The 58,652-nt window shown below is 43.9% G+C and overlaps 11 protein-coding genes across 12 annotated transcripts; 1 reads left to right on the top strand and 10 right to left on the bottom strand.

Annotated features, from left to right (window-relative positions):
* The first annotated feature begins 20,596 nt into the window (after positions 1–20,596).
* On the top strand, positions 20,597–22,228 carry LOC118783108 (protein ANTAGONIST OF LIKE HETEROCHROMATIN PROTEIN 1-like). Its single transcript, XM_036536812.1, has 3 exons — positions 20,597–21,351; positions 21,469–21,583; positions 21,787–22,228. The coding sequence occupies exons 1-3, from the start codon at positions 20,603–20,605 to the stop codon at positions 22,204–22,206; spliced, it is 1,284 nt and encodes a 427-aa protein (XP_036392705.1). The 5' UTR covers positions 20,597–20,602; the 3' UTR covers positions 22,207–22,228.
* A 688-nt stretch (positions 22,229–22,916) lies between these two features.
* LOC118783120 (histone H2B) lies at positions 22,917–23,361 on the bottom strand. Its single transcript, XM_036536826.1, has one exon. It carries the CDS (start codon positions 23,359–23,361, stop codon positions 22,987–22,989), a length of 375 nt encoding a protein of 124 aa, XP_036392719.1. The 3' UTR covers positions 22,917–22,986.
* A 1,009-nt stretch (positions 23,362–24,370) lies between these two features.
* On the bottom strand, positions 24,371–30,535 carry LOC118783110 (histone H3). Of its 2 annotated transcripts, XM_036536815.1 has the most exons (2): positions 30,205–30,535; positions 24,371–24,693 (listed from the first exon to the last, which is right to left on the bottom strand). In XM_036536815.1, exons 1-2 carry the CDS (start codon positions 30,533–30,535, stop codon positions 24,371–24,373), a joined length of 654 nt encoding a protein of 217 aa, XP_036392708.1. The 2 variants fall into 2 exon arrangements, with proteins under 2 accessions (XP_036392708.1, XP_036392709.1); XM_036536816.1 differs by lacking the exon at positions 24,371–24,693 and having other exon boundaries at positions 30,125–30,535.
* Positions 30,536–31,381: 846 nt separating this feature from the next.
* Positions 31,382–31,768, bottom strand: LOC118783118 (histone H2A-like). Its single transcript, XM_036536824.1, has one exon. The coding sequence runs from the start codon at positions 31,766–31,768 to the stop codon at positions 31,382–31,384; it is 387 nt and encodes a 128-aa protein (XP_036392717.1).
* A 937-nt stretch (positions 31,769–32,705) lies between these two features.
* LOC118783112 (histone H1-like) lies at positions 32,706–33,326 on the bottom strand. The gene has a single exon (XM_036536818.1). The coding sequence runs from the start codon at positions 33,324–33,326 to the stop codon at positions 32,706–32,708; it is 621 nt and encodes a 206-aa protein (XP_036392711.1).
* A 3,582-nt stretch (positions 33,327–36,908) lies between these two features.
* LOC118783122 (histone H2B) lies at positions 36,909–37,360 on the bottom strand. Its single transcript, XM_036536828.1, has one exon. It carries the CDS (start codon positions 37,352–37,354, stop codon positions 36,980–36,982), a length of 375 nt encoding a protein of 124 aa, XP_036392721.1. The 5' UTR covers positions 37,355–37,360; the 3' UTR covers positions 36,909–36,979.
* A 9,521-nt stretch (positions 37,361–46,881) lies between these two features.
* LOC118783113 (histone H3) lies at positions 46,882–47,292 on the bottom strand. The gene has a single exon (XM_036536819.1). The coding sequence runs from the start codon at positions 47,290–47,292 to the stop codon at positions 46,882–46,884; it is 411 nt and encodes a 136-aa protein (XP_036392712.1).
* An 851-nt stretch (positions 47,293–48,143) lies between these two features.
* LOC118783116 (histone H2A-like) lies at positions 48,144–48,530 on the bottom strand. The gene has a single exon (XM_036536821.1). It carries the CDS (start codon positions 48,528–48,530, stop codon positions 48,144–48,146), a length of 387 nt encoding a protein of 128 aa, XP_036392714.1.
* Positions 48,531–49,442: 912 nt separating this feature from the next.
* Positions 49,443–50,066, bottom strand: LOC118783111 (histone H1-like). Its single transcript, XM_036536817.1, has one exon. The coding sequence runs from the start codon at positions 50,064–50,066 to the stop codon at positions 49,443–49,445; it is 624 nt and encodes a 207-aa protein (XP_036392710.1).
* Positions 50,067–53,586: 3,520 nt separating this feature from the next.
* Positions 53,587–53,961, bottom strand: LOC118783119 (histone H2B). Its single transcript, XM_036536825.1, has one exon. The coding sequence runs from the start codon at positions 53,959–53,961 to the stop codon at positions 53,587–53,589; it is 375 nt and encodes a 124-aa protein (XP_036392718.1).
* A 1,059-nt stretch (positions 53,962–55,020) lies between these two features.
* On the bottom strand, positions 55,021–55,332 carry LOC118783121 (histone H4). The gene has a single exon (XM_036536827.1). It carries the CDS (start codon positions 55,330–55,332, stop codon positions 55,021–55,023), a length of 312 nt encoding a protein of 103 aa, XP_036392720.1.
* Positions 55,333–58,652: the final 3,320 nt, after the last annotated feature.

The following is a 58,652-nucleotide window of genomic DNA, read 5'->3' as shown; positions in this document are numbered from 1 at the left end:
TTACCTTCCACCTTTACAGCGGTGCATATGTCAAGAGCATCTGGAACAGCCCTCTCTTCCTGAGGGCAAGAAAAACCTTCTCGAGGGATTAATCATGTTGTCAGACATTACTACATCATTACACACCTAGGCGGCTCTGCTGGTTGTCAGAGGAGGGCTCACACCTGTGGACATCGACCTTCACATAAGGACTTCATGGGGTTAGGCCTCTAGTGCGGTTAAGAATGCTGCGCAAATCAAAATAATAACTTCAGTCATCCTTTCCACCTGTCCAGAGCTTTGAGGATGATATGGTACCCGTAATTTCCATTGTATACCTAGGACTTCACAAATTTTCTTATGTTACCTTTTGAGGTAAATGGAGTCCCTCTATTGCTATCTATCACCTGTGGAATAGGGCTGCTCGATTATGGAAAAAATCGTAATTACAATTATTTTGGTCAATATTGAGATCACGATTATTTAACATGGTTACTCATTGACTTTGGAAACATTGTGCATTTATTGAACTTTTTTTTAAAAAAAACTTTTTTCAACCCTTTCGCGCATATGGTCACACTGGTGTGATTAGTCGTTTAGCACGTATGCTAAAAACGGTGCTATTAGAACAGTAGATTGGAAACAATGTAGCTAATTTTAGCTTTGAGGAAACAGCGATTTAACATTAAAAAATATATCAAATGCTAACTGAAAACTATGAGAAGCTTAATAACACTAATGAAAACATAACAAACCATGTAATGTAACATGCGCGCTACATAGCATAAAAATAAGTTACGTGAGAAAGGGTTAACAGTGGATTTTCTTGAACTTTAAATATAATAAACGTGAGCAAGTCAAACACTACATGAGGACAGGGGATCACCCATCAGTGAAGCAGGACTCATAGTATGCTTCTCCTGAGAAGAGGTCTGTTAGTTGATAGGGTTATATAAGAGAGTTGTAGCCCCTGGGCATCTCCAGTGGTAATAATAAAGAGAAATGGGTGATTCTGTGTTGATTATCGACAATTGAACAGCATCACAGTAAAAGATTCCCATGAGTGGATGATCATCTGGATGCCCTAGCAAGCTCCACATAGTTTTCAGTACATTAGATTTTTCACATGGCCATCTACATTTACATTTACATTACATTTACATTTATTTATTTAGCAGACGCTTTTACCCAAAGCGACATACAAAAGTGCATACAGTAAGTATAGCGACAGTATGGGGACAGGATGTGTACAGTTCCACAATGAGACAGTTCTCAGCTGAGAGCAAGGTCTGTTTGAGGACTCAGTACTATCAGATTTGTACAACTACAGCGTATAGGGCAACTAATACGATACACCTTCAAACAGCAAACATCAACAACTTCAAACAGCGCAATGAGTCTCAGGGTAAAGGCGGCAACAAGAAACAATTTAAAAAGCACAGCAATTTACAACAGCACTGATTGGGGCAGCAATTGTGTGCTGGGTCAGTCCAGGTAGAGTCTGAAGAGGTGTGTCTTCAGGCCCCGTCTGAAGGAATGGGGTGAACGAGCTGTCCGTAGCGGGACAGGGAGTTCGTTCCACCACTGGGGAGCGATGTAGGTGAAACGCCGATGTCTGGCAGAACGAGCACCTCCTGCCTTGACCATGCAAGGAGTGAGGCATCCAGTTGCTGCTAAGCGCAGGGGTCGGGCTGATGTGTAGGGCTGGATGAGTTCTTGGACGTAGGTAGGAGCTGTCCTGTTGATTGCAGAGATGGCGAGGGTCAGGGTCTTGAATCTGATGCTGGCATCGACAGGAAGCCAGTGGAGGGATTTAAGCAGGGGAGTAACATGGGAGAATTTGGGGGGGTTGAAGATTAGTCGGGCAGCTACGTTCTGGATGAGCTGGAGAGGCTGGGTGGTACAGGCTGGGAGGCCTGCGAGGAGAGCGTTGCAGTAGTCCAGTCGAGGGAGAACTGTGGCCTGGATAAGGAGCTGTGTCGCGTATGTTGTCAGGAACGGACGAATCCTCCTGATGTTGTGGAGGAGGAATTGGCAGGCCCGTGACGTGCGAGTAATGTACTCCTTGAAGTCTAGGTTGCTGTCGAGGATGACGCCCAAGCTCTTTGCTGACTGAGATGATGGTATTGTGGTGCCATCGACGGTGATGGAGAGGTCATGCAGGGGGGAAGGGCCGGCTGGGATGAAGAGCAATTCTGTTTTTCTGAGGTTCAGCTTCAGATGGTGGGATGACATCCATTTGGAGATGTCAGCCAGGCATGCAGAGATTCTTTTGTTGACCTGGGGGGTAGGGGGAGGGAAAGAGAAAAAGAGTTGGATGTCGTCAGCATAACAGTGAGAGGAGAAGCCATGTGATTTGATAACTGAGCCAAAGTATTTCAAAGTATGATGGAGCTGGTGCCCAGGGGATTGTTGTGGCACATTTGTTTTTATCTTAAAACTGAGTGAGTTGTGGGTTACACTAGCCAAGCACTAACACCCACAGAGAAGCACCCCTCTACATTTGATCAGGAGCTGTGGGCAGTGCATCTGTTCAAGCACTATCTGGGACTGACCTCCTTTGGTATCATCACAGACCATAAACTTTTGTTAGGCCTCAGGCGCATCCCCGTTGACAATGATCCCACAGTTAGAAGGGGGAGATGGGTGCTTGAACTGGACCCATATAACTGGGTCATAGAGTACAAGAATGGCTGGCACCACACCAAGCTGATGCACTTTCCCAAGGGCTAGACAAACCTGGCTCGTTACCCTGGCACTCTGACTCAAGTGGGGAGAATACTGAGGAGCCAGCACACCTTCTGAATGCCATGGACTCTGGGGATCAGCTGACTCCTCTCACCATTAACACAAACTGAGTCATCAGACACTCATGGATAGTTTATGTCATGCCTGGAAAAGAAGCTGGGCATTGCTTTCAGCAGTGCTATATTTAATGGTGCTGTAGCACATGAGCGTCAAAGGCAGTACTGTGACGAGAGGGCTTGCCACCAGCCTTATCAGGTGGGTGACTTGGTGTGACCCCACAGAAAGTTGAATGAAACTCGCACCACACAGGAAAGGGCCATAGAGGGTCTTAAAGGTTATCTTGTGATGGTCAAGGACTCACCCTATCGCCTGTGCTCAATGGATGATTGCCTCTTTTCGACTGGAGGGCCCTTGCAGCCTGATACAACTGCATCAGCCCCTACTGGCACTTGAACCTCCCAGTCACCTAAAAGACTTTGTTCATGGTTGAATAATTTGATTTGTTAATGTATGTTCCATAGGCCATGTTACTGTTGACTTTACTGAGTTATAATCACAAAAAAGTAGTGTAGGAACTAGTTTCTTGAATTGGAAGTTAGGTCTGAATTGTAATTAGTCTTAAGTGGAATTAGGCCCTTTAAATTGACTCCTATAAGATGGCTGCCCATACCATCACAGATCAACAACGTTTCTAACAGTTGTGAACAGCAAAGTGGGTTGAAGGTTTCCTTTGGGTTTCTCCAAACATAAAGCTGTCCAGATGTAGGAAAAAAAGTAAAAGACCACTGATCAGTCCATATTATGTCCTTCCACAGCCCAGGTGTCCAGGTTTTGTGCTCCTTATATCAAGTTGTGCGTTGTTGCACATTAGCCTTGGTTTCTGAATTGCAGTTGTAAAATAAGTATTAGGAACCAATTACTTGACCTTTTTCAAAATCTGTTAGAGGTCTCATGTTGCTTTAGATACTCACATATTAAAGTGTTGATTTTAAAATATCTTTTATAGCAGAAACATATTTTAAAATAGCAATGACATTAATATAAAATCCCTGTGTACACTCCTTTTTTACATTATTTTGTTTACCCTCATATAAATCTCTGTAGTGTACAGATATTGCATAGGAGAATAGTGTTTCATTGGTGCTTCTTGCTCAAAGAAACTGAAAGAACGTACATGGGCAAATATTTTAAATGATCTATGTTTGAACAAATCACTCCTCTGAAACAATCATTGCGTTATAATGAATGTAAGAGCACAGATTGCTGGTGCAGGACCACTACTAGAGAAAGCCAGATGACAATAATTCCATACGATTGTCTGTTCTTCCTTTACAAAAGAGAATCATATATGTTACGTGGTGTCTATCTCTAATGGTATTTAAAACATTTACAAGACTTTCCATTAGTAGAATTGGGTATGTGTTGGCCCCAACAGAAACCATCCCATAGCCATAACACAGTAAACACAGAACCAGGCAGACTGACAAAGAAACTCAATACAAACAAAATCCAACATAGAGTGCTGCTTTATTTTGAGAATGTCCTTACAGTGGTGGAGGCATGGCTAAGCAGCAAAATAAAAAAAAGAAAAAAGGGAGGAATCCAGACCTCCCCACAACAGGACGGTGGACCTAAAGTTCCTCCTCACCTGCCTATCCAAAAACTACAAAGTAAAATAAACACTCAAAAGAAGGAAAAACCTGCTAGCCAGCTCAAAGGGTACTAGAATGTTACAATATGTACAGTATATCTAAAGAATATATACACTGGAGTGGAATGGAGCTGCCCATGCTTAAGCACCCCCAATGACACCCGTCCCTCCTTAAAACCAAATTACAGGGCACATAACAGTGAGGTATGACAATAAGGGCGTGGTCAAGAGATGACGTTGATCATAAAGCTGTATAAAACAGGTGTATCAGGATACAATCGATCCTTTCCAATTTGGCACCAATTGCTTTCCAGGTGAGTGCAAAATTATATCTAATATTAATTGGATGAATGATAATTAAGTATAAGGTAGAAGTGTAGAATCATTTAGTGTACCTGTTTACTGAGATATTATGAAGGGTGGACAATTCATGCAGTAGGAAATGTTTTAAATATCTGATCTGTTTCTACCTTGCTTAAAGCTCACTTAGCTTGAATACTTTTTCTGTGGGCTTCAATTAGTTACGAGAAGCCTTGATACAAAATACCAGTGTACATGACACCTCTGAATAGGCTTTCTGAACTGTGAGTAAAGATTCTCTACTGTATTTGAATCATTCAATCAGCTGTGAATTGAAATCGGAGAATATAGTCATTTGGTCTAGTTTACTGATGATATTTCACTGCTTCCAGTCCTTTGTCATGGTTAATGTTCATGTGCAAAGACTCAATACCCACTGCAGCAAGAAAAGATGATAAACGATTTTTTTTCTTAAACTGACCAACAGTGGTTGTTTAAATGTAGAAATGCTTAATTTCTGTAAATTATAGGGCATTACCAGTCTGCAGCAGCATATAAAATACAGAAACAATGAGGTTGTCAAATATATTCTGTCTGGGTTTTTTTCCAGTTTTCATTATGCCACTGTTAGCAATTCATAACCTTCTTCATTCAGTCTTTATTTCTTTGTAATTTTTCATAATAATTCACTCTTTCCAGTAGTCTTTCATTGAATGTCCCTGTAATTCTGTATCTTTCTGTTGATCTTGCTCACCTTAGTATAACTGACAGGGCACATTCAACTGAACTAAAATGCATAGTGTAATCAAGGAATAAAAAAAAATTTCAAGTTTAGTTTATAGTTAGCACATAAACTCATCTTTTTATATTATATCAGTATAATCACTGCATTACTGTTCTCTGTTTTGCAGGGTTTAGTAGTGATTTTCATTTCTGCTCTTTTTGTCTCCTGTTTAGACATTTTTTTGGCCCCCAGAGATCTCATTTATGAAGACTGAACATGTCCAAGCTCCATCTGTGCCCCACAACACTGACACCTGCTGCCAGCACATTAGTTGTAAGATCCAAGAGAGCAATAAGACAGACTTGCACATGAGTGAGGTCTCTGGGGGCCCTGCGGCTAAGGGGGGGATGGATGAAAGTGATGAAAGATCAGAGGTAATCTTCCTGTCTCTCATGTTCCTTCCATTAATGTTTGTACTCCAGTAGCAAGGTGTAACCTGTTTTCTTCCTCTGCAATGGATCATACAGATTACTGACATTGTTTCTGCATTCTCTCTTATAGGATATTTATATGATTTATTTCATAATAAGAGCATGGAGCAACTCCATCTTATTGTCCATCATTACGTTGTAGAATGTAATCCCAACACCCTGTACATGACAGCGGTTTTAAAATTTGACCTGGATTTTATTGGAGAAAAAATTGCTTTTAACGAGCATCAGCTTTCTTATAAAAGGTTAAAGTTATCAAAGACTTGTGCATGTCATTTTGCAGATGCACTCTGGAGTTTTTTAACTGGCAATGTGACTGGGCTTGGAAAATATATAGAGAACCCTGATGATGCCATCGCTGTAACTGCAGTTTTAATATCAGAGGTAATTAGGAATCCTGAAATGTTTTTTATAAATATCCTCATGATCTGTACATTCAGAACATGGAATAAGTTTTTGGAGTATCACCCTATGCTTACTGGAGGGACCTTTAAGCATAAAACCTGCAAGCCAGCTAAAAAGAGTACTGAAAGAACGGAAAAGCTCTTAGATTATATAATTAATAAAATACAAATGGGGGTGGCAGTGTAGCATAGTGGTTAAGGAGTAGGACTTGTGACTGAAAGGTTGCTGGTTCAATTCCCCACTGGGACACTGCTGTTGTACCTTTGGGCAAGGTACTTAACCCACAATTGCCTCAGTAAATATCTAGCTGTATGCATGGATAATATAAAAGAATATGGAAGTTGCTCTTGGTAAGAGCATCTGCCAAAGAATGTAATGTAATAAATGATGTTACAGTCTTTCACTGTGTGGCTCATTGTGTCAAAACTCTACACACAAGCCAAATACGACACAACACTTTGAGATAAACATCTCACTTCTATGTCAAAATGAAGCTGCAATCAAAACCTAACAATCCTTTTTCAAAATGACATTTTTGCAAAAAAATGACACACATGCACCATTTGAATTACTCTTTCAAAGCAGCAACAACACACTGATGTACTTTATGCAAAACACTGCTGTCTTTAGTACTTTGTATACCTTTTTAATTTTCTCATACAGGCTTCTGTGAAAGATTGTTCCAGTACAGTACATCTATTCACATTTCAATGAACACAAAAAAAGAAAGGCTTCAGAAAAACATATATACAGCTTATTTTTGCCATTGCAGATCTGCAATTATTGCATTACTCTCTGAATATAAATACAAACACAGTATATAGTTTGATTTGATTGCGACCCGGCAGCAAAAACGTGCTAACATATATAAGACGATCACTAGGATGTAGCTAAGTGGTTGCTAGGGTGTTGTTTAGTGGTTGCTAGTGTAAACAATATGGTTGCAGGAGCATTACTAGGGCATTGCTGGGTGGTTGCCAGGGAGTTGGTAAGTCGTTGCTAGGGTACACAATATGGTTGCTGGGCCTTGCGAGGGCGTTGCTGGGTGGTTGCCAAAGTGTTGCTAAATGGTTGCTAGGCGGTTGCTAGGGTAAACAATATGGTTGCTGGGGACACACCTACCTTTGGAGAGTGTAGAGTTACATGATCCAAAGCAGCATGTTAGGTCCCATGGCTATTGCTAAAATGGTGACTGAGTGGTAAGACTTTGAAAAATCAACTGAAATGAATGAGAGGACAGAGCGATGAATAAATGAGTAAAAGATGAGTGCGGGTCAGTATGGCTTTCAATGACTGTTGGATAGCATGACCTGAGCAAGCATTGGAGGCACTGTGACCATAGGCCGAAAGGTGACCGAGCAGTGACTTAGAAAAGTGAATTGAAGTCAATGGGAGGATGGAGGGATGAGTGAACGACAATAAGACGAGTACGGGTCAGTGCGGCTTTCAATGAGTGTTGGCTGATTTGTCCCAGGGCAACATGTGAGGCATGGTGGTTATGAGGTGAAAAGTGACCGAGTGGGAAGGCCATGAAGTATGGGGGGTTGGGGTGATTTTGAAAATGTATGGGAGTCTATGGGAAAAAAGGAATGAAAAAACTATAAAAGCCGGAGAACGAGTGCAGGTACATCTTAACTGTATACAAGCACACTGATCGGGGTCAGACCGGACGGGTTACTGTTGGTTTTGGGTCGATATCTCGACAACTGTGGGAGGAGAAGCGGTACAAAATTTGGTGGAATAAGAAGAAGAAAAAGAAGAATAAAACTATTGGATAACAATAGCTTGATTGCTTTGCAAACACACTATTGCTTTCACAAAACATGAAAACACATGAAACGCATGAAACACATGATTTTAATTTTTTAAATTTATTAACAGTAAAGCCATACCCTGATCCTCAAGTTCCCTTATCTCATCTCTTTCTATACATTTTGTAATGTGTGATATCCGAAAAGAACGACTTTTACCTGAAACATTTTCATGTCTTAGACCCACAAGAAACGGACATACTGCAAACAGATGATCACTGCTGAATGTGTAAAGTGTCCCTAGCACTTCAAGTTTCAAGTCCTCTAAAGTGTCCATGTTTGTAGCAGAACCTTAACGTTGCTGACGGGGTCCTGTAGCTCTCCTGGTATCTGTGAACAACCTCAGATCGCCTGTGCTCCTCTCTGCGCCGTCGCTGGACTGCTACACGCTGCTGGCCACACTAGCTGAAATGGTCAGGGTGAATGTATAGGATGGGGTGCCGTCTCTAGGGGAGTAGGACCTCAGGCTGTTCATCCCAGCGTTGCCTCCAAGATGTTAAACCCCTGAACAGGAAACGGGAAAAATACTGAAATAGTGAAAATCTACGCCCAGAAACGAAGATTATTATTATTATTATTATTATTATTATTAAATTGCGTAAAATCGCGACACCTGCAAAAATATTTAAAAAGAGTTAAAAAAAGAGATTAAGACATGAAAAGAAATAAAAAGGGATTAAGAAAAAAAAAGAGCACGCCACAGACAACGAAAAAGATTCCCTTTTCCTAGTAATTTTACTGTCGAAGTTTGCTTTCTTTGTAATCATTTTCCTTCTTTTATTTTTCTGAGGTAATTTTTACGTTTTACGTTTAAATAATAACGTGATGCGGTGAGTAGCAACTTCACATCCACTTTATGTTTGTATTTTATGCATATAAAATGCTCATATCAATGTATAAAATAAACGTAACAGAAAATAATATCTTACTTGCACTTGTGTTCTTAATGTAATCCAGTGAGATTCTGTCGGTTCCTCACCAAACTAGTTGCGTTAAGAAGATATTATAAAGCCAAAGAATAATCCACGGTTTGTACCGACGGCATAAAGGCACAGTCCGCTGTAGCGGTGGTTCGTCTCTGTGAATGAGAAGAACTAAAGGCGAAGCATTAAAAAAAGGAACTCCTAGTCCCGCCCTCGGAGTTCCGACGACGTACATGTCTATACATGGGGTAGTCTTGTCTGTGTCTAAGGCGATGACGTTAAGGGGTTCCCTCTCCCACAGAAATGGTGCAGAACTTGCTGGCGGTAAAAATAGAATTTTTTACTTTCAAGGACTCGAGAGATTTTTCGCTGTATTACACTTTTGAAAGGAAAATGAAAGAAATGCGATGTGTGTGCAATTGTATCAGCGCACGAAAATGTTTTTGGTCTGTCAAGAAAAGGACACGCACCGCTTGTTCCGAAAGGAAAGGACGGATCCACATCTGCACAACAGGCAATAGTATCTCGCTTATTTGCTTTCTGTTTATGTCTTGTATAGCCTTTACATGAATAAATATCCATTGATTTATTGAAACACTTAAAAAACGTATTTCTTCAGTAGTTTCAGGTTGGTTAAAAAAGAGCACAGTAAAGTTACAGTTAAGTATTTATTTAATTTAATATCCTTCCATAAAATGTTTACGAACACACACAATATTTATTCTGATCACAGATGTATTACATGGAAATATCAATTAAAGCGAAACAAAATATAAATAAGTATACGCCAGGGGCATGTCTAAAGGGGTGGCACGGGGTGGCCCCCTAAAATATGATTGGCCTCCCGACCACAGACCACTTCTCTGTTCATGGTATTTACACACTCCATTATATATTTTGAAATATGTGCACTGGGGTGTTGTCGTTGTCTGCTGCAATAATATGGTGAACTCCAGATCACAGCAACAGTAGTGAGTGATGTAGCCTACCGATGGCGGAATTACTTTATCGGTTCTTCCTGTTGTTTTAAAGATTAAAGGCACAATCACTTTTGCCAAATAGGCTACAATAAAGTGGTTAACACTGAAATGTGGGCTTTGAGAATGTTCACTTAGCGATCTGATCCAGTGAAGTTGGGGATGTTAAGCTGTAGAATGGTGAATATCGTTACGTTTGTATTGGAACAAAACAACGTTATTTTGGGGTGTGGTGGGAGAAATTAAGCCCCTGAGTCATGCAAAGTATTCGCTCTATTTGCATATCCAAAAACGGCTTCACAATTGAATGATTCTGCCTTAAATCAGACCAGACCATAGCTATCAAATGTAGCGTTGTAGTGTTACATGTTAACGAGTAAAAAAAAGATCTAAGCTGTGTTTGCTTGCTTGCTTTTTGTCGTTTTGCTGAACGTAACAAAGGAGAAGGTTAAACAGGAAACTAAAAAGCTGTTCGAAACTCCATTTCAGTACTCCATATGATGTATTCAACAGGCCGCCCTGTCCAGGTACTGTTCTGAGATCCACAGCTGTCTACGCTTATTGAATCCAGTGTCCTAAGCACTGATCCAGTCTGTTCCTTCCTATCCTCACCATCTCATGTATGACAGTTGAGTTTCCTTTCAAGTTTTACGCCTAATTTATAGCGTTGTGAGTTACCATCACAGAAACGACATTGAAACACCCACAAGTCTGCTTATACATTGTTCCAAAGTCTGTACCTGAAGTACGTGCTTAAAACTTTTGTGGAAATCGGTGGAATGACACAGGATTAATGTTGTAGTGTTGGTTGAGACAGTATTCCATACAGGATTAAAATGTATGCAAGAAATAAAGGTGCAAATAGATGAAAAAAGCCAGTTTCAGGGACTCTGACGCATGTTTTTTTTGCTGAATTTCTGGATTAAAGGTTCATTTTCATTTGTCACCAGTGCCTGATAGTGCAGCAGCGCTGAGAGGACTGACTCCTTGGCCAGTGGGTTGTTGGTTTGATTCCCAAGAAGGAAACCGGGATCATGCACCATGGTAACCTGGAGAAACTGACTTTGTTGCAACAGTTCTTGCAAAAACTGTGTCTTACGTATTTTAGCCAAATGAGATGTGTTCCCTTCTGGTTTTGGTAGCGTGTGTTTTCTCTGTGTGTGCTGCGCAGTTTGTGTGGGTGAGCGTGTAGCGGACATAGTTCGTTGACAGATTAAAGGCTGGGTGTCCTGCCCTGTACTGTAATGTAAACTAGCAATGTAATGTATATTTGGGTTTGGTCAGCACACTTATTTATGCGTATGTGTCTGAGTGAGTGTGGAGGAGAGAGGGATGCATGGTTTCTTAATACTCAATATGTATAACACTTGTATATATCTGTCTGAATGCACATGCTTGCTATGCATATGTGCATAGGGCAGCAGTGTAGTGGCAAAGAGCAGGGTTTGTAATGGATAGGTTGTTGGTTTGGTTCCCACTGCTATTGTACCCTTGTGCAATGTACTTTACCTGAATAGGCTCAGTAAACATCCAACTGTGTAAATGGATAATGTAAAAATTGTAAGTTGGTAAGTCAGTAGGGATAGGTGTCTGCTAAGGCAATGTAAGGTATTTAAATTTTATTGTGTATTATTGTACAGAAGTGAACTATGTCACAATGTACAGTGAGCAGTGTTTTGCAAGGCAGGACCCCAGCTTTTCGCTCCCAGTATTGAAATCCACAACATTATCCAGAGCGCATTTAATCAGGGGACTGCTTAGCCGTGTTTTCACTTGTATGTCATCAGCTAACATCTTTAAACTTGTCAGACTAAAATATGATTGTGGAGATAGGCGTGAAAATCTTTTTTTTTTTTTAAAAAAAAAAAAACGAAATTGTGGAACTTATCTTGTGACATCATAAAAGCAATTTATTACAATTCCATTTTTATATTTAATCATAGCTTTGTGACGTCGTACGTGATATTGGTCAGAATTTTCTATAAGAACAGTTAATCCTCAGCGTGGTTCAGCCGAACGGTTCAGTTCTTCGACTTGAAACACTGAAGCTAAGCTATACGGAATTCATTTCATTTCATCAAATCATTCTGCAACCATGGGTCGGACCGGGGGAGACTCTGAGGTCACCCCGGATCTGCCCCGAGGAAAAGAACCCAAAAAGGGGGATAAGAAAAAGAAGGGCAAGAAGCTCTTCTCGTGGTTGAGCTGTCTGAGGGGTGCTGAAGAAGACGCATCCGATCAGACGCACCTGGATACACCAGCATCAACTGGTAAGATCAGCATGCTATGGTCCTGACATTATGCACGTGGTGATGCGCAGTGTCTGCTGCAGCAAAAAAGGGTTTTCTAAGGACAAGTTTCTGTCGTCAAGTTAACGGTCATAACGTACGTAACAGATTGACTGCTGCCTACCTTCGATTTAAAACACGAATCTTGTAATCTCAGAAACATATTTACATTCAACAGTTCGTTTTATGAGAAGGATTTAACTTAACGGGCAAGATATGGTGAAACACTAGACACGGAGCTGCTCTTCCCGAGGCTTAATGGTGTAATACGTGACTCGCACCAGCAGTACGACCTCGCGAGACTCTACCAATATCTTATCTAAGTGAAATTATACAGATAGAACAGCACATTATTTCAAAATCAATCTTTCATAATATCATTTATATACGTATCACACCAGCAAACATACGAGCTGGCTAATGACCCGGTTTCAGCCATTTAGAATATAATGAGCTAGTTAGCAAGGTAACTAGCAAACTTTCCTCCTTGCTAAATAAAACACTTGAGACTGAACTCTGAAGTTTGTAGCAAAGTAATACAAAGTAGACCTTATCCTGGTTTAAAAAGGGAAAGGCTGAGTTACATTAAAAATTTGGGAAACACTGGGTAGATCTAGTTTGGAATAGTTCTTCTTCAATCTGTGTAAGGTAGTGGCCCACATTGATTGACGCTTCATTTGGTAATTTGAAGATGCAAGTTACTTGTTTTTTTGCGCTGAAATAGTATTTTATGAAAATGCTGATTGGTGACATAAAGCAGGATTTATTGCCATTATTTATTACCATACAAGTAAGAAGTGACTGGTTGAGAAAACATTTATTTTTCAATTTCAAACAGCCTGGTTAAAGGCTGGATACAGCTGTTTTATTAGGTTTGAGACTTGATGCATTTACAGTTACATTTTGCCATGTAACAGATACTCTTATGTGGAATAATTTCTAAAACATTAGCTCATATAACTAATTCATTACATATATCTGATGAGACACTGAAGGGTCCTCAAGGATGTTTTTACTGGATCCAAAATCCCAGTAAATCTCCTGGTTACAGGGATAAAGATGTATGGGTTAGAAAGGCAGGTTTGTCTTTCAATACAGGTGGCGCTCTCAACCCCTGCATTGGTGCTGGCTGTACTGACAAGAAGCAGCAGATGGATTTGGCAAGGAAACAAACTGAGAAACCTGTCCAAACCAGCGATGCTGCCAGCCAGGTGGACAGGACCGCTGCCACACTTCACCATGCCATCTTTACTGTGTTTCTGAATTAGAATTGGTTTTCCATGTTGTGTGTGTATAGCACTGTGTGTACAACCAATGATTAGGGTTACATTTCAAAGAAAATAACACAAAATGGAAACTTGTCATTTCAAGTAATGATTAGAAGGAGATCCAAGATTAAGATAACATTTGAAGAAAAAAAAGAAGTTTTGTACATTTTACATTAATTTTATGTGTAGACTAAAGTGATGTGGTATTGTTAATTCTGTACTTCTGTTTCAATCATTCCTTTTCATTATTCCCTTGCATTTTGTCCATGCAGATCAGCAGTCTGCAGATGGAGGTTGTTTCCCACATTAGGCAGCGGGATGAACTGCAGGTAGAGCTGGAACTGTTGAAGGGTATCATCCAGTCCCTGGAGGAGGAGAACAAAAGCCTGGAAATGCAGAACCAGGTTAGCTGGTCACTGGTTGGGTCCAGCAAATCACATGGAGCAGACTCTATGAAACCTGTTTTTGAAGACCACAGAAAAAATAAATCATCCTGTTTACCCTGTCAATCTCTCCTGTTCTCTGCAGACTCTGAAAACTGAAAAGCAGAAGGTGCAGATGGACCATGTTCAGACCGTGGCAGATCTGACATGGAAGCACACCAAAGAGCTGAAGGAGGTGGGCACTGAGGCATGTGGGGGTGTACACACAGGGCAGATACAGGCACACCAGGAAATGAGAGGGTTATAGGGCAGCCATGCTGGCCTGCTGATTATAAATGAATAGAACAATTAGTCAGAAGAACCTGGAGGGAACATACATAAAGTTCTATTAATTTGATTTAGTCTATGGTAAATGGATCCTTCTATTCTTACAGCTTCAGTGAAATCTAAAATACATCTACTTGCATAAAGCATTTAAAAAAATATTGCTATCTGCAAAAGCCTTTAGAAAAGGCACAGCTTTCACTCGTGAGGGTGAAAGTACTGACAAATTCAGTGTGACACAACCTTCCACTCACTATGCCCCCCCCCCCCCCCAACCCCCCCGTCCGTCTGTCTGATGTCCTCCATGTCAGAGTACAGATATGTCCAAGCATCTGGAGTGGGAGTTAGAGGGGATGAGAGGCCTTCTTCATGATCTGGACAAAGACACTGAAGAAATCCGCATGCAGTATGAGAGGATTCTGGATGAAGAGAGGCGTGCAAAACAGCGGTTCCAAAATGAGACCGTCGTCTTGAAAAAGGAGGTAAATATCTCATCTGCACACATGACAGAGCATCACCACATTTCCTCAGAAAGTCCCTCTGGACTTCAGATCAGTAGCATTTACGATAGACATGACTGTACCCAAACTAACAGCTGATCGTTGAACAATATTTTGTACTCCCATAAGCAATACAATTCGTATTCATGTTAATCCTTTAAAGGAACATAAAGGAAATAAAAAATTATATTGCATACAATGTAAATCATCTCTTGCTGGCCATATAACCTTGCTATTGCCTTTCCTGTGCAGGTTCTTAAAACTGAGAATGAGAAGCAGGAGATGGAGCATCAGGAATCCATGGCCAACCTGATTCAGAAGCACTCCAAAGAGCTGCAGGACTTAGGTACATACTCTAGTCACCAGTCATGATATTCAAAAGAATTGTTAACAACCATCTGCTGTGGTATTGCATCTGAACCTTGCTAGATGAAAAAAAGAAGTATGGAGATCTCTGATGTTCTCCTGCCCACCCATCCTCCTCCCATCTCCCTCAGAGATCACCAGTAATCACAAGCTGGTGCTGGAGCTTGAGAAGTGCAAGGTGGTTCAGCTGCAGTCCAGACACCTGCTGGAGGAGTATGAACAGCAGCTGATATCTGCAGGGGAGATGCAGGAGCAGGCAGAACAGCTCACCCTGCACTGTGAGGCAAAGCTGCAGGAGAAGCTGGCTGTGCTGACACAGGTGGGCATTGGGGTGCTGGGTGTGGTAAAGCAGACACAGGCATGCCAGGAGACGGAGAGACATGGGGCAGCCATGCTGGCCTGCTGATTAGCAGTTAATTGAGAAGTTTGTCAGAAGGATAATTTTTTGCAGAGCCTTTTTTATAATATTTCAAAGTCGACATGGGTTGTTTGCAAAGAAAGCACCAAATGTGCTCTTATGTGCTTATTTTTGAATCATTATTTCTCCTTTCTCCTTTGCGTCACGGCACCATGTCGCTACAGCTCAACAGCCTGCAGATGCAGCTCGACACCCAGGATGAGGAGGCAGAGAAACTGCTGCAGAAGAAGGAGGCTGCTGTCAAGTTCCAGGAGAAGGAAAACCTGGAGCTGTCAGATGAGACCAAGAAGAAGGTACGTCAGAGCTGAATGCAAGGGGAAACAGTACTTCTACCACATATACAGTACTCATTATACCATTTGTCAGAACTGAGGTACCATAGAGTTCAGTAGGTGAGTTAAGCAGCATGGAAATAAGTTACAGTAGGAGAGTAGGAACTCCATTAGTTTACATTCAGAGAGTGTAGCAGTATGAAATCAGGAATCTCTTAGGAGTCTTTTCAACTGATATTCTTCCTTCCCCATAACCAGTAAGACCAGTAGCTACATTGTCAGATTGATTGTGTTTTCAAGCAGTGCATTGTGAGCGATCTCCGTGGCCCAAGCGTCAGAGACAGAGACATATATGAGGAGCAGCTGCGGGCCCTCCTGGAGTCTGGAGACTTCCGAAAGCGTCTCCAAGGAATCGACCAGCTGGTCGTGGACTCAGATGAGAGACCAAACATGGTGCTCGCCTGCAAATTCCAGGTGAGTCAGCTCAGTAGTGCAGCATAGTGACTGGAGCTCTGGACTCAGTGACCGCAACAAAGTGGCTTTGGTTCGGCTGCCATTCTGATCTTGTTGTTTGAAATGCTAATCAATGGCCAAGTTCAAATGGAGCCAGTCTGTGAATTTCTTGATAATAAGAAGAGTTTGAGTAATTTGTTACATTAGTCTGGTTGAACGTAGCTACATGTGTTGTTATCAGGGGTAGGTCTCTTCACATTTTATCCTCTCTTTGTCAAGGTTTCTGATGCCTTGGCAGCAAGACTTTTTGAGACGAACAAGAAAGTCAACCTTCGCGCTCTGGAGGCCATCGCAAAGATCGCTCCCCTGCTGAAGCACGGCATGGAAGAGGTGGTGAACATCCTGCTCAGCAGCATTGTGGACACCCACCTCAAGTCAAAGGACGAGGCCATCTATAACGCTGCCATCAGCGCGGTCGATGCTTTCATCGACAATATAGGTGAAGTTAATTGCATTCCTACAGTCTCCTCACGTGTCCTTTGATGCCCTGGGGAGCCTTTCAACACTGATGACAATGTGTGATGTGAATTTTTTTTGTTTTCTCTTATGTTGCAGACGGTGCCCTGCTTGTGGATGTGTTCTGCAGCAGGGCCCAACACCTGATTGGAAGGGCCAAAGGAGCCCTGATTGGGAGGGTAGCAGGTATGGCCCTCACAGCTCATTGCAAGAACAGATCTGTGTGTGTGTGTGTGTGTGTGTGTGTATACATATACGTATGCTAAGTCTGTGTCTGATCTGTTTTTCAGTGCTGGTGCCGGAGCTGTGCCCCAGGAAGCCCTGCACTGTGGAGAGAAAAATTCTGCCCTTGCTGTGGTCTCTTTTGGACTCGGCCAGCCATAAGGAGGCCACTAAAAGGCTGTGCTGGGCTCTGTACAGCCAGATGGAGCACAGGCTGAGGGACTGTGCCGCCTCCCAGTCCAGCCACATTAATGAGAGGCTGAATGTGCTGCTCAGGACCTTCCCACTCCTTTAAAATAGAATAGAATCCAAATAAAGAGCAATTATAACCAGAAAATGAAAATGAATTAATTTAATTTTAAACAATGTTGAGGATATTTGTAACACCCCTTCTCCTCACTCCCTCTACCTTTCCTCATTCAAATTCACATACTTTTTTGGCTTGACCTCAACATCCCTTTCAAAAGCACTTAAAAAGGAAATTTATGATATATAAGATAACCTGTAGCATTGAATAAAAAATATCAGTAAAATATGAAAACAATTTATAGACTAAAGAGTTAATGCAATAAAGGAAAAAGGAGAAAATTTTCCAGAAAACAAAATTTGATCTGAGGGCCTGTGTAAGCTGCATCTGTTCCTTTTTTTGTGTCAGAAATTCGAAAATGAGAAAATCGAAACATGGAAAAAAGAAACAAATTCACAGAAGAATATCAAGCATTAGAAAAGATTCAAAGTTCTATCTCATTTGCATTTGCCAATTTGCATTTTCCCTTACTTGTGTTCATTTATACCTTGGAAGCAGACCACTACAGTAGTCGTAATCGTGGAGTCACATACCACCCCCCCCAAATAAATAAATTTCAAAAATATATTCAGGATGTATTTTAGAAATAGGTTTTTGAGCTCACTAAATATTTTGAAAATGTGTAATTTATTTCTGTTTTTATATCTTGCAGTATATTTTTTATTTATATTTTTTATTTATTTTTTTGCAATTAATATATTTTAGGTTGTTTTTGAATATATTCTTTGACTTAACATATTTCTACAATAAATTTCATTTTTATATGTGACATTAGTTATGTAGCTTCAAAGATGTATAACTTGGCTCTTTCCTGAAATAGCAAAGGTGACCACTGGAGAAGACAATATGAGTGATGAAGAAAAATCTGTCTGACTGTCCTACCACAATAATTAATCAATACCAATTTAAACAGTGGCTGATTGAGATCAGGTATTTTTTTGTGACTCCTCTGTCTCCTCTTCTTCCTCAGGTCCTCTCTGCTCTGCACCTGTTTCCGGGGCGTACCAGCACAGTCAGTTTTGACGTATGGAACCATGGCTCCGCCCGTCACTTCACACTGACTACCAATGAGGATCATGGCTTCCTCACGCATAGAGGGCCCCACGAGTAGGACAAAAAACAGGGCAAGGATTTTAACTGCTTTTCATATCAAACAAATGTATATTATACTTCTTATATTTTGTTCATGCAGACTGTCTGTAGGGGAGAGGGGGACAGTTACAGGGGAGGTGAAGTTGAAGGCCCCAGAGGACACAGAGTCAGAGCAGGCTGTCACCCTCACTCTCACTGTCTGAGTGCTGGATTCCCCCAACGCAAACTACGCCATGGCACATCTGACCACCATATAACAGGTGAGTATGGGCAGTACGCACACCTTTTCACACCGGCTCCTGCACTCTCACCCAGTCATTCTACGGAAAAAGATCAGTTAATGTAGAAGAGTGAAAGCCAGAACATAAAGGAAATTCATTTAATGCTGCTACTTCTCATCCACCTGATTGTACATGCTATGTAGCTCGCACTGTATGAGAGCATCAGATAAATGACTGTATGGAGTGGAATGGAATTCAATGGAATTTAATGGAATGGACTGCCCCTGTTCCTCTTCCGAGACCCCCGATATGACCCCCCCTTCCTGCTCCCTGATGTGCATGGAGGCTGCCTACCCTCCCCTCTCCAACCATGGACTGTGTGGCTGACAGGGGGCGCTCCAGCCTGGCCGCACTGCAAGTCTCCCAGGGCCAGGGCGTCCTGAATTTGCTCTGGGGTCGTAATACAGGAATACAGTAATGCAGAAATGGCAAGCGAGGGCGAGGGAACGCATAAGGGAAGGGCACACTGGAGGAGCCCCGGCGGGAGGCGCGCCCCTGCGTGTGCGCTACACTGCCAGCTGCTGCGCTCCCCTGGCTGAGCTCATCGCCTGGGATGGCGCAGGAAACATGAGGCGCTGCCATTTGTCCTCCAGCCAGCAGAGTGAGACACTAGAGAGTAACAGCAGTAGTACAGTGCAGAAGACTGCAGTGACACCGCTAACATTGCTCTGGGATTTAATTGGAGCCCTGCTGATAATATCAGCCCTTGTGTGGATCTGTGATTCATCTTTACCAGCATGATGGGCATTGTAGTGAAGGGCCAGAGCAGTCACCCCACTCGGCCTCGACCTCGGGTCTACGAGGTACCAACCATGCGACTTTGACCGCGACACCAAAGAGCCAGGCTCATTGCTATGGCAGTCAGAACACATACTCAACTGTAGTGACGACACTCCATCACAGGCATTAAGACTTTTTTGCTGAACCGAATCACTTCATTCTTAAAGTACAAGCAAATCTAAAACCCAAACAAGCCTCTTTGACATTTTGACATTATTGATATTTAGCAGATGCTCTCATCCAGAGCAACTTACATCAGTTACAGGTTTGTACAGTGTTTCCAGTTTGTCCAGCTGGATGTTTTCTGAGGGAATTGTGGGTTAAGTACTTTGCCCAAGTTTTTTGCTAGTGAGAAATCGAACTGGCAACTTTTTAATTACGAGCTCTGTTGCTTAACCAGTACGCTACACTGCCGCCCCTGTACATCCACCAGATCTAAAAATACTGCTGACTTTAATAGTTACTGAAGATGCCACTAACAATCACAACTGTTGTCGTTTTTTTTTTCTTTTTGGTAACGATGTGCCAACAGTTTATTTGGAAAAATAAGTAGGAGTTAAAAAGCACACATGAAAACACATGAAACGCATGAAAACACATGAAAAGTATGAGCTCATGAGACAATGTTTCCTGTCTTGTCAAATACGTGAAGTTTATTAACATTTTTCGCTACCACTTAAGGAGGGATAAATACACGTTCCATTACATCTGCATTCCACAGTAATGACTGGTGGAGTGAGAATCTACACAAAGAAACGAATTACTATTATTAAATTACGTAAAATCGCGACACCTAAAAAATATAAAAAAAGAGTTGTTTTTTTCCAAAAAAACCAAACATAATGTAAAATAATGGTATTCTGGAAATTATAAAGTTTAGTATAATTACGTTGAATAATTTAAGTGATATACATGCACACATACCAATCATAGGTCAAAACATTGCTAAATGTGGGTGAATTATAAAAGCCAGAAGTGGTACTCATCGTTGAACTGAGCCAAATGATCTGGCTCACTAAAAAGAGCTGGGATTCCCATCACTACGTAGAGCGTGCAGGACGCAGGACATGACGCAAAACGTACGCTGCGGAATTCACAGTGTTTTGTTTACAGCACATCGAAGATGGCGGACGAGGCTGCCGACACATCCGTACAGATGACTGTTTTTGTGTTGAAATCAATACTACATGTATTTGGACGTATCCGCAATATCAACGAAAGAGAGGAAAGCACTATACAGGCAAGCAGAAAGGAGTATGAAGCAGCTACATTCCGTGCACGCAGATCCCACCGGAGAAAGAAAGCTGCTGCGTTTTGGCTCTGTGTCCAGCAGCAGCGTGAGAAGGCCATATGGAAGCGTGAGAGACCGAGCGGGGAAATATTCTGGGCAGATGTTTTGCAGAACTTTGACGATGTGCAGTGGAGACGTCATTTTCGCATGTCCCGGTGTACGTTTGAGTATGTGTTACGTCTGGTGAAACCCGCCCTAACACGAAAGATTACACGGTGGCGAAAACCACTTGAACCGCGTCGGAGACTGGCCATTGTTCTTTGGTGGTATGCCACACCGAGCGAGTACAGAACAATAAGCTGTCTCTTTGGTGTAGGACTGTCCACTGTATGTGGCCTAGTGCGTGAAGTTACATCTGCTCTAAAGGACAACCTACTCAAGCGTTTCATTTGCCTGCCGAAAGGGGAACAACTTCAGAAGACCTTAGATGGATTTGCAGAGCGAGGTTATCCTATGTGTGCAGGTGCCATCGACGGAAGCCACATTTCCGTTATTGCTCCGAGGGATGATCCAGCTTCTTATTACAATCGGAAAGGATGGTATTCCATTGTACTGCAAGGGGTTGTAGACCACAATTTCTGGTAAGAATTATTATTATTTATATAATACGTATTGAATGTTAGCTCTGTTATAATTGTAGCTAAATATTAACTGCTGGAATGTGGTATGTTTTGTTCATGGTGGTTTCTTTTGTTCAGCTTCACAGATATATACGTGGGGTGTCCTGGTAGAACACATGATGCAAGAGTGCTTCGCAACTCTCCTATCTTCAAGATGGCTGAAGAACAAAATGGTTACTTGTTTCCCTGTGAGGTACGTATCAACAATGACAGTGTTCCATTTCCTAAACTGCAGTCCTGCAAAAACACATATCTTGTGAATGGCTATGTATGTAGGTCCACCACGTGTGTGTGTTTGTATGTATGTGTGTGTGTTTTTTTCCAACAAGCACCTCAGTATAGTAGGTAACAATCTAACCTAGAACAAATCTATCTGTACTATATTTTTTTGCACAGAAATCCATGACTGTAGATGGTGTGGAGGTACCCATCCATCTCGTCGGAGACGCAGCTTACCCTCTGAAGAAGTGGCTAATGAAAGGGTTCACCCATCACCACCTAACTCCCGAACAGAACACCTTCAACTACCATTTAAGCTCTGCTCGAATGGTGGTTGAAAATGCATTTGGACGTTTGAAGGGTCGTTGGAGGTGCCTTGCCAAGCGCAATGATGTGGACATTTCTATAATGCCGGACATTGTTACTGCTTGCTGCATACTGCACAATGTTTGTGAGATAAACAAAGAGACCTTTTTGCCTGAGTGGGACATTGATGCTGCTACTGACCTCCCACAAGAGCCTGACACAGAGGTTTTTCATGCACCACAGACAGGTAGCACAGAACAGATACGAGAGGCAATGATGAGCATTCTTTAAAAAAGAGCTCGGTCTGATTTTTAAATAAAGTTCCTTCAATGTACACTATTTACTGTTGTTGACCCTTTTCTACTGAATGGTGTCCTAGCCCCTGCCCTGCATGTTCATCAATCAGGTGTGTTGGAGCAGGGAAACATCTAAAACATGCAGGGCAGGGGGTCCCCAGGACCAGAATTGAGAAACACTGTAGCTTACATGTCTCATTTTGCAATATATGTATGTACACATATAGAAAATAGTAAAAATAGAAAGTTTTAAAATGTTAAACAGTATGGAATGGAACAGACCATCAAAAGGGTGGCAAACATTGTCTTTCTGTGGATTTCTGTTGGACATCTCTTGTCAAACACTTCCGCCTGTAAAAAAAAAAAAAAAAAAACAAAACCCTATGAGTATGGCTTTGATAGGAGAGTGTTTATGACATGTGAGATGTCAGACAAACCTGGTGATCATTGATCGCCGTTTTGGGGACATGAAGCCTCTGGCTGCGGAAATGCATGCGGTGCTGGTGTAGTCGTTCGTGGCAACTATGCGCACCGGTGAGCTCAACTTCGTTCAGTGTTTCACGGTGCTCCGTCACGTGAATCCCAGCCCTAATACAGCCTGGAGCCTGTCGAAGACAGAGGGCAGCTGCAGCATGGCCCCGTTTATGCCTAGGGTCTTTCTACTCACTCATTCACGATCCAACAAAGTGGACCAAGGGGGTGGTTTTCGCCTTTTATCCGAAACAGTGGGTGGCTCTGAAAAGAGCCTTTGGGTTGGACGTGTCACCACGTCGTTTTACTTGGAGCTGGTGTACTTGGTGACGGCCTTGGTGCCCTCGGATACGGCGTGTTTGGCTAGCTCACCGGGCAAGAGCAGGCGCACGGCAGTCTGGATCTCCCTGGAGGTGATGGTGGAGCGCTTGTTGTAGTGAGCCAAACGAGACGACTCACCGGCGATGCGCTCGAAGATATCGTTGACGAAGGAATTCATGATGCCCATAGCCTTTGAAGAGATGCCAGTGTCAGGATGCACTTGTTTCAACACCTTGTACACGTAGATCGCGTAGCTCTCCTTCCTGGACTTTCTACGCTTCTTACCGCCCTTACCGGCCGTCTTGGTGACGGCTTTCTTCGATCCCTTCTTGGGAGCAGACTTGGCTGGTTCAGGCATGATGCTCGCTTCTTTACAGACACGAATGAAAACGCTCACGCCTCATGCTTGAGCTATATAAAGAAGGTATGCAAATTTTTGCCACGATCTCTGCCCAGCCAGTTATCGCTGGATCTCATTGGCAGATTCCTCCCACTCGGATGACATTCAAATTCGATTGGCGGGAACACCACATGCCTAAACGTTAGCCGTCTATCAAAACAAAGGACTTTACCGAGCGACTCCCACGTTTGCGCCTTTTTTCTTTTGTAGCTATTTTTCTTTTTTCTGCGAGAAGGTTTAGACTATGTATATCTAAAACATCTATAAACATCTTATGCACGCCGAGCTATGATATCCAACAGGCATTTGAGACTCAACGTTTTTCTTTTTCTACCTCAGATACTAGCTAGGTCTACTATAATTACAATGAAACATTCCAAGTCAGTGGTCTTCCGTTCTTACTGTCCAGTTTACTATATCAGGCGACTGACCTATCACATTCGGAAATAAAATGCTCTAAGGTCAGTCAGGTAATGGGACACATTTTAACGCATTTGACATACATTTAAACCAGACGAGTCAATAGCAGCTCTTCTCGGCAGTCTTCGTACTGATATCAGCCATGCGCTGTCCTTGGTCTCCTCTGACATGTTTTCGCACCTTACGTACTCAACACGGCTCTCAGAAAGCGTCGTTTTTCCATACACGATAGAACCACCATCATTTGTAATATTTATTGGTCTGTGTCCCAGTTTATAGGCGACTCCCAGCTCCCCGTTCGAGTGCTTAGCCTACAGGTCTTATTATAGAAAGTCACCCGTCGCCTTCGACGGCGCAAGGTGTTACCGGCAGTCAGCTAAGGGCTAACATTTGGTTACGGCCTCGGAAAGGAGCAGCACACAAGCACAACAATGTTACAACTGTGTCGTTGAGCGTGGAACGTCTGAGACTCTTTCAAATGGGAAAAGTGGGCGGCTCTTAAAAGAGCCTTTGGGTTGCTTTTCACTTTAGGATTCCGTGCAGACGCTTAGCCTCCGAAGCCGTACAGAGTGCGACCCTGACGCTTCAGAGCGTACACCACATCCATGGCAGTGACGGTCTTCCTCTTAGCATGCTCGGTGTAGGTGACGGCATCACGAATAACGTTCTCCAAGAAGACTTTCAGCACACCGCGCGTCTCCTCATAAATCAGACCAGAAATACGCTTAACACCACCTCGGCGAGCCAAGCGACGAATTGCTGGCTTGGTGATACCCTGGATATTATCGCGAAGAACCTTACGGTGACGCTTAGCGCCTCCTTTCCCCAAACCTTTACCTCCCTTTCCGCGGCCAGACATCGCTACAAGAGCTACGAACAGACGTAATGACTCTGCGTCTATGTACCCACATATACTCACCCGAAGACGACCTGATTGAAGCCTCTGCTCAAAGAAAAGCGGGTTCGAGTTAGAGCCCGCCCTACCTCCCTCCGTCCATTCAGGGAGGCTTTAACAGCACGTCCGTGCTCTGACAAAATCCTTAGCATGGCAACAATTACCGTGGCACGGTGGCAGTCTCCGCACCAGTATCAGTTACGTTTGGAGGTTCCGTTCAAAAGCAAGAAAGAAAACCGACTGTAATCAGTCTGGCAAATCGAAGGCTTCAAATGCTACAAGCTGCCGTACTTTGTTAAAGCTGAGCGCATGGTTCGTACTGTATGTAGTGCCACTGTCCAGAAATAAATCAAATATCGAACGACTAAACTCCAATATGGCGTTTGTGACACAGTGAATTGCTGTGGCAATATGGTGCAAAAGCATGCACAACAAGACTACGAGGTAACTGGTAGAAGCAGTCACTTAATGTTCATACTTGGAAACACAATCCAGGTCCCTTTCAAAACAAGGCCATAGCCTAATTTTGTTTCTACTATATGTGATGCTTCCACTGGCCACAACAGCAAACCTCCTCACTCCTACACCTGGCACAGCGGAGCCGGCTCCCTCTTAGTAGGGCCTGATGAACGCAAATGCCTGCCAGGTGTGTCCACTGGACATAATGTGAGGTGGGGAAGGGGTGGAGCCACTAGTGGGGGAAGCACTGGCCTTACATCACCTCTCCCCTTGTTGTGTCACAATATCAAACGACTAAACTCCAATATGAAGTAATTAAAACGCAGTCAGTTGCTGTGGCAACAAATCATGCACAACAAGACTATGAGGTAACTGGGAGAAGCAGTCCGTTATTGCTCATACTTCTCTGGGTTGGACTAGTGTACCATTTCATTTATGCTCTGTTTGCCTTAATGAAATTCAGTTGATAAGGAGGCCATAGATTTAGCTAGTATCATGTAAAACCCATTTCCATGGGCTGTATTGCTTGGGTGCCAGCCGATGTGACAAAGGTGTTAAAAGTGTTCTGTTCTGTGTTCTTCCACATCAAAGATGTGGAAGGTCTTAATTGGACACCTTAGCATGGGCCTTATTCCCTGTTTTTTTTATTTTATTTTTGTTTTATTACTCAGGTTATAGACGGTTTGTCCAATTTGCACTTGTTAAAAGATGACACCACAGTAAGCTAATGAAATTGGTGGGGGTGGCCTCTATTGATATAATGAGCTATAACTCCTGAATGCAATGTCCAAACATAACCAAACTTCAGATCCCTCATCTACAGACCATTAGACTCAAGCCTACCAAATTTGGTGTAAATCCATCCATAGGTGGCGCTATAGCAAACAAACGGTCATAACGCTATCAAGTTCAAATTTTGCATCCTGTGTCTTGGTTAAATGTCCTAATAAATTCTATAAGGACAAGTTGATAGGTCAAACAACATGGCACCCATAAACGTATCAAATTTCAGCAGCACTTAAACTGACTTAACTATGACTTATTATCATGAAACTTTGCAGGATTGTTTTGGATTTGTCAAATAGCAATCTGTATGAAAATTACATGGCAAACTCACTTTCCACCACTCCCCCAGTCAAAAACTATACTTTGCTACATTCCAGATGGCTACATGTTCAAAGTTTTATTTGTCACATGCCAAGGTACAATGTACACTAAGCAGTGAAATGATGGTTGGTAGCAGGGCAGACTGCAAAACTCACAATAGAAGGAAAATATAAAGAACATAACTAAGGAAGGCATACTATAAAGATAGCTAGGTCAGAAGTGTGTATATATATATATATATATATATATATATATACACACAGGTCCTTCTCAAAAAATTAGCATATTGTGATAAAGTTCACTATTTTCTGTTATGTAATGATAAACATTAGACTTTCATATATTTTAGATTCATTACACACAACTGAAGTAGTTCAAGCCTTTTATTGTTTTAATATTGATGATTTTGGCAAAAAAGTAAAGAAAAACCAAAAATCCCTATCTCAAAAAATTAGCATATGTCATCCGACCAATAAAAAAAAAAGTGTTTTTAATACAAAAAAAGTCAACCTTCAAATAATTATGTTCAGTTATGCACTCAATACTTGGTCAGGAATCCTTTTGCAGAAATGACTGCTTCAATGCGGCGTGGCATGGAGGCAATCAGCCGGTGGCACTGCTGAGGTGTTATGGAGGCCCAGGATGCTTCGATAGCGGCCTTAAGCTCATCCACAGTGTTGGGTCTGGTGTCTCAACTTCCTCTTCACAATATCCCACAGATTCTCGATGGGGTTCAGGTCAGGAGAGTTGGCAGGCCAGTTGAGCACAGTAATACCATGGTCAGTAAACCATTTACCAGTGGTTTTGGCACTGTGAGCAGGTGCCAGGTCGTGCTGAAAAATGAAATCTTCATCTCCATAAAGCTTTTCAGCAGATGGAAGCATGAAGTGCTCCAAAATCTCCTGATAACTAGCTGCATTGACCCTGCCCTTGATAAAACACAGTGGACCAACACCAGCAGCTGACATGGCACCCCAGAGCATCACTGACTGTGGGTACTTGACACTGGACTTCAGGCATTTTGGCATTTCCTTCTCACCAGTCTTCCTCCAGACTCTGGCACCTTGATTTCCGAATGACATGCAAAATTTGCTTTCATCCGAAAAAAGTACTTTGGACCACTGAGCAACAGTCCAGTGCTGCTTCTCTGTAGCCCAGGTCAGGCGCTTCTGCCGCTGTTTCTGGTTCAAAAGTGGCTTGACCTGGGGAATGCGGCACCTGTAGCCCATTTCCTGCACACGCCTGTGCACGGTGGCTCTGGATGTTTCTACTCCAGACTCAGTCCACTGCTTCCACAGCTCCCCCAAGGTCTGGAATCGGCCCTTCTCCACAATCTTCCTCAGGGTCCGGTCACCTCTTCTGGTTGTGCAGCGTTTTCTGCCACACTTTTTCCTTCCCACAGACGTCCCACTGAGGTGCCTTGATACAGCACTCTGGGAACAGCCTATTCGATCAGAGATTTCTTTCTGTGTCTTACCCTCTTGCTTGAGGGTGTCAATGATGGCCTTCTGGACAGCAGTCAGGTCGGCAGTCTTACCCATGATTGCGGTTTTGAGTAATGAATCAGGCTGGGAGTCTTTAAAAGCCTCAGGAATCTTTTGCAGGTGTTTAGAGTTAATTCGTTGATTGAGATGATTAGGTTAATAGCGTGTTTAGAGTACCTTTGTGTACCTGTGTGCAGTATGTGAGTGACTGTTTCATCAGTGGAGCGTTTGGGGCAGTAGGCGAATTGAGGGGGTCCAGAGTGCATGGCAGAGAGGAGCAGATGTAGTCCTTCATCATCCTCTCAAAGCACTTCATTATTTCTGATGTGAAGGGCTATAATGCGGTGGTTGTTTAAATTAGTTGGGGAGGGCTTTTATCTGCACAGGAACAATAACAGATCAATCTTAAATGTCTTAAAGTACATTGTATAACTTGTCTTTAACTCTATCTGGCCAGTGCCGGCCAGAAGCAGATGGGCTCCCCCTCTGAGCCAGGTTCTGCTCAAGGTTTCTTCCTGATAGGGAGTTTATCCTTGCCACTGTTGCCTTAGGCTTGCTCTCAGGGGGTCTCAGGCCTGGGAACAATGTAAAGCTGCTTTGTGACAACTTGTGTTGTAAAAAGCGCTATACAAATAAAAATGAATTGAATTGAAACACATGGGTACTATGGCTTAAGGTGATCAAGTTTGTTGTAAATCCATGAATGGGTGGCACTATAGCAAAGAAATGGCCATACCTCCGAAACCAATTCCCTACCTAAGTTAATATTTTGTATGCTGCATCTTTCTCAAAGGTCTTGATAAAGTCTTCAAGGACAAGTAATAACGGCAGCCATCACCCATTCAATTTTCGGCTGATCTGCTTGGACCCCGTAATCGCCGCATGCGGCTGTATAGATACACTCCCGGGCAAAAAAAAAAAAAAAAATGGGCCAAGCCCAGAATGGCAAAACATTAAGTTTTTAATGGTCTTAATAACAAACGACTTTTTAGGAAACTAGCAAGAATTAAACAACTAGATAAAGTAACTTAGTATGGGATAGCTTTCCCCTGTGATTTCTTTAAATGTTGAAGCCTTGAGGGTAAACTTGCAGACAGCGTTTTACAGAAGGAAGAGTCAATATTGTTCCACTCAGCATTGATGGCTTCAAACAGTTGATGAGTAGTTGAAAAACATTTCCCGGCTAGTTTTTGTTTAATGTGAGACCAAATATTCTCTATAGGGTTCAAATCTGGACTGTGGCCGGGCCAAAACATGAGCCTGATGGACTTGTTCTCAAGCCACTTCTTGGTGGTCTTTGCAGTGTGGGCAAGAGCATTGTCTTGTTGAAAAATAATGTCTGATTGTTCCTCAGCAAGCAAGAAAACAAGCAAGTCTTTCTCCTGTACTCCAAAGCATTAATTGATTTTTCACAGTGAAGCGGTTCACCAGTACCAGCAGCTGAAAAGGTTCCCCACATCATTACACTGTGGTAGAGATGCACATATTGTATTTTGCAGCAGGTCTTTGAAGACGCCTCACCATATACAACTCTGCTGAACCACTCTGAATCAAACTTTCCATATTCTACCAAAAACTGTTTTTGATGTTTTTCTCAGACAGCAATGGCTTTTTAACACATCTTATAGACACGAAACCTGTTGTTCTCGAAAAATTCTTGTTGTCTGAGGTCTTGAATTCTTCTGACAGTTTTTTTCCTGTCTTTGAGAACTGTAAATTTCAGCAGGTGGTCATCCCTGCATGACGTGACTTTGGGCCCTCCAGATCCTTTCTGGCATCATCACCTGCTGTTTCAAAGCGTTGACCTATTCTCTTAATAGCTGATAGAGAAATAGGGATTTTCTCTGCCTTTAGGATCTTGTAAATTTCAGAATAACTACAGCTGGCCTGATGAAGACCAGCTATGCGATTTCTGAAGCTGAGTGCTGCGAATTGTAATTCAGAAATGCTCTCAGAGCGACAAAGCAGATGAGTCTCCAAGTGGATAAATAAAACCTTTGACGGAGCCTGCGCAAGGACAGCGATGGCCAGCCTGCTCTGGAACACAGATGCGTTGATATAGTAAAAGGAAGTAAAAGGAAGCGGTACCCAGTCTTTACTGGACTTAATTCAGCGTCAGCTGTTGTCATGTTATGCAGCAAAAGCACAGCACGTCATATTCACACAAAAGCTTTTAAAAAGGGACTTGCACTAGATGCGACTAGAGACCCGTGCAATGTTTTTGATCGCCATTTGACGTCATTAGAGCGTGCTCACATGCGAGGAAAGCGAATAGAGATCTGCACTTCTAAGACACACTTATGTGGCTCTTAAAAGAGCCGTTGGATACTCGGTTTAGACAGTGTACTGGCGCATTTTAAGCGCGCTCTCCTCGGATGCGGCGGGCCAGCTGGATGTCCTTGGGCATGATGGTCACCCTCTTGGCGTGGATGGCACACAGATTGGTGTCCTCAAACAAGCCAACCAGATAGGCCTCGCTGGCTTCCTGCAGAGCCATGACGGCAGAGCTCTGGAAACGCAGGTCGGTCTTGAAATCCTGGGCAATTTCTCTCACCAGCCGCTGGAAGGGCAGCTTGCGAATCAGAAGCTCGGTCGACTTCTGGTAACGGCGGATTTCTCTCAGAGCCACTGTGCCAGGCCTGTAACGGTGAGGCTTCTTCACACCGCCTGTTGCAGGCGCGCTCTTACGAGCAGCCTTAGTGGCGAGCTGCTTCCTGGGGGCTTTGCCACCAGTAGATTTACGGGCAGTCTGCTTGGTTCTAGCCATCGCAACGAAATACTTGCTTCTCTCTTGACAGAAAAGTAACAACGATACCCTCAGCACATGTTTATAAGGCATAGCAGGCAAAGGCTGATTGGATGAGCTTATACAGCGCTGTCATTGGTCCGCACCTCAGTTCGTTGTCTCTGGCCATTGGGTCGTTGCGTCTCTGCCGCCTAAAATTCAAACATCTCTCTGCTCCCGCCTTCTTTCCTAATCTCCTAGCAAACCTTCCTCGCGCACAAAGGCCTTTGTTCCAATTTTGCTGTTCTCCCTGTCATACTCGTTCACAATAGTGATGGGAATAACAGCTCTTTTGGCTCCGTTCCTTTCCGAGAGCCGTTCAATAGAGCGGCTCATCGTTCTTTTAGGGGGCGGGGATTACTAAGTATCTGCGAAATATTACATACTACTCCTCGTATTGCCAGACCTAATATCATTGTGTATATGTGCTTTACAACGTAACCGCCCTTTGAAGGCGAAAATCAATCACTCGAAGACCAGAGTCTCGCACCAAAGAGCCGCTCAAAAGACTCGGATAGGTCACAATATTTCACAAGCTATCGAGTCATTCGAGTTGCTAGATAATGCCGCTACAGTTCCGCCTGATCACGAGACAAGATCAACCCGGATGATCAAGTACACTTTGTATGTGTACGCAGTCGTACACATTTTGGAGAGTCGCTGAAATGTGCGTGATGCCGTTGAAATGTATTCAATACGTGGCAACGGCCTTAACGTTGACCCCAGGTACACTCGAGTAGAGACCAGTTTTGCGCATTTTAAAGACACCAGTGGGTGGCTCTTAAAAGAGCCTTTGGGTTACTGGGGCAGTGGTGGTCGCGGCAGCAATTACTTGCCCTTGACGGCCTTCTCGGTCTTCTTGGGCAGCAGCACAGCCTGGATGTTAGGCAGAACTCCGCCCTGAGCGATAGTGACACCGCCCAGGAGTTTGTTCAGCTCCTCATCGTTACGCACTGCAAGCTGCAGGTGACGGGGAATGATACGGGTCTTCTTGTTGTCCCGAGCAGCATTGCCAGCTAGCTCAAGGATCTCAGCCGTAAGATACTCAAGCACGGCGGCCAAATAGACCGGGGCACCAGCGCCGACGCGCTCAGCGTAGTTTCCTTTGCGGAGCAGTCTGTGAACGCGACCGACCGGGAACTGGAGTCCAGCCCTGGATGAACGAGTCTTGGCCTTAGCCCTGGCTTTGCCACCGGTTTTACCTCTTCCACTCATGTTTGGCCTTTCTGCGCTTACTCGACGACTGTCAAATGAAATGACACAACCAACCCTCGCGAGCCTCGTTTTTAGCTACAAGAAACGCATTCATTGGATAAGGCTTCCATGGGATTTCATCCAATCAAATCTAAACAGGCCTTTTGCGCGGGCGTTCAACTTTTACAATGTTACCGGTGGAGAATTCAACGTCACTAAAATGTATCCGTACAACAGTCTTCACACTGATCCATTCCTCATATGCAAACGCACAGCCGACATGAATAAAGATATGTATAGTTACATCACTCGCTTATTGAATATATCACACTAATCGTAAACACATAAAGGTGCGATACTTTATTTTTATTATTCTTATTCCTTTTTGTACATATTTTTACTTTCTATTTTTTATCATTATTGTACACACTTTTCTCCTTTTATCTATTCTATTTTCATCTCTGCTACTTTGCACAGTCTATGGAGTTGGACCGGTTGTACATTTCAAGTTGTATAATGTTATAACTGTGCATGTGACAAATTCTTGATGCGTTAGTAGGTTTTTTCCTTTTAAGTAGTCTGTGTTGCTCGTCTGTACTGTTTATTTCCCAAGTGTTTGTGAATTACTTGTGGTGTACAGTGATAAATCTTATTTCCCACTCGTGGAATCCATACTGCTACTAATTAACACGATTCAATAATTGCTGCTACTGGGACGCTAGGTAGAGCGTGAGCATGTTACTGCGCACGAAGGTCTGAACAAGAACGAGCTCATTTCTATTTGACATCTGCATATGCAGCCAGAGTGTGTCTTTAAGGGAGCTGCACGTGTATTCACGTGTATACAGCACAGTCGCAACTGCAGGCATACAAGCAAAGTAAAGAGTGTTTGAGCTTTCACGAAGTGTTTGGGTGGCTCTTAAAAGAGCCTTTGGTGTGCGAGAAATGAACTTTGTGTTCACTTTTTCTTGGGAGCTGCTTTCTTGGCTTTGGTGGTCTTGGGTTTGGCCACCTTGGGCTTAGCAGCCTTGGCTTTCTTGGGACTCTTGGTCGCCTTCTTAGCTGCAGCCGGCTTCTTAGCTTTCTTGGGGCTCTTCGTGGCCTTTTTGGGCGCAGCGGGCTTTTTCGCCTTCTTCGGTGACTTCTTGGCCGCGGTGGGCTTCTTTGCCGCTGCCTTCTTGGGCTTCTTGGCAGCAGCGGGTTTCTTGGCGGCCGGCTTCTTCGCTTTAGGAGCTGCTTTCTTAGCGGGCTTCTTTTTCGCAGCCTCGGCTTGCTTTTTGTTGAGCTTGAAAGAGCCAGATGCGCCGGTTCCTTTAGTCTGCAGCAGGGTGCCCTTGATTACCAGGCTCTTCAGTGCCATCTTGACGCGGGAGTTGTTCTTCTCCACATCGTAACCGCCAGCCGCCAGAGCTTTCTTCAGGGCGGCGAGGGACACTCCGCTCCTCTCCTTGGAGGCGGACACGGCCTTGACGATCAATTCTCCAACGCTAGGGCCCGGTTTCTTGGGCTTGCTTGCTGCTTTCTTTTTGGGAGCCTTGGCCGGCGCGGGGGCGGCGGGAGCGGGTGCGACTTCAGCCATACTCTTCTCCGTTCGGTTCTCTCGTCTAGCAAACGCACAGCCTGTAGCACAGTCTGATTCAGTGCTGCTCGCCAAGCAGGGGGTTGGTCTTAAACATCGCATGAGAACCGTGTAGACTCAATCCCCTTGTCAACGATTCGTTGCTCCCGACACCTCCGTCCGCTTGTGTTTTCTCTTCGTGCAAAACAGTCAAAAATCAACCCCGCAACTGTTGTACAGGTGAAAATAGCACGGGACACTGACGGAAAGCCTTTCCGCTCGCATCACACCCCATCCGTGTTGCGGAATTCTGCTATATTTTAGTGCGACGTGCCCAAAACCCATCCACTTAGCGGGGAGACACAACCCCTCACACTGCTTTTCGTGCAGATTTTCACACTTTAAGCGGCTAAAACATTTACTGCACTTTGACATCGTGTTCATCCATTCACGCAAGACCCATGCGCAGCTCGAAAAGACAATGCCAGTCCTTTCGTAACCGGGCGTGAGTTTTAAATCGTACTCCTGTTGTGCCAGTTAAAGCACACGTCAAACCGTGTATCCTCTTCGCTGCCCTTGGGTGAGATTTTGATCACTACCGTCATCTGCCTCTCTGTCTTCGTGCCCGCGTATGTTATCGGGGGTTCTCAAACCTTTTTTTGGCATAAAGCACGAACTATTTTTTATTTCTTTTTTCTGACTGCCTAGACCACACATAGTCCCCAGCTTCAAGTTCTTGGGAGTCACCACCACAGAGGACCTCTCCTGGGCTGACAACACCTCAGCAGTGGTGGGCAACCACGAACCTCCCCCAAAAGCTGATTGTCAGCTTTTATAGATGCACCACAGAGAGCATCCTAACAAACTGCATGACAGCCTGGTACAGCAGCTGCACCAAAGCTGATAAAAAAAGGCCCTGCAGCGTGTTGAAAACAGCACAAGACGTTGCTGGCATGGAGTTGCCATCACTAGAACATCTTCACAGCACTCGCTGCGTGAGGAGTGCTAAGAACATCATAAAGGACATTACACACCCTGGACACCATCTGTTTAAGCTCCTCCCATCAGACAGGCGATTCAGAGCAATCCGCACACGCACAAATAGACTGAAAAGCAGTTTCTACGCAAAAGCTGTAACACTACTGAACTCAAATATCTCATCAGGCTAACAAGACTGATGTACTGCCCTCACTGGAGCACGTGCAATATCTATATTTATATTATTTATTTACTACTTGGAATAAGTGCAATATTTACACCGAACCTCTACTGCACCTATGTTGCTGGCGCCTTTGCACCCTTGTTTGTTGGTTGTATTTTATCGTTAATTGTATTTTTATACGTTATACTGTTTAAATTTCAAATTTCGTACTTGTTTAGATTCTGTAACTTTTTCTTTAATTGACGATATTTTATATTGCTTTTTCGTTTTTTTTTTTTTTTTTTTTTTTTTTTGTAAAATATAAGTGAAAACTTGAATATGAACGTAACGTTGTAGGCTGACACACTTGCAATTTCATTGTGCTTGCACAAGGAAAAAGTTCTTGCAATCTTTCGGCGTTGCCCATGGTCGAAATCAGGTCGCAACATGACATACACTCTTGTCATCTTGCAGAAGCTCTTATACAGAGCGGCGTACAGTTTTATGTACTAAGGTAGCCGTGGGTTAAGTACCTCGCCCAAGGGTACAACAGGAGTGCCCCGGTGGGATTCACATCAACGACATTTTGGTTGCGAGTCCTGCTCCTTACCACAACACCACTCTGCCGCGATTACTCTAGTAGCTACTGATATCCGTCTGTATACTCCCCTTGTCCTTCGGGTCAAAAATGATCCACCTTCGCCACGCCCGTATGATAAAGGCCCTTAATTGAAATTTAAGGCCCAAATCTATTTTGCGTGAAGAAACTCTCATCAACAGCTTGATGGATAACTGTGTTTTCGGACTTCACAGTGCGGAGAGACTGAATGTATTATCTGCACGCCACTTTATTTTAATACAAATCACACACACACACACACACACACACACACACACACACACACACACACACACACACATTATATATATAATTATATTATATTTTGCTGCAATCTATGTTTATTGTTTTTATTTATTGGCTAAGGTTATTGCAACGGTATAAAAATGGATTGTATATTTTTCAGCAAGAGATAGTGTAGTGTTTAGAAGTAAAACAACGCCGGTAGGTGGTTACAGATTTTAATAAAAGAAACTAGGCACAGGCTCCCTCCACCAGGCATCCGGTGCAAAGCAACAACCGCAACAACAGCCAAGTCACTTTTTCCTTCTTTCCTAACGTGCACTATCTCACAGCACCACCTTGTGGTATAATGTAGAACAGAACAATTACTAACTGAGCTCAACAGATAGCACATAGCGTAAGAATTCAGCGCATGATGACCATGAAAATGTCAGTGAATTTTATTGAGAGGAAATACAGCAATAACATTCTTGAACTTTTGGACAGATCTAATAACTTTCTTCAACTCTTATCTCAGGAAGCATGAGCACCAAACTCATGGCTGTGTATTTCTCTATTTAGCACATGTATGACAGTATGCAAGTCGGCAAGCATGGGCTTTACAGATCTATTTTTCACACTTGTAACACATTGTGCTGGTATTACGGTCCGTCTTTGGGGCGGCAGAATTGGCAAACCTGCCCCGGCTGCAACCTCAGGTGGATGTCAGCTGACATGTGCAGCACCTTTATAACATTATGACCCCGCCCCTGACTCCATTCCATGTGAGAAAACAATCCTCTCCTGTAAAAAATGTTTTAATTATGTGGCAAACTGACAAGAAAACACAGTCTTACCACGAGCAACGTCGTTAGGGGTGGGGTAGGGGAAGTGGCACTGCTGCAAATCCACGAGAGTGTGTGTGAGAGAGAGAGTACAATACTGGAACTCCATCTGAAGCAATGCATGTGTGCTCGTGTGTGTTTGCATGTCTGTGCATATGTACATTTTTATATGTGAGAAAGTGAGGAGGAGATGGAAGGCACAACGGCATTGGTTCACATCTGGTATTGTCTTGGGTGATCCGATCCCAAGTGGACAGCTCTAAATACGTTCACACCTGGCATTAAAATCCCCATATCCATACATCTGTTGTCAAACATTTCCACCCGAAAAAAAAAACCAAAACCGAAATCCTTTGAGTACGGAAGCTTTTTTGATAGATGTCAAATTTGGTGATCATTGATCGCTGTTTTGGGACATTAAGCCACGTTAAGCTTTTTCCTTATAATATATACATACACACACACACACACACACACATGTCAAGACCCAATAAAATAGTAAATAAATGTACAATGTACAAAGCAAAAAATACAGAGCAGAAATGAGCACTGAGTGCGACCTATGGATAAGCAGGAAAGTAGAAAATACAGGACAATACTACAGGACACATGTGCAACCAGAAATGATGTGCAAAAAAGGAAAGGAAAATGTACTTCAGAGATACTTGGCGTGCTAGACGGAACACAGGGCAAGCAATCATCTGATCCGGAGCACGTGCGCTGTCACACATTTATGTTTAAGCCGTTTATCCAACAAAGTGGACCGGGGGGGTGGTTTTCGCCTTTTATCCGAAACAGTGGGTGGCTCTGAAAAGAGCCTTTGGGTTGGACGTGTCACCACGTCGTTTTACTTGGAGCTGGTGTACTTGGTGACAGCCTTGGTGCCCTCGGACACGGCGTGTTTGGCCAGCTCACCGGGCAAGAGCAGGCGCACGGCAGTCTGGATCTCCCTGGAGGTGATGGTGGAGCGCTTGTTGTAGTGAGCCAAACGAGACGACTCACCGGCGATGCGCTCGAAGATATCGTTGACGAAAGAATTCATGATGCCCATAGCCTTTGAAGAGATGCCGGTGTCAGGATGCACTTGTTTCAACACCTTGTACACGTAGATCGCGTAGCTCTCCTTCCTGGACTTTCTGCGTTTCTTACCACCCTTGCCGGCCGTCTTGGTGACGGCTTTCTTCGAGCCCTTCTTGGGCGCAGACTTGGCTGGTTCAGGCATGATGCTCGTTTCTTTATAAACAAGAATGACAGCACTCACGCCCCATGCTTGAGCTATATAAAGAGGGTATGCAAATTTTTGCCACGATCTCTGCCCAGCCAGTTATCGCTGGATCTCATTGGCAGATTCCTCTGAATCGGATGACATTCAAATTCGATTGGCTTCCTTGGGCGGGAACACCACATGCCTAAACGTTAGCCGTCTATCGAAACAAAGGACTTCTACCGCGCGACTCCCTCGTTTGCGCTTTTTTTCTTTTGTAGATATTATTTTTTATCTTTCTTTTTCTGCGAGAAGGTTTAGACTATGTAGGTGACATTACTCAGGAAATACTTTCAAGACAATCAAAAACCAACAATAAAAAACCTGCGTCACATACATTAATAAGACATCAAAAAACATAAATCTAACATGTAAAAGAAAAATGTATAAACATCTTATGCATGCCGAACTATGATATCCAACAGGCATTTGAGACTCGACGTTTTTCTTTTTCTACCTCAGATACAAGAGTTAGCTCTTCTGTAATTACAATGAAACTTATTCCAAGTCAGTGGTCTTTCGTTGTTACTGTCCAGTTTACTATCAGGCGACTGACCTGTCACATTCCGAAATAAAATGCTCTAAGGCCAGTCAGGCAATGGGACACATTTTTAACATTTAAACCAGACGATTTAACAGCAGCTCTTCTCGGCAGTCTTCGTACTGATATCAGCCATGCGCTGTCCTTGGTCTCCTCTGACATGTTTTCGCACCTTATGTACTCAACACAAGTTTGGCTCTCAGAAAGCGTCGTCTTTTCATGCACGATAGAGCCACCTTGATTATTAATGATCAATTTGTTTATGGGTGACTCCCAGCTCCCCGTTGCCCTACAGGTCTAAAGTTTGGTTACAGCCTCGGAAAGGAGCAGCACACAAGCACAACAATGTTACAACTGTGTCGTTGAGTGTGGAACGTCTGACTCTTTCAAATGGGAAAAGTGGGCGGCTCTTAAAAGAGCCTTTGGGTTGCTTTTCACTTTAGGATTCCGTGCAGACGCTTAGCCTCCGAAGCCGTACAGAGTGCGACCCTGACGCTTCAGAGCGTACACCACATCCATGGCAGTGACGGTCTTTCTCTTGGCATGTTCGGTGTAGGTGACAGCATCACGAATAACGTTCTCCAAGAAGACTTTCAGCACACCGCGTGTCTCCTCATAAATCAGACCAGAGATGCGCTTAACACCACCTCGGCGAGCCAAGCGACGAATTGCTGGCTTAGTGATACCCTGGATATTATCGCGAAGAACCTTACGGTGACGCTTGGCGCCTCCTTTCCCCAAACCTTTACCTCCCTTTCCGCGGCCAGACATCGTTACAAGACCTACGAATAGACGTAATGACTCGGCGTCTATGTACCCACATATACTCACCCGAAGACGACCTGATTGAAGCCTCTGCTCAAAGAAAAGCGGGTTTGAGTTCGGGCCCGCCCTACCTCTCTCCGTCCATTCAAGGAGGCTTTAACAGCACGTCCGTGCTCCGACAAATTCCTTAGCATGGCAACAATTACCGTGGCACTGTGGCAGTCTCCGAACCAGTATCAGTTACGTTTGGAGGTTCCGTTCAAAAGCAAGAAAGAAAACCGACTGTAATCAGTCTGGCAAATCGAAGGCTTCAAATGCTACAAGCTGTCGTACTTTGTTAAAGCTGAGCGGATGGTTCGTACTGTATGTAGTGCCACTGTCCAGAAATAAATCAAATATCGAACGACTAAACTCCAATATGGCGTTTGTGACACAGTGAATTGCTGTGGCAATATGGTGCAAAAGCATGCACAACAAGACTACGAGGTAACTGGTAGAAGCAGTCACTTAATGTTCATACTTGGAAACACAATCCAGGTCCCTTTCAAAACAAGGCCATAGCCTAATTTTGTTTCTACTATATGTGATGCTTCCACTGGCCACAACAGCAAACCTCCTCACTCCTACACCTGGCACAGCGGAGCCGGCTCCCTCTTAGTAGGGGCTGATGAACCCAAATGCCTGCCAGGTGTGTCCACTGGACATAATGTGAGGTGGGGAAGGGGTGGAGCCACTAGTGGGGGAAGCACTGGCCTTACATCTCCTCTCCCCTTGTTGTGTCACAATATCAAACGACTAAACTCCAATATGAAGTAATTAAAATGCAGTCAGTTGTTGTGGCAACAAATCATGCACAACAAGACTATGAGGTAACTGGGAGAAGCAGTCCGTTATTGCTCATACTTCTCTGGGTTGGACTAGTGTACCATTTCATTTATGCTCTGTTTGCCTTAATGAAATTCAGTTGATAAGGGGGCCAGAGATTTAGCTAGTATCATGTAAAACCCATTTCCATGGGCTGTATTGCTTGGTTGCCAGCCGATGAGACGTTAAAAGTGTTCTTTTGATTAACATACATTTTCTATGATTTTTTTCACACAAATATTATACAGAGAGAACGAGGACTTAGTATAGAAGTATACAATGAGGACCCACCACCCCAAACAACCTTCACTTCCCACAACAGACCATGCATAACTGATATTGATGTAAGAAATTAAGAAGGCAGCTATAAACATACCAAAAGTTAACAAAGATGTGGAAGGTCTTAATTGGACACCTTAGCGTGGGCGTTATTCCCTGTTTTTTTATTTTATTTTTGTTTATTTTTGTTTTATTTACCTGTTTGTACACTAAGCAGTGAAATGATAGTCAGTAGCAGGGTAGACTGCAAAACTCACAATAGAAGGAAAATATAAAGAACATAACTAAGGAAGACATACTATAAAGATAGCTAGTTGCGGAGGCATCTGCCTGACCACAGCCACTGAAAGAGTCCTTGGTTTGGGTGATGGGGGTCCTTCATAATCCTACTGATTCTGGTGCTGCACCGCCTGGTATACAAGTCCTGGAGGGGAGTTGGAACAGTCCCTGCGGTGCGCTCAGCTAGTCACACCACCCTCTACAGGGCCTTATGGTCCTGTGAAGAGCAGTTCCCATACCAGGCAGTGATGCGCCCTCCCAGAATGCTCTCAATGGCACCAGAGTAGAAGGTTTTTAAAATTTGTTTTGGCACTCTGAATTCTTCAACAGTCTGAGGTGATAGAGGTGCTGCCGTGCCTTTTTCACCAGGGTGGTAGTGTGAGCGGACCATGTCATGTCAAGTATCTGAAGCTGCTCACCCTCTCCACTGGGGCACCATTGATGGACAGTGGGGTGTAGCTCCTCTGTCGCGTCTTGCAGAAGTCAACTACCAGCTCCTTTGTTTTTTCTGACATTAGGGGAGAGGCAGTTGACCTGGCACCATTTTGTCAGGTCCTCCACCTCCTCCAGGGAGGCCGTCTCGTTGCTGTTGGTGATCTGGCCCACCACCACAGTATCGTCCGCAAGCTTTATGATGGTGTTGGAGCTACTCTTTGCCACACAGTCATGTGTGTACAAAGAACACAGCAGGGGACTGAGGACACAACCCTGAGGAGCATCGGTGTTGAAGGTGAGGGAGGTGGAAGTGAGGCTGCCCGCCCTAACCACCTGTGGTCTACCAGTCAGGAAATTTAGGATCTATTTGCACAGAGAGCTATGCAGTCCAAGGTCCAGCAGCTTACTGACCAGTAGAGGGGAGACTATAGTGTTAAAAGCTGAACTTTAGTCAATGAATAGCATTCTAACATAGTTCCCTCTGCCAATGCTGAGGTGGGATAAGGCGGTGTGCAGTACGTGAGTGACTGTTTCATCAGTGGAGCGTTTGGGGCGGTAGGCGAATTGAGGGGGTCCAGAGTGCATGGCAGAGAGGAGCAGATGTAGTCCTTCATCATCCTCTCAAAGCACTTCATTATTTCTGATGTGAAGGGCTATAATGCGGTGGTTGTTTAAATTAGTTGGGGAGGGCTTTTATCTGCACAGGAACAATAACAGATCAATCTTAAATGTCTTAAAGTACATTGTATAACTTGTCTTTAACTCTATCTGGCCAGTGCCGGCCAGAAGCAGATGGGCTCCCCCTCTGAGCCAGGTTCTGCTCAAGGTTTCTTCCTGATACGGAGTTTATCCTTGCCACTGTTGCCTTAGGCTTGCTCTCAGGGGGTCTCAGGCCTGGGAACAATGTAAAGCTGCTTTGTGACAACTTGTGTTGTAAAAAGCGCTATACAAATAAAAATGAATTGAACTGAAACACATGGGTACTACGGCTTAAGGTGATCAAGTTTGGTGTAAATCCATGAATGGGTGGCACCATAGCAAAGAAATGGCCATACCTCCGAAACCAATTCCCTAACTAAGTTAACATTTTGTATGCTGTATCTTGCTCAAAGGTCCTGATAAAGTCTTCAAGGACAAGTAATAATGGCAGCCAACACCCATTCAATTTTCAGCTGATCTGCTTGGACCCCGTAATCGCCGCTTACGGCTGTATAGATACACTCCCGGGCAAAAAAAAAAAAAAATGGGCCAAGCCCAGAATGGCAAAACATTAAGCTTTTAATGGTCTTAATAACAAACGACTTTTTAGAAAACTAGCAAGAATTAGATAAAGTAGACTAGATAAAGTAACTTGGTATGGGATAGCTTTCCCCTGTGATTTCTTTAAATGTTGAAGCCTTGAGGGTAAACTTGCAGACAGCGTTTTACAGAAGGAAGAGTCAATATTGTTCCACTCAGCGTTGATGGCTTCAAACAGTTGATGAGTAGTTGAAAAACATTTCCCGGCTAGTTTTTGTTTAATGTGAGACCAAATATTCTCTATAGGGTTCAAATCTGGACTGTGGCTGGGCCAAAACATGAGCGTGATGGACTTGTTCTCAAGCCACTTCTTGGTGGTCTTTGCAGTGTGGGCAGGAGCATTGTCTTGTTGAAAAATAATGTCTGATTGTTCCTCAGCAAGCAAGAAAACAAGCAAGTCTTTCTCCTGTACTCCAAAGCATTAATTGATTTTTCACAGTGAAGCGGTTCACCAGTACCAGCAGCTGAAAAGGTTCCCCACACCATTACACTGTGGTAGAGATACATATATTGTATTTTGCAGCAGGTCGTTGAAGACGCCTCACCATATACAACTCAAACCATGATTCATCACTCCACACAACTCTGCTGAACCACTCTGAATCAAACTTTCCATATTCTACCAAAAACTGTTTTTGATGTTTTTCTCAGACAGCAATGGCTTTTTAACACATCTTATAGACACAAAACCTGTTGTTCTCGAAAGGTTCTTGTTGTCCGAGGTCTTGAATTCTTCTGACAGTTTTTTCCTGTCTTTGAGAACTGTAAATTTCAGCAAGTGGTCATCCCTGCATGACGTGACTTTGGGCCCTCCAGATCCTTTCTTTCTGGCATCATCACCTGTTGTTTCAAAGCGTTGACCTATTCTCTTAATAGCTGATAGAGAAATAGGGATTTTCACTGCATTTAGGGTCTTGTAAATTTCAGAATAACTACAGTTGGCCTGATGAAGACCAGCTATGTGATTTTCGACAGCAACCCCTGCATGCTATTTTGCTTTTTTTGGAGCAGACTTTCCTTGGGACTCACAACATTGCATATTGTAGATCACTCCTGGCTCCACTTATGAGCTCATTATCAGGTCTTTGACTGGCTGTGTTAGGTGTGGCAGATCGCCAAATAATGACTTATCTTTTCAGAATAAAAACATCCCAGAAGATATTTTTAGAAAATTTTGTACATCCAGACACGTGTTAGTTTGATATTTATATCAAACATTTTAATCATTATCATTATTTTACCTTGTGTACAAGAACACTATATAAGTGAATTTCCCTATTCACTGCAGCAAAAGGTGGCACAGAAGGTCTCAGGAGTGTATTTGTATAATTCTTGCTACTTTCCTGACCAATGATTTGTTATTAAGACCATTAAAAGCTTAATGTTGCGATGCGATTTTGGGCTTGGCCCATTTTGGCCCAGGTAGATGTCATGCTAGATGTCATTTGCTAAGCAGGTTTCATCCAGTAATCTTTTACTATCGTGAATCCATGCAATTTACTGTGCTAATCGGTCCATCATTTATTCATTTGGCAGACACTTTTATCCAAAGAGATTTACAAGTGAAGTACAGTACAACATAAGTGAAAACCCATACAGGTTCAAATGTGACAACATAGTGAATACAGTTTTTCATCGGGAGTTTATCTTCATGTCATATTTTCTGCAAAATATTGTTACGGCTGGATCAGACACAGCAGCATGCGCAATCCTTTATTGTCCAGACTACCGTTACACGTACATTCTACCATGCTGAACGTTCTATTGGTAGCCTGTGGTGGATATCCCCCTGGTCTGGGCCAAATGGGCCGAGGGTCTTCCTCCACATTTTGATGCCTTCCGAAAAATAATAAGTCCTCACAGAGTGATATAATCATGGTTGTTTGGTTTATTGCGTATGGTGATTAATCACATACAGTAAACCAGGTTGGTCCACGGAGCAACAGGTGTATATGTGGTGTGTATACATTCACAAGCACTCCCCAATCACTCTGCCCTGCCCTCAGCCTGCATCCATCCTTTATGCCTTTTCTCACTCCTCCTATCCCAGACCCCAATTTCCAACTCCTCCCAGGCTCCTCCTTCAAGATCATCCCATTTTCCATTTAATACACCATTATTTAATCTTTAAGCTGTTACATTTACCCCGACCTGGAAAGTCCCGTAAACTCAATAGTCATTAATTGTGTATTATTTTTAAACATAACACTTCTGAAATTTCCCATTATTTCCACTCCACACCTATATGATTTTTAAACATAATTAAATAATACAGAGTTCATTTTATTTTTAAGCATATAAGCCTAGAATATTATCATTATTTCCAGGCCCACGTTTGAATAATAAAAAAGGTTAAATAACTCAGTTAGCCAGACAGCGGTGCTGCAGACTGTAAGAAGGCACACAGATATCTATGTGCCATAAGCTACAAAGACCTTGAAAATGTAAGAACTAAACCCAGTCTGGACACGGCCCAGGAGATGGGCTGCGAGAGCAAGACAAAGAAGAACTAAGAAATGAGGCGTTGGCTCAGCACTACTATGATGGGCAACTATGACGAAGTGCAGTAAATCCACATGCAGTTCGCAATCATTTGTCAGTAGGTGTCTAGGCCAAAGCAGGCAATCAGCTCTTATTTTTTAAGGTGTATGACCCCTAAAAGTAATGCAAAATTAAGGTGACATACATATTTTAAAAGATGACATGTGACATGTGCTGATGCACCACAGGGGCATGCTGGGGGGAAAGAGACAACGGGAGAAAGTGGCGTAACTGCGAAAAAGCAACATTAAGCGTGCAGCGTGACTGCGAAAAAGCAACAATAAGCGTGTAGCGTGACTGCGAAACAATAGGAGAAGGCAGCCTGACTGTGAATCCAGAGGGAAAAGATACAATAAGCGAAGACCGTAAACCAATAGGAGAAGGTGGCATTACGATGGAACAGCAACATAGCGCACAAAGGTTCTGGGGGGACTTCCATGGAGGGCCAATGCTGCAGGCAGTGTTCCTTCTCCAAGGTCACCCACTGTCCTGTAATAGCCCCCAAGATTACCCCCCCCCCCCCCAAGGCAATGTCTTACAACGGCCTACATGCAATGTTTATGACCTAGGGTAACTCCCCAGCATTCACAAGCACTCCCCAATCACTCTGCCCTGCCCTCAGCCTGCATCCATCCTTTATGCCTTTTCTCACTCCTCCTATCCCAGACCCCAATTTCCAACTCCTCCCAGGCTCCTTCTTCAAGATCATCCCATTTTCCATTTAATACACCATTATTTAATCTTTAAGCTGTTACATTTACCCCGACCTGGAAAGTCCCGTAAACTCAATAGTCATTAATTGTGTATTATTTTTAAACATAACACTTCTGAAATTTCCCATTATTTCCACTCCACACCTATATGATTTTTAAACATAATTAAATAATACAGAGTTCATTTTATTTTTAAGCATATAAGCCTAGAATATTATCATTATTTCCAGGCCCACGTTTGAATAATAAAAAAGGTTAAATAACTCAGTTAGCCAGACAGCGGTGCTGCAGACTGTAAGAAGGCACACAGATATCTATGTGCCATAAGCTACAAAGACCTTGAAAATGTAAGAACTAAACCCAGTCTGGACACGGCCCAGGAGATGGGCTGCGAGAGCAAGACAAAGAAGAACTAAGAAATGAGGCGTTGGCTCAGCACTACTATGATGGGCAACTATGACGAAGTGCAGTAAATCCACATGCAGTTCGCAATCATTTGTCAGTAGGTGTCTAGGCCAAAGCAGGCAATCAGCTCTTATTTTTAAGGTGTATGACCCCTAAAAGTAATGCAAAATTAAGGTGACATACATATTTTAAAAGATGACAGAAATGTGCTGATGCACCACAGGGGCATGCTGGGGGGAAAGAGACAACGGGAGAAAGTGGCGTAACTGCGAAAAAGCAACATTAAGCGTGCAGCGTGACTGCGAAAAAGCAACAATAAGCGTGTAGCGTGACTGCGAAACAATAGGAGAAGGCAGCCTGACTGTGACTCCAGAGGGAAAAGATACAATAAGCGAAGACCGTAAACCAATAGGAGAAGGTGGCATTACGATGGAACAGCAACATAGCGCACAAAGGTTCTGGGGGGACTTCCATGGAGGGCCAATGCTGCAGGCAGTGTTCCTTCTCCAAGGTCACCCACTGTCCTGTAATAGCCCCCAAGATTACCCCCCCCCCCCCAAGGCAATGTCTTACAACGGCCTACATGCAATGTTTATGACCTAGGGTAACTCCCCAGCATTACTTAGGCATAGAATCACATCATATTACTTTTCAGTAGTAAAGCTTAATGCATACAATAGTTTCCACTATACAAAGTGTAATGGAATACATATTGTTTTTTTAAGACTAACATATTAGATTGTCTGGTTTCCTTCTACACTTGAAGACCTCCACATGTATAGTAAAGATAAAATAAATGGCTAATGTAATATGTGTGTAATATGTAATATGTAATAATTTCAATTATGTCAATAACTGGTTAAAATCAAATATGGGGGTGGGGGGTGTGAAAGTGGCAATGCTCATAATTTACATATGGAGTACACATTTAATCAATTCCACCACAAGCCTATTATTTGAATAGAGAGGCATGCATGATACACGGTCATTCATTGTAATGGGCTACTATAAGTTAAAACTCAAGCTGCTTTTAGTGCCCTTCCAAAAGCTGCGTGCTGAGAACTGTAATTCAGAAATGCTCTCAGAGCGACAAAGCAGATGACAGTCTCCAAGTGGATAAATAAAATAAACCTTTGACGGAGCCTGCGCAAGGACAGCGATGGCCAGCCTGCTCTGGAACACAGATGCATTGATATAGTAAAAGGAAGTAAAAGGAAGCGGTACCCAGTCTTTACTGGACTTTACTGGGCTTCAAGCACAAACCCAGCACACGAAATATGGAGAGATCTGCGTTTCTGAGACACACTTATGTGGCTCTTAAAAGAGCCGTTGGATATTCGGTTTAGACAGTGTACTAGCGCATTTTAAGCGCGCTCTCCTCGGATGCGGCGGGCCAGCTGGATGTCCTTGGGCATGATGGTCACCCTCTTGGCGTGGATGGCACACAGATTGGTGTCCTCAAACAAGCCAACCAGATAGGCCTCGCTGGCTTCCTGTAGAGCCATGACGGCAGAGCTCTGGAAACGCAGGTCGGTCTTGAAATCCTGGGCAATTTCTCTCACCAGCCGCTGGAAGGGCAGCTTGCGAATCAGAAGCTCGGTCGACTTCTGGTAACGGCGGATCTCTCTCAGAGCCACTGTGCCAGGCCTGTAACGGTGAGGCTTCTTCACACCGCCTGTTGCAGGCGCGCTCTTACGAGCAGCCTTGGTGGCGAGCTGCTTCCTGGGGGCTTTGCCACCAGTAGATTTACGGGCAGTCTGCTTGGTTCTAGCCATCGCAACGAAACACTTGCTTCTTTCTTGACAGAAACGTAACAACGATACCCTCAGCACATGTTTATAAGGCATAGCAGGCAAAGGCTGATTGGATGAGCTTATACAGAGCTGTCATTGGTCCGCACCTCAGTTCGTTGTCTCTGGCCATTGGGTCGTTTCTTGATCGTCTCTGCCGCCTAAAATTCAAACATCTCTCTGCTCCCGCCTTCTTTCCTAATCTCCTAGCAAAGCTTCCTCGCGCACAACGCCCTTTGTTCTAGTTTTGCTGTTCTCCCTGTCATACTCGTTCACAATAGTGATGGGAATAACAGCTCTTTTGGCTCCGTTCCTTTCCGAGAGCCGTTCAATAGAGCGGCTCATCGTTCTTTTAGGGGGCGGGGATTACTAAATTTATCTGCGAAATATTACATACTACTCCTCGTATTGCCAGACCTAATATCATTGTGTATATGTGCTTTACAACGTAACCGCCCTTTGAAGGCGAAAATCAATCACTCGAAGACTCGCACCAAAGAGCCGCTCAAAAGACTCGGATAGGTCACGATAACATTTCACAAGCTATCGAGTCATTCGAGTTGCTAGATAACAATGCCACTACAGTTCTGCCTGATCACGGGACAAAAATCAACCCGGATGATCATCAAGTATACTTTGTACGCAGTCGTACACATTTTGGAGAGTCGCTGAAATGTGCGTGATGCCGTTGAAATATATTCAATACGTGGCAACTGCCTTAACGTTGACCCCAGGTACACTCGAGTAGAGAGCAGTTTTGCGCATTTTAAAGACACCAGTGGGTGGCTCTTAAAAGAGCCTTTGGGTCATTGGGGCAGTGGTGGTCGCGGCAGCAATTACTTGCCCTTGACGGCTTTCTCGGTCTTCTTGGGCAGCAGCACAGCCTGGATGTTAGGCAGAACTCCGCCCTGAGCGATAGTGACACCGCCCAGGAGCTTGTTCAGCTCCTCGTCGTTACGCACTGCAAGCTGCAGGTGACGGGGAATGATACGGGTCTTCTTGTTGTCCCGAGCAGCATTACCAGCCAGCTCAAGGATCTCAGCCGTAAGATACTCGAGCACGGCGGCCAAATAAACTGGGGCACCTGCGCCGACACGCTCGGCGTAGTTTCCTTTGCGGAGCAGTCTGTGAACGCGACCGACCGGGAACTGGAGTCCAGCCCTGGATGAACGAGTCTTGGCCTTAGCCCTGGCTTTGCCACCGGTTTTACCTCTTCCACTCATGTTTGCTGCTCTTACTCGACAACTGTCAAAAGAAATGATACAACCAACCCTCGCGAGCCTAGTTTATAGCTACAAGAAACGCATTCATTGGATAAGGCTTCGATGGGATTTCATCCAATCAAATCTAAACAGGCCTTTTGCGCGGGTGTTCAACTTTTACAATGTTACCGGTGGAGAATTCAACGTCACTAAAATGTATCCGTACAACAGCCTCCACACTGATCCATTCCTCATATGCAAACGCACAGCCGACATGAATAAAGATATGTATAGTTACATCACTCGCTTATTGAATATACCACACTAATCTTAAACACATACTCTTGAAAGGTGCGATACTTTATTTTTATTATTCTTATTCCTCTTGTACATATTTTTACTTTTACTCTACTTTTATCTATTCTATTTTCATCTCTGCTACTTTGCACAGTCTATGGAGTTGGACCGGTTGTACATTTCAACTTGTATAATGTTGCATGTGACAAAGTTCTTGATTCTTAATGCGTTATTAGGTTTTTTCCTTTTAAGTAGTCTGTGTTGCTCGTCTGTACTGTTTATTTCCCAAGTGTTTGTGAATTACTTGTGGTGTACAGTGATAAATCTTATTTCCCACTCGTGGAATCCATACTGCTACTAATTAACACGATTCAATAATTGCTGCTACTGGGACGCTAGGTAGAGCGTGAGCATGTTACTGCGCACGAAGGCCTGGACAAGAACGAGCTCATTTCAATTTGACATCTGCATATGCAGCCAGAGTGTGTCTTTAAGGGAGCTGCACGTGTATTCAGCACAGTCGCAACTGCAGGCATACAAGCAAAGTAAAGCGAGCTAAGCAAAAAGTGTTTGCGCTTTCACGAAGTGTTTGGGTGGCTCTTAAAAGAGCCTTTGGTGTGCGAGAAATGAACTTTCTCACTTCTTCTTGGGAGCTGCTTTCTTGGCTTTGGTGGTCTTGGGTTTGGCCACCTTGGGCTTAGCAGCCTTGGCTTTCTTGGGACTCTTGGTCGCCTTCTTAGCTGCAGCCGGCTTCTTAGCTTTCTTGGGACTCTTCGTGGCCTTTTTGGGCGCAGCGGGCTTTTTCGCCTTCTTCGGTGACTTCTTGGCAGCGGCGGCGGGCTTCTTTGCCGCTGCCTTCTTGGGCTTCTTGGCAGCAGCGGGTTTCTTGGCGGCCGGCTTCTTCGCTTTAGGAGCTGCTTTCTTAGCGGGCTTCTTTTTCGCAGCCTCGGCTTGCTTTTTGTTGAGCTTGAAAGAGCCAGATGCGCCGGTTCCTTTAGTCTGCAGCAGGGTGCCCTTGATTACCAGGCTCTTCAGTGCCATCTTGACGCGGGAGTTGTTCTTCTCCACATCGTAACCGCCAGCCGCCAGAGCTTTCTTCAGGGCGGCAAGAGACACTCCGCTCCTCTCCTTGGAGGCGGACACGGCCTTGACGATCAATTCTCCAACGCTAGGGCCCGGTTTCTTGGGCTTGCTTGCTGCTTTCTTTTTGGGAGCCTTGGCCGGCGCGGGGACGGCGGGAGCTGGTGCGACTTCAGCCATACTCTTCTCGTTCGGTTCTCTCGTCTAGCAAACGCACAGCCTGTAGCACAGTCTGATTCAGAGCTGCTCGCCAAGCAGGGGGTTGGTCTTAAACATCGCATGAGAACCGTGTAGACTCAATCCCCTTGTCAACGATTCGTTGCTCCCGACACCTCCGTCCGCTTGTGTTTTCTCTTCGTGCAAAACAGTCAAAAATCAACCCCGCAACTGTTGCACAGGTGAAAATAGCACCGGACACTGACGGAAAGCCTTTCCGCTCGCATCACACCCCTCCGTGTTGCGGAATTCTGCTATATTTTAGTGCGACGTGCCCAAAACCCAGCCACTTAGCGGGGAGACACAACCCCTCACACTGCTTTTCGTGCAGATTTTCACACTTTAAGCGGCTAAAACATTTACTGCACTTTGACATCGTGTTATCCATTCACGCAAGACCCATGCGCAGCTCGAAAAGACAATGCCAGTCCTTTCGTAACCCGGCGTGAGTTTTTAATCGTACTCCTGTTGTGCCAGTTAAAGCACACGTCAAACCGTGTATCCTCTTCGCTGCCCTTGGGTGAGATTTTGATCACTACCGTCATCTGCCTCTCTGTCTTCGTGCCCGCGTATGTTATCGGGGGTTCTCAAACCTTTTTTGGCATAAAGCACGACCTATTTTTTATTTCTTTTTTCTGGCTGCCTAGACCACGCATAGTCCCCAGCTTCAAGTTCTTGGGAGTCACCACCACAGAGGACCTCTCCTGGGCTGACAACACCTCAGCAGTGGTGGGCAACCACGAACCTCCCCCAAAAGCTGATTGTCAGCTTTTATAGATGCACCACAGAGAGCATCCTAACAAACTGCATGACAGCCTGGTACAGCAGCTGCACCAAAGCTGATAAAAAAAAGGCCCTGCAGCGTGTTGAAAACAGCACAAGACGTTGTTGGCATGGAGTTGCCATCACTGGAACATCTTCACAGCACTCGCTGCGTGAGGAGGGCTAAGAACATCATAAAGGACATTACACGCCCTGGACACCATCTGTTTAAGCTCCTCCCATCAGACAGGCGCTTCAGAGCAATCCGCACACGCACAAATAGACTGAAAAGCAGTTTCTACGCAAAAGCTGTAACACTACTGAACTCATCCTTGTTAGCCTGATCTCATCAGGCTAACAAGACTGATGTACTGCCCTCACTGGAGCACGTGCAATATCTATATTTATATTATTTATTTACTACTTGGAATAAGTGCAATATTTACACCGAACCTCTACTGCACCTATGTTGCTGGCGCCTTTGCACCCTTGTTTGTTGGTTGTATTTTATCGTTAATTGTATTTTTATACGTTATACTGTTTAAATTTCAAATTTCATACTTCTTTAGATTCTGTAACTTTTTTTTAATTGACGATATTTTATATTGCTTTTTCGGTTTTTTTTTGTAAAATATAAGTGAGAACTTGAATATGAACGCAACGTTGTAGGCTGACACACTTGCAATTTCGTTGTGCTTGCACAATGACAAAGTTCTTGCAATCTTTCAGCGTTGCCCATGGTCGAAATCAGGTCGCAACATGACATACACTCTTGTCATCTTGCAGAAGCTCTTATACAGAGCGGCGTACAGTTTTATGTACTAAGGTAGCCGTGGGTTAAGTACCTCGCCCAAGGGTACAACAGGAGTGCCCCGGTGGGACATCAACGACATTTTGGTTGCGAGTCCTGCTCCTTACCACAACACCACTCTGCCGCGATTACTCTAGTAGCTACTGATATCCGTCTGTATACTCTCCTTGTCCTTCGGGTCAAAAATGATCCACCTTCGCCACGCCCGTATGATAAAGGCCCTTAATTGAAATTTAAGGCCCAAATCTATTTTGCGTGAAGAAACTCTCATCAACAGCTTGATGGATAACTGTGTTTTCGGACTTCACAGTGCGGAGAGACTGAATGTATTATCTGCACGCCACTTTATTTTAATACAAATCACACACACACACACACACACACATTATATATATAATTATATTTTGCTGCAATCTATGTTTATTGTTTTTATTTATTGGCTAAGGTTATTGCAACGGTATAAAAATCGATTGTATATTTTTCAGCAAGAGATAGTGTAGTGTTTAGAAGTAAAACAACGCCGGTAGGTGGTTACAGATTTTAATAAAAGAAACTAGGCACAAGCTCCCTCCACCAGGCATCCGGTGCAAAGCAACAACCGCAACAACCGCAACAACAGCCAAGTCACTTTTTCCTTCTTTCCTAACGTGCACTATCTCACAGCACCACCTTGTGGTATAATGTAGAACAGAACAATTACTAACTGAGCTCAACAGATAGCACATAGCGTAAGAATTCAGCGCATGATGACCATGAAAATGTCTGTGAATTTTATTGAGAGGAAATACAGCAATAACATTCTTGAACTTTTGGACAGATCTAATAACTTTCTTCAACTCTTATCTTAGGAAGCATGAGCACCAAACTCATGGCTGTGTATTTCTCTATTTAGCACATGTATGACAGTATGCAAGTCGGCAAGCATGGGCTTTACAGATCTATTTTTCACACTTGTAACACATTGTGCTGGTATTACGGTCTGTCTTTGGGGCGGCAGAATTGGCAAACCTGCCCCGGCTGCAACCTCAGGTGGATGTCAGCTGACATGTGCAGCACCTTTATAACATTATGACCCCGCCCCTGACTCCATTCCATGTGAGAAAACAATCCTCTCCTGTAAAAAATCCACGAGAGTGTGTGCGTGAGAGAGAGTACAATACTGGAACTCCATCTAAAGCAATGCATGTGTGCTCGTGTGTGTTTGCATGTCCGTGCATATGTGCATTTTTATATATGAGAGAGAAAGTGAGGAGGAGATGGAAGGCACAACGGCCCTGGTTCACACTTGGTATTGTCTTGGGTGATCCGATCCCAAGTGGACAGCTCTAAATACGTTCACACCTGGCATTAAAATCCCCATATCCATACATCTGTTGTCAAACATTTCCACCCAAAACCGAAATCCTTTGAGTACGGAAGCTTTTTTGATAGATGTCAAATTTGGTGATCATTGATCGCTGTTTTGGGACATTAAGCCACGTTAAGCTTTTTCCTTATAATATATACATACACACACACATCTATATATGTCAAGACCCAATAAAATAGTAAATAAATGTACAAAGTAAAAAATAGAGCAGAAATGAGCAGAGTGCAACCTATGGATAAGCAGCAAAGTAGAAAATTGACAACTACAGGACACATGTGCAACCAGAAAAGATGTGCAAAAAAGGAAAGGAAAATGTAGACGGATGTAAATGGAGAACGTCCATGAATAGTCTTTCAGAGATACTTGGCGTGCTAGACGGAACACAGGGTAAGCAAGCATCTGATCCGGAGCACGTGCGCTGTCACATTTATGTTTAAGCCGTTTATCCAACAAAGTGGACCGGGGGGTGGTTTTCGCCTCTTATCCGAAACAGTGAGTGGCTCTGAAAAGAGCCTTTGGGTTGGACGTGTCACCACGTCGTTTTACTTGGAGCTGGTGTACTTGGTGACGGCCTTGGTGCCCTCGGACACGGCGTGTTTGGCCAGCTCACCGGGCAAGAGCAGGCGCACGGCAGTCTGGATCTCCCTGGAGGTGATGGTGGAGCGCTTGTTGTAGTGAGCCAAACGAGACGACTCACCGGCGATGCGCTCGAAGATATCGTTGACGAAGGAATTCATGATGCCCATAGCCTTTGAAGAGATGCCGGTGTCAGGATGCACTTGTTTCAACACCTTGTACACGTAGATCGCGTAGCTCTCCTTCCTGGACTTTCTGCGCTTCTTACCACCCTTACCGGCCGTCTTGGTGACGGCTTTCTTCGATCCCTTCTTGGGCGCAGACTTCGCTGGTTCAGGCATGATGCTCGTTTCTTTACAAACAAGAATGAAAGCACTCACGCCGCATGCTTGAGCTATATAAAGAGGGTATGCAAATTTTTGCCACGATCTCTGCCCAGCCAGTTACCGCTGGATCTCATTGGCAGATTCCTCTGAATCGGATGACATTCAAATTCGATTGGCTTCCTTGGGCGGGAACACCATATGCCTAAACGTTAGCCGTCTATCGAAACAAAGGACTTCTACCGCGCGACTCCCTCGTTTGCGCTTTTTTTCTTTTGTAGCTATTATTATTTTTATCTTTCTTTTTCTGCGAGAAGGTTTAGACTATGTAGGTGACATTACTCAGGAAATACTTTCAAGACAATCTGAAAAACCAACAATAAAAAACCTGCGTCACATACATTAATAAGACATCAAAAAACATAAATCTGTAACATGTAAAAGAAAAGTGTATAAACATCTTATGCATGCCGAACTATGATATCCAACAGGCATTTGAGACTCGACGTTTTTTTCTTTTTCTACCTCAGATACAAGAGTTAGCTCTTCTGTAATTACAATGAAACTTATTCCAAGTCAGTGGTCTTTCGTTGTTACTGTCCAGTTTACTATCAGGCGACTGACCTGTCACATTCCGAAATAAAAAGCTCTAAGGCCAGTCAGGCAATGGGACACATTTTTAACATTTAAACCAGACGAGTCAATAGCAGCTCTTCTCGGCAGTCTTCGTACTGATATCAGCCATGCGCTGTCCTTGGTCTCCTCTGACATGTTTTCGCACCTTATGTACTCAACACAAGTTTGGTTCTCAGAAAGTGTCGTCTTTTCATGCACGATAGAGCCACCTTGATTATTAATGATCAATTTGTTTAAGGGTGACTCCCAGCTCCCCGTTCGAGTGCTTGCCCTACAGGTCTAAAGTTTGGTTACGGCCTCGGAAAGGAGCAGCACACAAGCACAACAATGTTACAACTGTGTCGTTGAGTGTGGAACGTCTGACTCTTTCAAATGGGAAAAGTGGGCGGCTCTTAAAAGAGCCTTTGGGTTGCTTTTCACTTTAGGATTCCGTGCAGACGCTTAGCCTCCGAAGCCGTACAGAGTGCGACCCTGACGCTTCAGAGCGTACACCACATCCATGGCAGTGACGGTCTTTCTCTTGGCATGTTCGGTGTAGGTGACAGCATCACGAATAACGTTCTCCAAGAAGACTTTCAGCACACCGCGCGTCTCCTCATAAATCAGACCAGAGATGCGCTTAACACCACCTCGGCGAGCCAAACGACGAATTGCCGGCTTAGTAATACCCTGGATATTATCGCGAAGAACCTTACGGTGACGCTTAGCGCCTCCTTTCCCCAAACCTTTACCTCCCTTTCCGCGGCCAGACATACTTCTTGTTGCAAGAGCTACAAACAAACGTAATGACTCGGCGTCTATGTACCCACATATACTCACCCGAAGACGACCTGATTGAAGCCTCTGCTCAAAGAAAAGCGGGTTTGAGTTAGGGCCCGCCCTACCTCTCTCCGTCCATTCAAGGAGGCTTTAACAGCACCTCCGTGCTCCGACAAATTCCTTAGCATGGCAACAATTACCGTGGCACGGTGGCAGTCTCCGAACCAGTATCAGTTACGTTTGGAGGTTCCGTTCAAAAGCAAGAAAGAAAACCGACTGTAATCAGTCTGGCAAATCGAAGGCTTCAAATGCTACAAGCTGTCGTACTTTGTTAAAGCTGAGCGGATGGTTCGTACTGTATGTAGTGCCACTGTCCAGAAATAAATCAAATATCGAACGACTAAACTCCAATATGGCGTTTGTGACACAGCGAATTGCTGTGGCAATATGGTGCAAAATCATGCATAACAAGACTACGAGGTAACTGGTAGAAGCAGTCACTTAATGTTCATACTTGGAAACACAATCCAGGTCCCTTTCAAAACAAGGCCATAGCCTAATTTTGTTTCTACTATATGTGATGCTTCCACTGGCCACAACAGCAAACCTCCTCACTCCCACACCTGGCACAGCGGAGCCGGCTCCCTCTTAGTAGGGCCTGATGAAGGCAAATGCCTGCCAGGTGTGTCCACTGGACATAATGTGAGGTGGGGAAGGGGTGGAGCCACTAGTGGGGGAAGCACTGGCCTTACATCACCTCTCCCCTTGTTGTGTCACAATATCAAACGACTAAACTCCAATATGAAGTAATTAAAAGGCAGTCAGTTGCTGTGGCAACAAATCATGCACAACAAGACTATGAGGTAACTGGGAGAAGCAGTCCGTTATTGCTCATACTTCTCTGGGTTGGACTAGTGTACCATTTCATTTATGCTCTGTTTGCCTTAATGAAATTCAGTTGATAAGGAGGCCAGAGATTTAGCTAGTATCATATAAAACCCATTTCCATGGGCTGTATTGCTTGGGTGCCAGCCGATGTGACAAAGACGTTAAAAGTGTTCTTTTGATTAACATACATTTTCTATGATTTTTTCCACACAAATATTATACAGAGAGAATGAGGACTTAGTATAGAAGTATACAATGAGGACCCACCACCCCAAACAACCTTCACTTCCCACAACAGACCATGCATAACTGATATTGATGTAAGAAATTAAGAAGGCAGCTATAATCATACCAAAAGTTAACAAAGATGTGGAAGGTCTTAATTGGACACCTTAGCGTGGGCCTTATTCCCTGTTTTTTTATTTTATTTTTGTTTATTTTTGTTTTATTTACCTGTTTGTACACTAATCAGTGAAATGATAGTCAGTAGCAGGGTAGACTGCAAAACTCACAATAGAAGGAAAATATAAAGAACATAACTAAGGAAGACATACTATAAAGATAGCTAGTTGCGGAGGCATCTGCCTGACCACAGCCACTGAAAGAGTCCTTGGTTTAGGGTGATGGGGGTCCTTCATAATCCTACTGATTCTGCTGCTGCACCGCCTGGTATACAAGTCCTGGAGGGGAGTTAGGAACAGTCCCTGCTGGTGTGCTCAGCTAGTCACACCACCCTCTACAGGGCCTTATGGTCCTGTGAAGAGCAGTTCCCATACCAGGCAGTGATGCGCCCTCCCAGAATGCTCTCAATGGCACCAGAGTAGAAGGTTTTTAAAATCTGTTTTGGCACTCTGAATTCTTCAACAGTCTGAGGTGATAGAGGCTGCTGCCTGTGCCTTTTTCACCATGGTGGTAGTGTGAGCGGTACCATGTCATGTCAAGGTATAGGAAGCTGCTCACCCTCTCCACTGGGGCACCATTGATGGACAGTGGGGTGTAGCTCCTCTGTCGTGTCTTGCAGAAGTCAACTACCAGCTCCTTTGTTTTTTTGAAATTAGGGGAGAGGCAGTTGACCTGGCACCATTTTGTCAGGTCCTCCACCTCCTCCAGGGAGGCCTTCTCGTTGCTGTTGGTGATCAGGCCCACCACCACAGTATAGTCTGAAAGCTTTATGATGGTGTTGGAGCTACTCTTTGCCACACAGTCATGTGTGTACAAAGAACACAGCAGGGGACTGAGGACACAACCCTGAGGAGCATCGGTGTTGAAGGTGAGGGAGGTGAGGTTGTGAGGCTGCCCACCCTAACCACCCGTGGTCTACCAGTCAGGAAATTTAGGATCTATTTGCACAGAGAGCTATGCAGTCCAAGGTCCAGCAGCTTACTGACCAGTAGAGGGGAGACTATCGTGTTAAAAGCTGAACTTTAGTCAATGAATAGCATTCTAACATAGTTCCCTCTGCCGATGCTGAGGTGGGATAAGGCGGTGTGCAGTACGTGAGTGACTGTTTCATCAGTGGAGCGTTTGGGGCGGTAGGCGAATTGAGGGGGTACAGAGTGCATGGCAGAGAGGAGCAGATGTAGTCCTTCATCATCCTCTCAAAGCACTTCATTATTTCTGATGTGAAGGGCTATAATGCGGTGGTTGTTTAAATTAGTTGGGGAGGGCTTTATCTGCACAGGAACAATAACAGATCAATCTTAAATGTCTTAAAGTACATTGTATAACTTGTCTTTAACTCTATCTGGCCAGTGCCGGCCAGAAGCAGATGGGCTCCCCCTCTGAGCCAGGTTCTGCTCAAGGTTTCTTCCTGATACGGAGTTTATCCTTGCCACTGTTGCCTTAGGCTTGCTCTCAGGGGGTCTCAGGCCTGGGAACAATGTAAAGCTGCTTTGTGACAACTTGTGTTGTAAAAAGCGCTATACAAATAAAAATGAATCGAATTGAAACACATGGGTACTACGGCTTAAGGTGATCAAGTTTGTTGTAAATCCATGAATGGGTGGCACTATAGCAAAGAAATGGCCATACCTCCGAAACCAATTCCCTACCTAAGTTAATATTTTGTATGCTGCATCTTGCTCAAAGGTCTTGATAAAGTCTTCAAGGACAAGTAATAACTGGCAGCCAATCACCCATTCGATTTTCAGGCTGATCCTGCTTGGACCCCGTAATCGCCGCATGCGGCTGTATAGATACACTCCCGGGCAAAAAAAAAAAAAAAAAAAATGGGCCAAGCCCAGAATGGCAAAACATTAAGCTTTTAATGGTCTTAATAACAAACGACTTTTTAGGAAACTAGCAAGAATTAAACAACTAGATAAAGTAACTTAGTATGGGATAGCTTTCCCCTGTGATTTCTTTAAATGTTGAAGCCTTGAGGGTAAACTTGCAGACAGCGTTTTACAGAAGGAAGAGTCAATATT

This window comes from Megalops cyprinoides, chromosome 9 (genome assembly GCF_013368585.1).
Source record: "Megalops cyprinoides isolate fMegCyp1 chromosome 9, fMegCyp1.pri, whole genome shotgun sequence".
Lineage (NCBI taxonomy): Eukaryota > Metazoa > Chordata > Actinopteri > Elopiformes > Megalopidae > Megalops > Megalops cyprinoides.
Note: the sequence above shows the minus strand (reverse complement) of the source record. Positions and strands in the feature narration are given on the sequence as shown.

Coding starts and splice junctions, on each gene's coding strand:
- LOC118783108 (XM_036536812.1), top strand. CDS start 20,603: ATGGCGGACGAGGCTGCCGACACATCCGTACAGATGACTGTTTTTGTG. Junction 21,352..21,468: donor GTTGTAGACCACAATTTCTG/GTAAGAATTATT, acceptor TCTTTTGTTCAG/CTTCACAGATATATACGTGG. Junction 21,584..21,786: donor GTTACTTGTTTCCCTGTGAG/GTACGTATCAAC, acceptor TTTTTTGCACAG/AAATCCATGACTGTAGATGG.
- LOC118783120 (XM_036536826.1), bottom strand. CDS start 23,361: ATGCCTGAACCAGCCAAGTCTGCTCCCAAGAAGGGATCGAAGAAAGCC.
- LOC118783110 (XM_036536815.1), bottom strand. CDS start 30,535: ATGGCTAGAACCAAGCAGACTGCCCGTAAATCTACTGGTGGCAAAGCC. Junction 24,694..30,204: donor GTTTGAGGACACCAATCTGT/GTGCCATCCACG, acceptor GTCTGTTCGTAG/CTCTTGTAGCGATGTCTGGC.
- LOC118783118 (XM_036536824.1), bottom strand. CDS start 31,768: ATGAGTGGAAGAGGTAAAACCGGTGGCAAAGCCAGGGCTAAGGCCAAG.
- LOC118783112 (XM_036536818.1), bottom strand. CDS start 33,326: ATGGCTGAAGTCGCACCCGCTCCCGCCGCCCCCGCGCCGGCCAAGGCT.
- LOC118783122 (XM_036536828.1), bottom strand. CDS start 37,354: ATGCCTGAACCAGCCAAGTCTGCGCCCAAGAAGGGCTCGAAGAAAGCC.
- LOC118783113 (XM_036536819.1), bottom strand. CDS start 47,292: ATGGCTAGAACCAAGCAGACTGCCCGTAAATCTACTGGTGGCAAAGCC.
- LOC118783116 (XM_036536821.1), bottom strand. CDS start 48,530: ATGAGTGGAAGAGGTAAAACCGGTGGCAAAGCCAGGGCTAAGGCCAAG.
- LOC118783111 (XM_036536817.1), bottom strand. CDS start 50,066: ATGGCTGAAGTCGCACCAGCTCCCGCCGTCCCCGCGCCGGCCAAGGCT.
- LOC118783119 (XM_036536825.1), bottom strand. CDS start 53,961: ATGCCTGAACCAGCGAAGTCTGCGCCCAAGAAGGGATCGAAGAAAGCC.
- LOC118783121 (XM_036536827.1), bottom strand. CDS start 55,332: ATGTCTGGCCGCGGAAAGGGAGGTAAAGGTTTGGGGAAAGGAGGCGCT.